Source organism: Nesoenas mayeri, assembly GCF_963082525.1.
Source record: "Nesoenas mayeri genome assembly, chromosome: 6".
Classification (NCBI taxonomy): domain Eukaryota; kingdom Metazoa; phylum Chordata; class Aves; order Columbiformes; family Columbidae; genus Nesoenas; species Nesoenas mayeri.
Window position 1 is genome coordinate 9969681 of NC_137545.1, and position 72089 is coordinate 10041769.

General features: G+C 41.5%; 2 protein-coding genes across 2 annotated transcripts in view; both read right to left on the reverse strand.

Annotated features, from left to right (window-relative positions):
- SPP2 (secreted phosphoprotein 2) overlaps window positions 1-1548 on the reverse strand; it is a gene marked incomplete at both ends in the record, with an annotated part of 5610 nt that extends 4062 nt beyond the window's left edge. Inside the window, 2 exons of the mRNA XM_080346910.1 lie at window positions 1271-1395; window positions 1500-1548. Of these exons, the coding sequence (XP_080203036.1) occupies window positions 1271-1395; window positions 1500-1548 (174 nt within the window). The remainder of the gene's footprint in view (window positions 1-1270; window positions 1396-1499) is intronic.
- Window positions 1549-17937: 16389 nt separating this feature from the next.
- TRPM8 (transient receptor potential cation channel subfamily M member 8) lies at window positions 17938-56245 on the reverse strand (the record flags this gene model as incomplete). The annotated part of the gene is made up of 24 exons (XM_080347089.1): window positions 17938-17988; window positions 19839-19872; window positions 21208-21307; window positions 23554-23744; window positions 26489-26666; window positions 26904-27075; window positions 28703-28844; window positions 29652-29743; window positions 33265-33481; window positions 33944-34056; window positions 35223-35368; window positions 37060-37189; window positions 38024-38119; window positions 39225-39515; window positions 39838-39956; window positions 40730-40832; window positions 43197-43394; window positions 45045-45112; window positions 46147-46321; window positions 47548-47720; window positions 48056-48233; window positions 52528-52684; window positions 54455-54528; window positions 56129-56245. The coding sequence occupies 24 exons, from the start codon at window positions 56243-56245 to the stop codon at window positions 17938-17940; spliced, it is 3315 nt and encodes a 1104-aa protein (XP_080203215.1).
- Window positions 56246-72089: the final 15844 nt, after the last annotated feature.

Sequence of the window (72089 nt, forward strand, 5' to 3'; positions counted from 1 at the left end):
GTCAAGTAGAAGGATGACATAAGGGCATTATGGGTTAGTGCCCAATTTTGAGCGGATTACTTCATGTGAGAAAGGCTATTTTATTGTGCTCAGGAGTTACTCGTAGGCCAGTTTGGTAACAGCAGCACAGTTTTGCACAAGGGTTTCACTTCACAGCTCACAGCCATTGTGGGATCCTGCTACTGCTCAGAGCCAGCTGGGGGGCAATGGCTGTCAAAGGTAGGTAAGCATCGCATTACTCCTGCATGCTACCATTCCTTCTGTGGGAACCATGGTGCTAACTGCTTAGCTTTGGATATATAGACTGCCGGGAAGTCTATTGCAAATACATGACTTGGCAAGTAAATCACACAACTGCAAGCAATTGCATTAATGCAGTTTATAGAGTTGTTCTTTGTCAGCTCAGGTGCTTCAATGGGCAGCATGAACACATCACTTCAGGCTTCAGAGAGTTCAGTGGCTTTCGTTGACACATTATGATTTTCTTTTCTCATTCTAACAGTCCAAACAATGTTTTAGTTTGAGATAGGGTACTCAAAAAAAACCCCCAAAACAAATAAAATAAACAAGAAGAAACCCAAACAAAACCCCCAGTGCTTTTAACCTTTTTTTCTAAACTAGATTAATCCAAAAGTCATACTGTCATGTCTTCTTGAAGAAGATTCAATACATGCTATCTATAGAAACACAATGGCTCTGAGGATGTTCAGGAACATGCTAACTTCAAATTAGGAAGCTTCAACTCCTTAACTGGGTATCCAATCTAATTCTTAGCAGCACAATTTAAAGCCAGATAAGGGTTTTCTGCCTGCATTTAGACAGTAGTAGATGTATATCAGAATTGCTGTGTAGAGACAGATGATGTAAAAACAGATTGGAGAAATGTGTGTGTGGTGGCATTTAATTAGCAGTATAAACGTTCAGCTGAGACCTTCAAAGGAACCAGGTTACTTTATGCCAAAAGCAAAGCAGTTAGCTGGAAATATTCAAAACCACCAGTTTTAACCAAAATCTTACAAGACATCCCTGAAAGCTTTCTATTCTAAGGGTGGAGAATTTAAACTTCTGAAGTATTTTTAGCTACAAAACAACATACAAAGAATATCTGGGTTCCTAAAGCCATAGCTTCAGATAATACCTCAAACCCACCCTCTTCCAAACAGTTCAGAAAACTCCAACTAAATCTGGGTGTCCAGGGTTGGGAGGACAGAGTTTTCCACCACAGCAAAGCACATTTCAGCTAAAGGATCTCCATTATCTGCACACTTACTCTTGTGACATGGCTCCTGACGACACCATACAGGTTTGTCCCCCAGGACTGAGAATTGATCCTTGCAATGGAAGCATTGAGAGCCTCTTCTGTGACAGGTAGTTCATAGTCATACACTGGAAACCCTGAGACAGACGCATAGTTCCATTAGAAGTTCATTGCAGTGTTGGACTTTCCCTCCCTCAACCACTGTAAGGAAGAGGACGTGGTTCCATTCTGAGCAACTTACCTGAACACGAGAAAACACTCAGTGTGAGGACAAAAATTAAGATCCTCATAGTGTGACTGTCAAATTCCTCTGGTCTTTTCCCTTTCTAAGCAAGGTTTTCCAGTACATATTCCTCTGTCTTTATATAAATACAGCCTTGATCCTACACCTGACCTTTCTGTGCCCAAGCTCTGCTACAGACACTGCACTTTAAACATAATTGATCTGATAGTAAATATTTGCTGTCAGCTCTTCTCCATTTAGCAGTAGTGTTCTGATAAGAAATGGAACACAGTGCCACTTTCCCAGGACTGAATCTACAAGGAAGCGCCGAATTCCTGATATCTACATAGCCAAAGGCAGAATCTAGTTACTTTGTTTGCTTTCAGCCATTAGTTACCCATTTAAAGCTGCTGAGACAACTCTTTCCATAGCACCAGACCCAATGCCTTTGCGTCTCGGCAGCAAGTGGAAGCATTTACAAGCTGATGTTCTCCAACAAGTGGAGAATTCCCCAGCACGAAATGGGAGCCCACCCACACAGAACTGTCTAACGCCACCACTCCAGAAGCCAAAGCACCCAAGAGAAGCCTCCCAGGCAGAAGACACACAGCAGACCATTGGGACACCCCAAGTCTGTTGGTCTTGCACACTCCTGGGAGCTCCCACATTGCTTTGACTCTTGCCAAGCCTGAGCCCAGTTACTCAAACAAGAAAGCAGCTGTGGACATTTGATTTCCCCATCAGATCCCCTTGACACTCAGGCTCCAGTTTCAGCACAGAAATTAACGGGCTTTTTGAAAAATTACAGCCTGACTTGAGTGTGGAAAACACCATAAGGAATTAAAAGGATGAGCTAGATCCAACACCTCAGCACTCAATTAACTGGAGCCAGGTTGCAACAGGGCTGGGTGTTCCCCATACCCTCTCCAACACACAGCACTTGCTACTCTTGGTTTCCAGGTAGAGGTAACATTTCATTCTACCACAACTACCCCACAACAGAACCACTGAAACACTTCTAGTAACATTCAGAGAAGCACCTGGGTTTTAAGTGCATAAAGGATGTCTGTGAGAGTTGGGAAATAAACTGCTGCCTTCAAACAAGTTCACCCGTTCCTGACTGTTCACAAAGCAGAGGTGTGTCTGACCATATTCATTTTTAAGATTCCATGTGTGAAATTCCTCCGTTAACCTTCAGATCACAGCTCCACTCAAATTATGTGGCATGGGGTCATTTTTAAAACTTCTCAAGTGACAAGCGCTCAAAGAAAGACAGGGGAGCATGTAAAATACCAGGGCTTATATTTGATAAGGAAGAGGATAAAGTTGCTTTTGGTTGTTAGGTTGTCAGACTGCAGAACAGCAGATGATCACATACCAGGGGTATCTGAGCCCTTGGCTGACAGATGGAGCTGGATAAGTATCACTCACACTGAAAGGACTTCAGGGCAAAATCCCATCAAGGCAATGCAGTTCTAAGACACAACAGAAACAATGGCCCAAGTCTGCACCTTAATGGTCACTGGATTAATTCCCTGTTGTTACTGCAAGATCCAACAACAGGAACCTCTGGAGCCACAGTACTCCCCAGGAAAGAGTTTGTGTGCCAGCTGGTGGAACTGCACATGAGCAGAGAGACTGTGCCAGGAACAACCCGTGCCTGGTGGGGACAAGCAGAGACAGCACCAAGGAGGAATCTTGCCAGAGCCACATTACTGGCTAGTGCCACACCACGTGTGCGCCATCCCACCCAACAGCTGCTCAGAGAGGTGGATGTGGGTGCATATTCCAAAAAGGGGTGGGCATTTTTTACCAGCCAACTTAGATTCCAGCATTGGGAACACGATCCAAAACACCAGTTGAAGCTTTGCCCAGTCAAAAGCTAGAGCTGCTTCTGTACGTCCATTCTGCTTGTTCACCGCAGCTGAAGACACTCTCTCCTGGCTCTTGGACATACTCATCTGCAGCAGGGTCTGCCATTCTTTCTTCCTATTTCTCCTTAACTACTGTCCGCACCATAGGAAGGTTGGTAATATTCTTCTGTGCCTACTACCACACCAGAGCACCACAATGCATGGGATTTAAACTGAGCTAGAGATTCTCAAGAACAGCATCTGTTGCACTACCACCAACTTTTCTGCAAGCAGAGACAGGACCATGCTGCCTCAGATGAAAGAGAAAGTCTCCCAACACACTGTCTGACATGGTCCTACAGTGGTTTCTCTGCAATCAATCGTGCTGCTGCTGCGGTAATGAAGCACAAAAAACAAGACCACTCAAACCACTTGAATGGAAAGAACTTGGCATTCGGAGCTCCAAGGTCCTTACTGTTTTCCAGTACACTTCACCACCAACTTGCTGCAGTAGTCTGGACAACATTTAGCTTCCGACTTCATTCCTAGAAAAGGAACCATCTACCTCCTGTATGCTGGGACCTGTTAATATTCCACTGGAACCTAAATTTGTAAAAAGTGCTTCCTAACTGCCAAGCCACAGCACTGTGTCCAGTCCAACAGTAACTTTAACTATTGAACCAATTGCAGCATTTAAAGACTTTACTCTTACAGTAGCTACTAGGAAAGTCTGCCAGCAGGATTGTATTAATAGTAATGCTGAGAGGGGCTCAAAAATAAATTAATGAAATGAAGGTTCCTCTCTGGAGATCTGGCTTGGCTTTGCAGCATCCAGAGAATGGCAATGTTTGCTATTTCACCTCTCTGAATCCTGGCTCATTAAGTCTGTAATTAACTTGGTAAATATTTATTCTGTCTCTCCACAGATATATTATATGCTCCAGTAGAGTCATGTTACAGCAAAATTGGTTTCATTCACTGTCTGTGTCAAAGGCGTGTTTGGGTTGAGGATGCTCAATCCAAACAGATACGGGAGCTGGGGAAGAGGTGGAAACTGGGGGTGGACAGGATGGGAATGGAAAGAAGGGAGAGTTTGTCGAGAAAACAGCCTCAGGCACGTGCTGTTGAAAGTAAGTGCAGGTCTGAGCAGGGTGCAGCATTGTCCCCACTCGCAGGTAACTCACCTCCACAGGTACCACCTGCCTAGTTCTAACAGCCCAGGTGTAACCAACAAGAGAAGGACAATTTACTTCTCTTTGGGGCAGGGGGTTGAAAAAAGCACTCTTTGGAAATCCCTGCTTTCAGTAGATTTAAGCAAGTGGAACCAACACTACATTTTCAGACTCAAAGTGTCCTGAATTCTGGGTTTCTAAGGAATGTTGAGGTTTTCATCAGTGTTAGGTTAGGAAACACCACTAAATTTGTAAAGAGTAACTGTAATTCAACCTGAAATTCAGTAGTTTGCAGAAGACCTTTGAGGTCAAATTGCTGAACACAAGAGACTGTTCAGTCACTGAAACATTCAGAATGGAAAGTTGTTTCATCTGTGCTGAGGGAAGAACAGGCATGGCCGCACAAACCGAGGACAACATGCTCTTGAATGAGCAAAGACTCCTTGCCCTCCTCTAGAGACCAGCTCCTGGCATTTGCTAATAAGGACCCTGCCATGAACTACTTGGTGCTACAAGCCCTTTTGGTCAACAGTGCCACGGCACCTAGAAAAGTGACAAAAGGTGAAACCTTTGCCTCCAACAAAAGAACAGGGCAGAACAAAATGCAGAAGGTGTGAAAAATGAGACAATAAATGTTTCTGACCCATTGCCAGATGCCCTAGTGTTGCTGCCTTGCACATCCCAGGGAATTATATGGGCTTTCAGGGGAACACAACCAACACACCAGGCAGCACAAGGGAGAAGTCACAAATTTCATCTGCAGCTTTATGAAGGCTTCTGGCTGCAGTGGCAGCAATGAAGCTCACAGTGTCTCTGATCAGGATAACACTGATTAACTAAACTGAAGAAACTGAGAAAGCTTTTAGAGTGGGCTTGCAGAGCAGACAGAAAAAGCAAAAGGACACACATACATATGCATCACTTTAGAATGGACAAATGTTATAGTTAAATCCCCCAAAACACAAAACTCCTTGAAACTTGAGGCAGCGAGATGCAGAAAGACACTTTTGATTTGAGGAATTTAAGGACTAAACTTTGACTACACTATAATCAAGTTCCAGATGGCAAGCACCTTGGAGCAGAGGGAAGGGGTTGTATCCAATTTAACCTACACAGCAAACAGATACGTGCTATTTAAGAAAAGAGGAAATTAAAAAGCTTCTGTTAGATGACTATTTTCAGGCCACTTTCACTTCCAGCAATCAAGTCAGGTCTGTTCCCAGACAACTGAGGGAACAATAATTTCTCTTTGTGAGTGAAATTTCGATAATTACAAGATGCATCTTCATTGCAAATGTAAATCATCCAGCATCATCACATGTCTGCACTCTGAAAACAGCCTGAACAGCATCCCAGGCACCGAGGAGCTATTCCTGATCCCTTGTTTTCTGGACATTCAGATGACAGATGAAAGTTAATTATGTCCCTTCAGATAAAAGAAAACCCAACTCAACCCCAAAAATACCCATGTTGTTTTGAATTTTTGTGTGTGTGCGTAGTTTTTTTGTTTTTTCCTCCTTGATCTCACCACATGGAATTGGAAAAGCCAAAATGCTCCCTAAAAGTTCTCCATGGGTAACTTCATCACACAGGCAGAAGACTAACTCTTGTCTTGACATCAGCTGAGAGAGGTAGGAGAATGACTTCTAGATTTTGCTCAGACTAACAGAGGGTTTGAGACCTGATCTATAGTTCATATACACCACTCAGCTCTGATGCCTTCAGATCTTGTCTAAATGTCCTTTGAAGAAACAGCAGACAATTGTACAGTCAGTGCAAACACTGCCCATGGGCTGCTGAACATTCTCCAGTCCTCCATCACCTGGGATGCAAATAAGTCTTTGTTTTTCCCACTTCTCTGCTCTCACAAGATGGTACCCTGCACAGAGCCTTCTGCTGGAAAGCACTTGAAGATCTCATAGTCAAAAGGAGAGTAAAGCAAAGCAAAGTGAATATAGTGACAACTCTGCTTCCCACACACACAGCAGTAAGTTTGAAACCAGATGCATTTCTTATGTCTGCAGTTGATACCATGGATGTTCCATGCTCTGCAAGGTTTGCCATCAACTCACCAAGTTGTTCTATGTCAAGACTAAAAAAACACTTGAACTGATGTCTTAACCGTCATTTTACAAGGATTAAAGGAACTGTTTTGGCAAGCACAGAGACAATGCCTGACCCCTTTTGCACCACATTTCTAAGGTGCACTGGACATGTTGCTCTACTGAATGCAGCCTAAACCTACCAAGTTCCTGCTGCTGGAAGTGGACTTTGGGAGTGACGCAACAGAAAGCACACATTACAGCAAACAAAACCTCAATAACACAGACTGTTCTCAAACATCACAGGCTGCTGCAGAATCTCAGAGGTCTCACTACTTTGAGCCTTTGAATCTTCAAATATTTATATTCCCTGTGCCTGCCAGGTCAGCAGTAATAGCTCTTACAGGATCACTGGCACAACTTTCTAGCTGATGCAAGGCAAACATTACCTCCAGATCAAAATATTGTTACCTGAAAAACAAAAGGACTATGAGTATATATATACACACACATATATATATATATATAAAGTTTGCTGACCATACTAATAATTTTAAAGATTTTCTCCCTGTCCCTAGGGCATGTTCTCAGTTTTGCTGTTATATCCTTTTGCATTCTTAGAGAAAGTTGCTTTCAACTACTGGTCAAACCAAACCCTGGTAGAACTTGAAATCTTCAGTGAAACCGGGCAAAACATTCATCTCCCACTTCTGAATCCATCGCCTGCCAAGTACAGCCACCAGTGTCACACTCTGTCCTTTGTGAGCCTCATGCTGCCATTTATTGGAAGTGGCTTGCACTGCTAAAATAGGCTCAGCCTTTCTGGCACTCAGTCACAATACCAGCATTTCCTTTTAATGCTATTTCAACGTCACCACTCAGCATCCCTGTAATTGAACACACAAAGGGTTGTTCTGGCTCAAGTCACAAGAAGGTTCAGTGCCTTCAGAATAATGAGAGACATGCATTTTTAGCATGAATAAGAAAAAAAACTTATTCCTTGAAGTTACAATCTTCCAATTAAAAAATTATAACATTTTTGTAATTCCCCATAGGCATTAAGATCCATAACCAGATAAATGAGAAGTCCAACTGAATTTCAAGGATTCTTAAATACTAAAGCTGTCATTTTTATCTGTCTCTGAGCAGTTACACAAGGTTTTAGACATTAGATATAAATTCACTGGTGATGAGCTCAAGTTTTAAATCAGCATATATTTTAGATAATTACTTTAGTCAGGAGCAGCAAAACAGGCAATTCCAGGCACTGTTTTGTCTCATGTTGGAGCATTGTCCCAATCACTCCTTTCCCTAGCACTGAGAACAACACAGACCCTGCTCTCCCATATTAGAGATGGCATGAGCACCTGTGTCCTCTCTGTTGAAAAGATGAAAAGTGGTGTATTTTTATTAAGTAAGACTCATTTAATTAGTTTGAGCAATTAGTTTTATCAGTTCATTCAAGGGCTGTGCTTGGGCATCTGACAAACGCTTAAACGCAACAGCCCAAAAGGGACTTGTCTCGCACACCTGCTGACAGTTTTCACTGTGAATTGCTGATGGTCACACAGGTGAATAAACTCTGACCCCGTGCACACTGCTCTCGGAAAAAGTATTATCAGCCCAATTTTAACATTAAATCCAGTCTACCTAAACTCACACTTGACAACCAAATGAATTAAAGCCTAAAGCTAGGATAAAGCCTCTCTCCTCTCTGACACACCCCAAACCCAGACTATTCAGGGGACCATCCACAGCTGGTCATGTTCTCCTTACAAAAGTGAACCCCAAGCAGCCTAAAATGTACTGTTCATTTTTACTTTAAGTACTCCCCACTGGGACCATGTCTCAGCTTCGGGAAGTCTTGTTCAATAAGGGATTCCCTATTGGCAGGAATATACTCCAGTTCCAGCTGCCATCATCTACCTGCACTGCCACCTGCTCCTGCCCACCCATTACTGAGATGGTTAGCCCCAGCAAGGAGCAAGTGTCCTGGCTGCCAACTGAAGCACAGAGTACTAATCTTGTGTAAAAGTGCCAAGATATAGAGTATGGTGTGATGCAGACAGACCACAGTGCTGGCCAGCTGCTCCCCACAGCTCACATCTTCCTTTTTGATAGACTCTCCAGACCACTTGGCCCCAGTGGATGTTGGTCCTTCCTACAACAAGGATAACCCTGCTTCTCAGTCCAGTGGCAGTTACCTACACCCACATAAAAGAAAGAAACAGTATGAAGAATTGCTGCTGCACCTCTTATGTGCATCTCATCGTAGGTCTGTAGAGCAAGTCAGCTCCAGGATTGAACCACAGCAAAAAGACCTTATCAGTGAAGCCACCAAGCACCTGCCACAGCCCTCCACATTATCTGTCAGTATAGCACAAGCAAAAACCATCCAAGCCAGCCACAGGCTCATATCCTAGGGATGGGCTGCAGAACAGGCTCACCATAAACCTAGACAGCAAGTTCACAGCAAAGGAGACCACTGCTGATAAACACCTGTACCCCATAGCCCACCTGGGGACCCAGAAGAGATGCCAGTTGACCTTTGTCAGCAGGCACCTTGCTCAATCACCTCTCTTCTGAGACAGACTTTGCAGCACTATCTTAACTTCTTGTAGTTCTACTTTTTTCCATCAACCCCCCTCATACATGCACAAACATAAAGCTTAAAAACCCACCTCCAGGCACAGCACCACACAAACAGGGACTGAATCTGGGTCCCCTATCATGCACCACAGCTTTTGCACCCAGTCTGCAAAGCAAGGCTAACTGATCCTGACTGGTTCATAGAGCTACAGCAATACTACTTTCTCCATTTACACTTGCAGCAAGCCTGTGAAATCCTTTATTTGATTTGATTTCGCAATAACCTTGCAAAAGTTAACCTGCAAGCAACTGTCAGCATGTTCAAGCATCATTCACCACCTTCTCCAACTCCGCTTCCAGACAAACTGAGCAACCATTTCCAAATGAATTCTTCACCACCTTCAGCCTCTTCCTAGGTATTTAACTATTTTGCCAAGTTTATTTAAATGCGCAGCTTGCTGTTCCAAATCATAACTTGCTGCACTGAGTCTGACTGGGATGGAGTTGGTATTCTTCACAGCAGCTGGCACAGTACTGTGTTTCAGATTAGGAGCTAACAGAGTGTTGGGAACACACAGGTGTTTCAGCTATTGCTGAGCAGTGCTTGCACACCCATCCAGGACTTATCTGCTTTTCATCCTGACCCCCACAGCAAGTGGGCTGGTGGTGCAAAAGAGACTGGGGACACAACCAGGACAGCTGACCCGAAGTGACCAAAGGGATGTTGTTCCATGCCATCTGATACCATGCTCCACAATAAAAATGAAGGAGTTTTTCCAAAGTAGCCATTGCTCAGGGACTGGCCGGGCTGGCTGTGACTGCTTTTGCATCACTATTTTTCTTTCTTTAGGATATTTTTCTGGCTTTTGCCCTTTCCCATTCCCTCTCCCATCCCACCGGGCACAGTGTAATCAAGTAACTGGATAAGGGCTCAGCTGCCAGCTGGGGTGAACTGGCCACACTGGCATTCATTGTAATCCACCACCAGCTGTGTAATATCACCTGTTTCCTGAGTGGCTACATTTAGCAGAAAAACCTGATTGCAATGGTCAGCTCTATATAAAAAAGTACAATTACTTTCCTGATGTACTGAGCACAAGGACAAATATCCTAAGGGCATTCATGCTAACAAAATGCAATCACATAGCACTGGCACAAAGTGCAAAAATATACATTAACATGGATAAGCCAACTCTAAAAGTGACACAAGCAGTGGTACTGAAGCATTAAGTACTCCCTGACTCAACAGTCTAGTAGCATTGGAGTTCCTCTGCCTCTTGAGGGTTCAGTGCCTGGAAGAGCAAAGTCATCACCAACAGCAGCAGGTTTTGGCATTCAAGTATCTGTGCATCAAACCCCAGAAAGCCAAAAGAGTGTGGAAAATTATATAATGGGTAAGGATCATTGTCTTTGGTTTTGTGGATTTTACAGTTGATGTCTCACTGACCATTTTAAGGGCTTGAAGCGAGCTTTTGGGTTTTTTCTTGCTTTTAGATGAAGACTTCTGAAAGGTATGAGACAAGGCCTTTCAGGTAATAATGCTGCCACAGCTCTCAAAACACAAGTTATCCTAAGCAGCTACTTCTATATAAGTACAGTTCCAGCTAGGCAGGAACACTTCGTTTCCTTGAAGAAGGCATTTGTGGGGTCACCTCTCAAGTGTTCCCAATCTTAGATGGGATATATATTTGCCCACCAGAAAATATTTTCAGAGATGAAGTTTTACCCTTATGCTCCAGCACAAGCACTAGGACCCCACTAGCACACAAACACAAGCCAAGTACAAGCACTCAACAAACATCCTAAATGCTTAATAGTTCAAATTCTACACCGATACCAGACACAGAGGGAAAAAAATATTTCTAATATCCAAACAAAAACTCTTAGAAATAACAGCTCTTAACAAATCTTAGAAATAACAACTATTTGCTCACTATTTTGTGAGCAGAACAGGAAAGATTGATGAAGTTTATGAATAAATTGTTCATTATGAATCAGCCCTTTATTTTAGCAACTAGGTGCACTCCAGACAAATGAGACACACTGTAGAAACCAAGAAACATTTCACCTCTAGCAGTTCCTTTGCAGTCAATACTGTGCCTACAAAAATGTGTAAGCTGTCAAATGTGTAAATGTCAAACGTGCTTACAACCTCTTTCTACGTTTTTGCTCCTGCTGAAATCATCCTGTATTTATGAATCCAAAATTTCACAGCAAGCAAATTTATTGCAATCAAGGTTTAATTATGGTCCATGATTTATTTCTAAATGACATAAATCCTTTTTCACAATACCTGCATACCAGGCACCAGCCTAGGCAAGCAGAATGCTTTCAACCTCCTCTTACTCATATCTCATTTCTTGAGCCAATTATTTTTTTACTGTATGTCATTTTAGTGTCTCCCAGACCAAGCCCACATGGCAGATAAAACATGATGTTCCTCAGCTATTTACCATGAACAGCAAATCTACATCTTTTAAGCAAAGTAAATTCTTGTTAAAAAAAAAAAAAGGCATTTTATATGATCTCATTAATATTCCTTTCCACAAGAAAGATTTCCTGATAGCAGAAAACTCATATCATAAATCAACAGGGAGATTATTAGATTTGCATGTTTCTTAGATGACAGTTTTACAACGTTGTTATTGGAAGTACATTAACATCCTACATAAAACAAATAACTGGAATGGCATAAAGCAAGAGCTACTACCCACTTGTATTTGGGATACAGGAAAACAACTTGACATAAAGTTGCCTTGAGACAGTATCATACCAATGTTTAAAAGCAAATTAATAATGGAAAAGGAGACAGCCAGGGGCAAAACATGTGAGCCACCTCCTTCATAAGGAAACACAGATGGGCTTATTTACAACAGCCAGGCACTGCTTTCATGCCGGGATTCCTGCAGCAGACTCCAGCAGCACACGTGTCCCTCCTGACCACGAGGTCCAGTCTGATCCATTGCCCTGCGGTTCTCCATCCCATCTCAGGGTCCCCACCCCTGGGGACAGATGTAGGACATTTCCACAGGAAAACAGCCTATACCACAAGATATGTAAGGCTGGGGAGACCTGGCAGGACAGGTATATCCTGAAAAGTATCTGAAGGAATGGCATCGTACTTGACATGTAGACATCCATACAAGTTTAAACTCAGCTGCCACAGTTTCCAGGACAGCCCAGGCTTGACCAGCACCCCATGTGCATACAGGAGGTTTTGCTGGGACCCAAAGTGACAGGATTGGCTGTCTGAAGGTCAACTTGTGTACACATAGTACCCCCTCTCCCATTCCCACAGCAGCCTCATGTCATTCTGAAACCAGACAAACCCTCACAGATCAACAGAGAAGAGCAAACAGCTCCTTTCAGGATGTCCAAGATGTGCTCATTCAAGAAGATGCCCCAATTTTCAAGTCTGCTAATGCGCAGCAGCAACAGCTGCCTAAAATCATAGAATGTCCTGAGTTGGAAGGGATCATCGAGTTGAATGTCCTGAGTTGACAAGGATCATCGAGTCCAACTCCTGTCCCTGCATATGATAACCCCACAGTTCACACCATGTGTATGAGTGCATTGACCAATCGCTCATTGAACCCTCTTCAGGCTAGGACTGTGACACCTCCCTGGGGAGCCTGTTCCAGTGCTCCAGAACCCTCTGGGTGAAGAACCTTTCCCTAACATCCAATCTAAACCTGTAAACCACGATTAGGTCTCTCCTCAGTTTCCTCTTCTCTGAGCTGAATAAACCAATGCCTGCCTAATTCTCACCAAGATGCACAAAAAAGGTCAGTTAGCAAGAAGCTTTGGGAGCCAAACCTCTCAACCCTTCCCTGCAGCCAAGGACACATCAAGATCAGACAGTGCCATATGGAGAAGGACTTTCTGAAGTGCATGGCCCATTAGCTTAGTTCTGGGCCAGAGCAGCTTCCACCAAGACACTGCAACTAGCTCTCCATCTGTTTGCAACCATCTCCATCTGCACAGAAGAGGCAGCACAGACCTAGAGAGATGAGGCACTAGACTATCATGACAAAATAAATGCATCCCCAGCTTATATTAGCATGTAAAGGAAATAAAAGGCAGGATAGATCCATCACCTCTTGGGACACAGCAACAAAACCCAGGTAAATGCATAGTGCCATGGATTAAAAAAAGCCTACTGACAAGATGTGTGTGTGGGCAGGTGGGTAAAGGCCTTTTAATTCACAGCGCTCACTGCTGCTCCTGGGACATGGTCAGTTCAGTGCTAGCCAGCCACCATGACAGTATATTTCATGTTGAATAATTCACTGAGAACAAAGCAGTCATTTCACCCAAGAAGATTCCTCCTGTGATGACGGGGGTTGTGTTCTCCCCTTTGCTTGGGGCTCTCAGCTGGAGAGAGATGCTCCTGCTCAGACCTCAGCTGAAACGTGGGCATCAGACCCTGGTGGCAGGTGCTTGGGATGGAGCATGTTCAGAGTTTGTCTGTGTAGCTGCAGGGAGAACCCCAGTCCGCTTTTCACAGCAACAACTGTGAAAAGCCTTCTCCCTTCCCCTGCCCTATTGAATGGCAATGGACCAGGAGGAGTGGAAGAGCCATAGTGAGATCCAAAAGAGACATCTATACCTAACCCACTGGAAACTTTTTAGGAAGCACTTCCCTTGGGAAAACACCCCCTCTCCTCCAAAGGAATTTACCCAAATGAGTAGTTTGCTTGGGAAAATAAACACACACTTAAACCTTGGCAAGAATGAATTACTTATGGTCCTTTCAGAACAGGCATTTGAGCTCTTCTCCAAGTGTATTTCCAGGTGTAGGTTCAGACTTAAAGCCCTAGGTCCTCTGCAAATGCAAGCTGCTGTTTTCTTCACAGCTCTGAACTCCTGCCTCCAGTCAAGAGAGAAAATACAATCCCATATCACTCTCAGCAAGGCTGCTCCCCAGCCGCACAGGTCCCAGCCTGTACTGGGCTCTTTGGTTATGTCATTCCAGGTACAGGATTTTGCACTTGTCTTTGTTCAAGTTCGTACTACTCTTGCTAGCCCAGCTCTTCCAGCCTGCTCATGCTCTCCCTTCTGACATGTTCACTTCACCATCCAGTTTGGTGGCATTGGCAGATACAACATCAACGACACAGGAAGAAATAACTTCTAGAAAGGAAACTTGTCTCAATAATTTTTGATGCAAGCTGCCACAGAAGTCAATGAAAGTCTGAGTCCTTTATAAACTTTTTAATGGGAAAAAACATATTTCCACACAATGTAAACCCCAAGATTCTGTAAAAGCATGGCATACACTAAAGTCACGTCATGCGAAGCAGCAAAAAAGAGCGGTGACCCTTCGATAAGCCCTCAATCACAGTTTTCCTCGTAAAACTATTCAATTTTCAGCTACAAAGACAAGAGCAGCAGCACCTCCAGTAAACAACACATGCATGTGCTGGCCTCCTCAGTCAGTGAGCTACACCTCAATCAGTTGCACCCCAAAGTAGAAACGTTCCCCATGTACAACAGCGCTTCATATCCCCGTACTACAGCAAACACCAAAATGCACAGAACGGTCTTGTCTTCATTATCTTGGACCAACAAATGTTTCACAGCAGACGTGGACTGGAACATGGTCTTGTGCACAGGCAGGCCTACACACCAGCTTTAGTTTGCAGCCAGGCAGCAGATGGCTGTATTTGCACTGGTCAAGGTGATTCACCTGAGGAGTGTTCTGCCTCAGCAGAAATTCCCTTTACACCTACCTAACTACTCACCTGAGGACATCATGTGGCACCCATATATTCTGCCTGACAGCTCTCAGACCAGCTGCAAGTCATAGCAAAGTGTATGGATTTGACAACCACTGCCAGCAAAAGGAAAATACCTAAACCTTCAAAATCAAATATCTTGAAAGCTTGTTCCTACACACTGGGGATGAAGATGTATACAATGCTTTGCAAGATAAATAAATGACATTTGTAGTGCTTTCTCTTCAGCTGATAATGCATCCAGTTATATCACATAAATTGCCACAAAATTCAGCTGCTGTTTGGGACAGAAAGCAGAAAAAGCAACAACCTCACTGTAGCAAGCATCACAATGTTGAAAGGTGACCAACAATCTCTTCATTTCAAAATGCAAACATCTGCAAACAGATGTTTGAAAGAGTTAAATTGCAACCTTCCAAGTATACAAGTTACCACTAAAGAAACAAGCAAGGACTGCACACAAGGCCTTTGGAAACACTTTCTGGATGAATTCAGTCTCTCCCATGCAGGGCTGTAACAGCTGAAGCATCTGCACTGCTGCACAGTTCCAGGTAGGGTGGGAAGAAGTCCACACTGTCCATGTAGAGTCCAAAATATGGGTGCACGGTAGGACCAAAGGCTGTCGTCCTTCCTGGGGATAATGCTGCAATATGTTGCATTCTGGCACACCAGCATTACAGACCTCAGCAGGTCTGACAAACAGACCATACAAGTAATAAGCTAGATCTAGCTACTACACGAAAGAGAAGGAAGGGAGATTGATTCATTAAGACAAGCAATTAGTGGCTAAAGGAAACTCATGAACAGGTCCCTTTGAGTGAAATTGAAAAGCAAAGTGATTTTGGCAGCAGTAGCAGAACTCCTGGAATTAAGAGTGCTATTTAACAGCAGCTGACAAGGACTAATTGCTGCCATTGAACATCAGGGGAGATGAGGAAAAAGGAGAGCTTGGGTAATATGGGAGTCCTGCCAGGAGATGAACAGTCATCTTAACGTTTTACCATCATCTTGCAACAAGAAAAAAGAGCTGTTTTAAAAAAAAAATAAAAAATCCTAGAAATTCCTGCTGAGACACACACTCTGATGGATCAGTTACCATGTGCTTGGTGGTTACTGCCAGCTCAGAGAAATTATTCTTGATGAATCAGCACCTGTGTGAGCAAAAGAAAAAAATTTAGAGATCCCAGCCCACCTCAACATTTTTCTTTCATCCTCATGACATCAGCTCAGCAAACTGGATGTTTCGTGCAAAACTTGGGACCGAGGAACTCTTTGCAGCACCCATCCAGAACATGGTGTCTTAGCAGAGTAGCAGAGATACTCATCAGGAAGCAAAAGCAAAAGAAAAACCTGCATGCAAAGTACGTGGAATGGCCAGTCAAGCATCTCCTATTGAAGAAGGTCAGCAGAAATACAAGTACTCCCTTTCAGATGAGGCAACATAATATACACATCTGCTTCCTGTGAGACATTAACCTCTCTGTTCACACCATGACGTTAGTAATGTGGACTGCCAAGGCTCAGCTTCAGAATCAGGACAGCTCACACGCAGACCAGTTTGATCACAACTGAGATGCCATCTAGATAGTTTACCAGGCATAAACTGGAAAGGGACTCCATTCTTTCAGTACACCAATTATATATACAAGAAGTCATTTCTGTGACCTCCATCATAAGCATGCATCTTCCTTCCCAGGTTAGCTAACTGTAAGTCATCCACTCCTTTTTTGTTAAGACTTTCAGTTCCCCTTGTTACAGTTCCAGACACTCCATCTTCCTCAAAGGTCAATACTACACCGAATGTTGTACCCTACAGAGGATTCACTGCACTATAAGCAGCAGGAGGATTCACAAATCTCACAGACAACAAAACACCAGCTATTTACTTTTCTGCAGAGCTGCTGTCTCATCAGATTTTCCCATATTTTGTGCCTGTATAGCCAGTAATTCCCAGGTAACTGTAAAATTTCCATCTGTTCTTATTGAACTGCAACCTATTTTTCAGACAAACTACAGCTCTACCCTTTGATCTGAGCAAGTTGAGACTAGATGGCCTCCAGAGTTCCATTATTCTCCAGCCTACTTTTTAGGTGACCTGGAGTTTACCACATCCAAGAAAAAACCCCAGTAACTGATGAGCCCTGTAGATTTTACTAGGTGTCTGCAAGTCATTCATAACTAAACTGAGCTTCAGGACAAGTGAATATGAAGTTATCCCTGAAAAATGGTGAGAAAGTTGATTAAAGAATGTTTGACACATATGTGAGTTGTCTCACAGAGAAATTCTCTATGGGAGAAGGAGCCAGGCTCTAACATCCAGGCTGATCAACTCATTCCAGATTATCCTCATCAACAGCTGCACTTCTTAACCTGCTGCTTTTAATGAAGACAGTTCTCTCTGTCCACCAATATTCTGCCTGGCTTTCACATCCCACCTGAACACCTGTGGCTCCATCCCAGTTTTTCCACAGAACCTGATGAAGGAGGACACTAAGCTCATGACTAGACACTGAACTGCAGTTCTGGAGCCTTCGGGTAAACGCTTCACTCTACACTTTATCATACATGAAAGCCATAGCGATCCACCATAATGCCCTATTTTGACAAAAGAAAAATAAACCTTAGTCCTACCCATAATTCTTTCTGTTCTATTTGCTTTTTATGTTCTTCAGAGTTAAAATCAACCAACTGTAAAGGATCCATCACAGCAGCTCCCAATTTTCTAGGGGACTTCCAGCACAACAACAAAAACAACCTTGGGTTATTCACAGTTTTTCAAAGGCAAAGGAGCAAGCCAACGTATTTTAAATCATGCCTAAAATCATTAGAAACATCCGATGGAAAATTCTACATTCCAGAGAAAAAAAAAGATAATTTAGCTCTTCTTTTTTTTCCAATATTAGACAACATCAATAGAAGCATCAATAGTTAACACTAACTTCACTTCCAGAGCTATATCAAGTTAAGATCAAAAATGCTGATAACTTATTCAAGTCAGAGAATGGATTTAAAGAGGGCTGGCTTACCCTGCTCAGCTAGCTGATCTTGGATTTCAGCTGCATTCATTTGATTTTGCTGGAAATCTCTTTCAGAAGCCCTTTCAAATCAGAGAGCTTAAAAATAAAAGTTTAAAAAACAGCTTTATTTATGCAAAGTCAATCTAACTCATTTCAACAGATGATCACAGCTTGGAATGAAGGGAAAGGAAAAGAACAAAACAAGCAAGCAGTAATAAGTACTTTAAAATACCCTGTAAAATGCCATACAACATCAGCAACAACAGGCACTAAATCCCTTACCTGAACTCCTGCCTCTCTGACTACCCTGTGGACATCAGCCACTACTTTGAAGGCAATAACTGACTGGTTTTTGTATTCAGTAGTCACACTGGGGTGGCAAATGAAGCAGCATTAATACGGATTTTCACAGGAAAACAATGCTAATATGAGTAACAAGTAATTGCCTCTCCAAATATTATATCAAATGCAATAGTGCTTGAAAGGACACTCCCAATTACAGTTTTTGTTAATGCAGTTAATGCAGGGAGCACTACTGCATGTGTATTCCACCTAGTTAATAAGCAGACATCAGGCAGCTACAAGTTCCCATCTATACTCTATCTCCTCATGCTCCTTCAAAGCAAAGACTGCAGATCAGTGGAGCTTTGTGGAGCATTCATCCTGACACATGCAGCTGCCTTCAAACCCTCCCTGTGCCCTAACCGAAGTCCATTGTTCCTTGGGACATCCTTATCAAGTTTAAAGAAAAGTTTACTCCATGATGAGGCCTCACACCTAGGATTCAGATACATCCTTAGACTTGTTTTTAGGACAAGTGAAAGCCCACAAGATATCCCCAGGGCACTGCTCTCCTAAGCACTGGCCTCAGTACATTCCTGCCACCAAAGCTGGAGGTATAAATACACAGAACAGCCTGCTGTAAGGTATTCCTTCACAGAATAAGAGGTACAATTTGGGTTTTAGTTTTTACTAGAGAGTTAAAGCTACTGTATCTACTTTCAGTTTCAAGGGGAGCATCATTAGACACATCCTTGGGCACTCATCATTTCCATTTCAGTATGGAAAACAAGCTATTTTGCCATCCAAATTATTTGACAGCAATCAAAAGTAGTATTTTTAAGTATATGTGTGCCTTTTCACCCTTACACTTCCAAAAAGTCTGTTCTTCATACTGAAGCAACTTCCCACTTCAAAGCAAAATACATAATTCAATCAAGCCTCAAAAAAGAGTAATCTCAAAGATCTTTTCAATATTAGTCATAAAAAGTATTCTGTGTGACAATTCTGATAACAACGTGCTCTCTAGTAGGTTGTTAACTTTATATTGCTTCAATACAGGACGTTTCCATAACTCAGATGCAATTGGTGATTTCAGTCATAATTAAAGGTCTTCCCACCCCGCACTATGCACAGAGCACCGTTTGTTAACCCAGCAAGTGTTGCCTGGGCTATATGAAGCAGCATCAAGCTTTTTACAACATAGCTGAACTGCCACTTAATTTTATATGCTGAGGTTAAACAACAAAAAAGTAGGATTAATTACCTCATGCCTTCAGCACTAGAAGTTAAATTCAACAGAGCACACCCTTCTCAAACATGTTCTAAGTGTGTAATACCCCTTCTGCCCATCAGTGTTTCATGGGCCTTCTACACAAAATATTGCAGATTTATGACAGAAATTATTTTTGCTTTTATCCCATCCAATAAAAAATACTGAGAAACACTTCAACGCTAACCAAGTTTCTGCTTCATTTTCCAGAACAATACAAAGCTACATATAGAATTAAAGGCGCAAAAGAGCGCATTAAATAAGCCCAATTAAAGTGCGATCTTGGTGACAGCAACAAAGAATGCACATGACTCTGTGATGCTTTTTTTCCTGTGGACCACTGCCTGCTTTACCAGATAGCAGCACATCCCCCAGAGAAGTCAAACACAAGTACCTTTGCATCCAGTTGTCTAAATCGATGCACCATCCTGAAAACAGAAAGAGGACACAGAAGAACGGGCTAAGTGCAGGTATTAGAAAAGCATTTGCTAACTTCCTTCCCCTTCTTTGCAAAGCTGCCTTGCAGAAGTCTATCTGGTTATTACTACAATTATATGAACTAACATATGAATTACCAGTAGTGCTGCAATATTCTATTTTCCTTGATCAAGGCACTTATGCTTTCAAGATAAAAGCTTTTTTTAATTATTTTGTTGTTGTTGTTTGGTTTCTTATCCAACATTGAGTGCCTCCAGGTAGTCTTAACATAACCACTAACTTGTGGACAGCAATGTGCACAGTGGGAACAGAGGGGCAAGGAAGTCTGGTCTTTCCTGCCCATTCTTATCAGCTCTTTTCTTTTGATTTAGGGAAATACTCAAGCTGCGGGAAGCTAGCTACAGAATTAAGCCATCACACAGCAGGTGTTTTCAAGCTTTCTTTATATTTCTCTTCTTCTGCTATTACTATGTAGACACTGAGACAGATCCCTAAGACAAATTATCTTGAGCTGGCAGTCAAAGAAGAGCAGTATAAGTCTAACTTCAAATACCATCATTCCAAATAGCATCTTCCCCTCCGCAGAGGTCTTTTCGTACCTGGGCTATTAAGTGCAGACCTCCATATAGACTGATGCTGAGGGGATGCTTAATATTCCAGGTCTAACAATAAATATTCTCTACTAACTGCACAATCAAGATCACAGAGTCTGACCATAAACCTAACACTGCCAAGTCCACCACTAAGCCACATCCCTAAGCATGTCTACACGTCTTAAATACCTCCATTAAACCCCTCCAGGGATGGTGACTCAACCACTTCCCTGGGCAGCCTGTTTCAATGCCTGACAACTTCTTCTGGGAAGAATTTTCTCCTAATATCCAATCTAAACCTCTAATGTTGCAAAACTAGTGAGCTATAGCACCACTTTCATGATGAGGTCTCAAAATAATATAAGAGGAGAACATTTTCTCCTCCAATGGAAAAACAGAAACATTCAAGTAGAGAAAAGTACAACCATTTGAGAAACACTGCGACAGGCATTTGGACAAGTGTGTTTAATATATCTGCCCAGCTGTGTGCATAATATACCATTATAACCATTGCAATATTGTCATTAGCATTTTATCAGTCCAATCAACTATTTCTGAAGACAGTTTGCAACTGCTGACAAAGAAGTCATCTTTCTACTCAAAAAATGAAAAGGCATGTTTATACTGAGTTTATTTATCTACTCACTAGTTTGTAAACACTTAAGAGCTGCTGAAAACTTGGCTAAAAATATTCAACAAATGTTAGTAGAGCAAAGACAAGGGCAGACGTACTCTTCTGATGAATCACTTGCTTTGGTATTGACTTTAACAAGGTAATTTTCCTTCATGACAGCTTCCCATGCCAAAATTTCATTGTCCTCATTTTTTGAGCCTGGAAAATATGTGTGAAGACAAGCAACAATACTAGATTCAGTGACTTTGTCGTTCCAATGCTAAGATACAGAAAGAGTAGATTAGTGCTTCCATTCAGAGGTTAATGATTCCCTTTGCTGCAACCAGAGCATTTGCAGCCCCACTTCCCACCTATGGCACTGCTCTGACAAACATGACATTAAGGAATTTTACTGTGTGCTCCTGGCAACCAGAGTTGGTTAAAAGAAAGAAAATACAAACAAAAAACCCAACAAGCTCCAAAACTCTTTGTGGAACGTTTTAAGCCTTGGTTAATGTGCTTTGTAAAACTGCAGCCACTTTGACAGGTTAGGACATTCCAGAGAGCTCCTACCTGGGTTTGAGCTTTCCTTTTATTTCTACATTATCCCATATTGGATCATTAAGAGTAACATGTGTTAAGAAGCATGTTGTATTACTCATCACTAAAGGATTTCAAAATGATGAAGCATTGTTTTCTCTAAACAGCATCTCCTGTTGATGCTGTAAATTCAAGAGTGACACAGAGCAAATGAATTGGAGGCAAAGTCCTCCAAGATAATACTTCTGCATTTTTTTACTATTCCAACAGGACAGCACAAAACACAGGGATTTCAACTGAAAACAAAGAGTTACCCAAGACAAAAGCAGCCCAGAGCTGGCAAATGACTGAAGTCCCATTTTCTCCACCCAGTGCTCCTCTGAGAGCCTCAGTTGTTCTCCCAGATACCATCAGGCATTTAAGCACCCACATCTCAACCATTTCTATGAGTTAAGTGGGGAAGCCAGGATTCTGCAAAGGTCAACATATTAGTGTGCTTTTCCCATGCAGTTCTCAGTTCCTGTCACCAGCTCAAGCGCAGTGATATTCTGGCTCTAATGAATTCTTCCATTTGTTTTTACAACTTCACCATCAACTGTGCATTGTTTGGGCAGAAATATCTGCAGTTAAACAACCTCCCCAGCAAGGAAATCAAACAGTGATTTGGACAGCTAGGATGATTTAGTCAGTGCTATGGAATTTTATACCCCAAAGCAAGCATCTTCCTCCTGAACTAATAACAACTCCAGCCTGTGCTGCAGGGCAACAGTCAGGTTGCTGATGGATGGGAATAAATCTGTCAATTAACTCAATTTATCCTCTCTCGTCTGCTTCTGGATGGCACTTTAAAAAAGACAAAAAAACCACTCCACTTCTTTGGTGGAAAAAGCTTGTTAAAACAATTCATATCTGTGCCCTCTGACAGAGTAAATAAGGTAGAAATAGCTAGAGGGCTGACTGAGCCACTCCTGCATTTTTGAGGCAGGTTGCCTACCTGGCCATGCCCAGAGAGCCTGGAAACTGTGTTCTCTTTCAGTCACTCACCAGAAGAACCTCTGAAGACAACTGTGCTCTGCTGGGTTGCCCTAGCATCTACTAGCTGTATTAGCTGGGAGACTAATGGAAGGACAAAAAGCAACACAATTCCAGAAGGTAAAGCAGCAAGCAGAGACTAAGACCACCTCTGGGGCAATTTACCAAACCATTCAGAGCAGGCAAGATGAAGGATCTCTGCCACTCGCGAGGAGTGCAGAAAAGAAGCACCATCAGATGTTAATGACAAATGGGATGTTTTACATTTTTGATGCAGATCGTCAAGATGACTTTCAGCTGCTGCAGGCTCTGGATGTGTCTATGCAGCACTCCAACACAAAAGTCTCCTTTCAAAGCTAGAAAGCAGCATAGACAGCCCTAAACCTGAGAGGATTAATTTGAAGACTTAACTGATATACATACATGAGGTAATTCTGCCTCAAAATGGCTTGGACAAGAAAGCACTGGATAATTGCACAGTAATCAAGCAGAGCAGGTCTCATGGTAGAACAGAAAAGGTCTCTAGCTAGACTAAAACTGAAGCTAATTGAGGGTGGAGATCACCACAAAGCTCAACAGGACTTTTGGCATACGGACTTAAGAATACAATTCCCCATATCTCAGAGTACACACCCCTTGAATACTGAAGGAAAATGATGGCTGAGAAGCAGCCAGTGGCTTTGATTCGAACCTTATTTAAGAGATTTCCAGCAACAGAGTGGTTTTCCATTTGATGGAGAATATGAATGAGCTGCTCCTTATTTCCAGTACAACCACCTCCTCTCAAGGTCTACGTTGCCCTCGAAAATTTCCCAAAACACACACTGCCTGTAGTTTAAGCACACTATATGACGTGGAAGATTTGCAGTGCCACAGAGAATAATCCTACTCACAACAAATAGATGGCTCTTTACTTTCTTTCTTACAGCAGCATTTCAAACATTTCCTCATCACCATGAAGATGTAGGCAAAAATGACAAAAGGGAATGGAATAGTCAAGCGACTGCAGTATTCCTGGACCAAGAAGTAACGCTGGAACTTCCACACCTGGTCATTGTTCTCTTGTACTGATCCAACAGTGTAACTAACAGGCAAAGAAAAAGAAAATACATACAGCATTAGTTATTCACCAAAGAACTCCATCAGAGCCAAGTAATAGTGTTTCTCTGTATTATACCAGGATATGCTTTCACAAAGTCATTCTGAAGCTGGTAATTTTTTCTGATTTTACTCTCCGTTTTAGAAAGACCTTTGAATATCGGAAGAACTAAGACCAGAAAAAAAAACAAAGAAACAAAAACAAACACACACCAAAAAAAACAACCAAAACACCCCCCTCCAAACCCCTGAAGTCACATATAAACTAGAAAATATAGGAACAGGGAGAAAATACTCCACGTACTTTCACTACCTTAGCTCTAGGCAATAGTCTTCCAGCTTAGACACATGAGAACAGGATGCTTCTTTGCCAGATACTATGTCTCATTAATTCACCAGCTAACTTCTAAGCAAAAAAAAACCAAAACACCCAAAATCAAACCAAAACCCACAACACTAAAAATAGAAAATTTACCAAAAAAATTAAGAGCTCCTGAGATTTCAGACCTACTGTACTAAGCACTGTACAAACCCAGCAAAGCAACAACCACAAGAGCAAACAGCTCATAGTCTGCCTGACCTTTTGTTGCTGATATTAAGTGGCAGATGGATGCTTCCAAAATGTCTGTATTGAGATCGTAACAGATCCTTACATGAGATAAGCTAAAACCTTCACCTGGTAGGAATTATCTTTTGTTTTAGAACATAATATAGCCCTGAATTTCAGAAGTATCTAAAATACAATATTCATCCTTCTCAGCTACTGCATACAAAGAAAAAGTAGGATTCCCTCTTTTTAAAATTAATATGTAACTGTAATTACAACAAAGACACTGATTGGACTGGTGTCTAATAGACATAGGCATCATAAAACATTGGCATATACTATGTACACAATCGCTTTAGGAGGAGACATCGCAGGTTCACACATTTCTACCTGCACCGAGAAAAAAACATCTGGAATTGCTTTTTGCCCACTGGGCTTCCCAAGTGCAGTACAGTACAGTGCTCCTGCTTGATCTAATAATTCAGTCTGTTGTTAAAATGACCAATGCAAAGCTCCAAGAGTGTCAATGGAGAATTCATGCTGGGTCCTTCCACAAAAAAAGCTCAACTGGCACTAAACAGGTTTTTACTGGCACAACCCTATAAAGCAGTGCATTTATTATTAGGTGCTTTTTAAAAAAGTGTTCTAACAAATATAAAATACTTCTGTGGTAGAACTGGCTTGCTGCTATATTTTGCTTTATTAATGTGAAATGTTTTCACCCTTTCTACAGAATATAAGCACTGATTTCTGTCCCCAGGTCCCATGCAAGTTAGGAAAACTCAGGTACAACAGCTGTTTTGAGGAAAAGAAAAAAATGAAAAAAAAAATCTCATTTCTGACTGTCCAGCCCTGCACAGGAAGAAGAGTTCAGAGCAGATACGAAAGCTGAGGCATTTCCAACTCATCACATTAACACATCTCAGGCCAGTAAAAAATGGCACTAGCATTCGGAAGGGGGATCCTCTTGATGCAAACCAAGATTCCTCAGCAGTTCCTGCAAATATTCTTGTTGCCAAAGCAAATTCCAAGCAAGCCAAGTCTGTCAAGTGCCAAAGTACCATCAAAACACACAAAAGTAAATGTAGTGGACCTTAAGAATTATGCCCAGGGCTTATAAGTATTTTTGGTAGGCTGCAAGGGAATATAAAGCAGAAAAGCAGCAGGATTCAGAAGGAGAACAGAGCCACAGCACCAATCCAACTGTGTTCACGAGTTGGAAGTGAGACAGGACAGCAATACACTCTAGAAGTCTGATTTAAGGACTTTCCATGATTAATTCAACTCTGTGTCAGAGCTTGCAGTGTAAACACCAGGCATTTCTGGAAGAAACTGAGGAAACTTATCCCTGAGGACCAGTTAGGATTTGCTCTGGTTGGTCCCAATGCAGTGAATATATCTTTGGTAATGTGTGCAACAGCAACTGTTTTTATTTTGCAAATGGGTGCTGGCTATGTGATACAGTCAGCAGTTACTAGCATCACGTTGCAGGTATCTGATTCATCTGCATAGTGTAACACCTTACAAGATGCCAGAAAAACCTCTTGACTGGTAGACCCAACAACAGATAAATTACCATACAAAACCAGATGTGATGGCATTTTTCAAGTCAAAGTCCTTTTGTATATCCCAAGGAGATGCAGTCCATTGCCTGTGCTGTAAGTCAGAACAATAAACAGCAGGTCCACCACAGCAGTAACACACCCATCATCACCACATGGCAGTTCTGGTTAATAAAAGCCAGTGTGTTGTGAAAAGACTATGATAATAACTCTTTTATTCAGTTGAGCTAAGTCTGTTGTGCAGCAACTCACACTTGTAAAGCACTGACCTAGCTCTCACCCCATGTGAGCCACAGGCGTTTGTACTGAGTCCAGTGTGCAAAGGATGATTAGAGAAATAGTAAAAGAACAGGCAGCAATCCATCCCCAGGACATCGTACTAGTTTTGATCGGACTGCTGTGAGAAATGCCAAATAACCTGGCCTTTGTTCACCACCCTTCACTTGAGAGGTCTTTTTCAAGCTGGGAACCCTGTTTGGACTACTCTCAGCAAATCCTCTGCAAAAGACACAGGCAGAATGCAAGGGCTGGCTTCCTGTTGTTTTCTAAGACTTCATCCCCTTTCACAGAGGGATATTGATACAGAGACCACAAACAAGTGATCGCTCCTCCATTACATACCCAAACATGGCCACAAGTAGGTTCACAAGAAGGATGTTAGTTGAGAGCATGTAAATGCAGACAAGGGGAATGGTAATCCACTCAGGAAAGCGTGGTTGGTTGTTGGCATCCAGCTCCACGCACAAGGGCTTGGACTCATTCCCAGAAAAGGTGCAGCGGTCAAAGTTGTAGGTGGTACCTCAGAAAGCAAGAGAGGAGAGCAAACAGTGAGCCCTCTCCCCATCTTTTCGTTGTGTCCAGCCCCAGGTGCTACCACTGCCCACAATATGTGTGGTCTCCTCCTTCCCCACCTCCCCATCAGACAAAAACTGGCCTCATTGCTGCTTGGAGAAAAGGGGTCAACATGGGACTGGAAAACCACTGAAAAGATAGAGTCTTCACCCACTCAGGAGAGCTTCTGACAGAAAATAGGTACCATCAACATCATCAGGGTACTGGCCAAACATAGCCAGGTACGGCTCATAGATAACAGATCGAAATATCCACTCCCAGCGGTGCTCATTCTTCCTCAGGATGCCTTGCCTGGCCACACCAAAGGCCACCATCCACACAGCAAAGAGGAAGAGGAAGAAGAAGACATCTATCATCTGAAACAGGACAACAAGCAAACGCATCAGTGCCCCACATGCACACCTTTTTTTTCCTCCCTGATTTGATATTTGAGTAAGAACAAATATTAGAAAAGCGTACACAGTTTGTTTCATTTGAATGCATGTTTTTAGATCATTGCTTCATAAATTTACAGTCTCCAACCTACACAAACAAGTAACTGACTATTTCTGACTCATAGAACTTAAAAAAATATTTATGCAACCAGAAAACCAAGGCATATTTCAGAATATAGGATTTGCCCTGGCATCAGACAGGGTCCATCCACAAAGCCAGATCCACATGTAAAGATTATTCATGCAACAATTGTAGCTTACAGTCAAACGTCAGATAAAAGCAGCCACTACTTGAGAAAATACCACCCTGGGTGGCTTCAAACCAGTGTTTATAGTCCAGACACTCTGGCCAACAGTTTCATTAATTTCTGGCTCTAAACAATATACAGATAACTGAAGACTGGCAGTGTCCCAGCTGAGCTTTCCCATTTGTTGCAGATCCACCTCCACCAAGATTCTGCCCTTCCACTACCCCCAAGCATTTTTATTATTAGACTGACTCAAAAATTCACCCCTTTTGAAAAAGGCTAAACAAGAAAAAGATGCACAGGAAACAATCCTGTGTTGTTGCTTCCATATCATAAGGCACTCTAGGACCAGGTAATCTCTAGACTTCAGCTTTGCAGCAGTGGTTCAAGACAAAATAAAGGTTTTCTGGATAAACTACAGACAACGCTGTTACTCTTATTGCCACCACACAACTGGTTTTAAATTCCATATATGCCAATCCTTTGCAAAGGCACAATACAACCCAGCTCCTGCAGAAATGCAGAAAGACAGGGAAAACTTCTAAGAGCATCTAGCAATATTCACTTCATGTACCATTTGAGTGCCATTCCCCAAATGCTCCCTGTGTCAAGAGCACTTGAAATCTCTTTTCTTTGGAGTATATATATATGTGTGTGTGTGTGTGTGTGTGTATGTGTACACAGTTATCACTGGAAGGAAGATTCAAGCAGACATCCTCCAGCTCTCTAATGTTCCTCATTCCCATACCTGCAGCAAGCCATATTTGTATTATCCATATAGGTATTACATGGAACCCCAGTCTCCTCCAGCTACCTTTCCCAGTCTGCCAGCAAACAACCCTTCCAGCTACAAAGGTTATAATCAGCCAGGCCACTCCACAAGAGGCTCCTCACCACCCGCTTCTCCAGTTACTTATGTGATGGATGCAGTAGAAGACACAAATCCTCCTCCTATAGTATTTCTCATTACTGTCTTGTTTGGGCAATGTTCATGTGAGCAACAAAAGTGATGGACTATACCAATGAAATATTTGAGACATGCAAGACAAAAGCTACCAGGAAACAAATTTCCACTTCTGTTCTTCAGCCTGATCTTTATTCTCTCCCTATGCAGAGGGAGAGAAAGAAGCCTTGCTCTTAATTAGGTCCTATTTAAATCTTAATTAATCCTGTTTAGCAGATTTAAGAGAGGGGGAGAACTTGCTGCCATCATCAGAATGGTGGCAACTTTTACTCTTGAGGAAAAAGCAAAGCATCACATCATTTATTTAGACTCTCTTAAACAGTTGCCAGAATCTTACCATCCTCTGCAGCATAATAATTTTGGGTCCTAGATTTCTGCTAACTGTGAAAATATGGATCAGCCTCAGAGTAAAAACTATGTAGTCCAAACAGAAAATTACTCTCCCAGAATACCAAGAGCTTTCATCAGATGAGTTAAGCCTGATGGAGACGGTAAAAGAAAAAGACAAATGTTGGGTAAAGCATGCAGAAGTCATGTAAAAATACACCATCGCTGTGCCTCCTCTCCCCCCCTAAAACTATTAACAGCAAGCAAATCTTGTTCCTTTAGGTATTCCCACAGCCCTCCAAAAACATCAGTGCAAGGACCGCTCTGCTGCGCCAAGGCAACAAGAACTAAGTTACAGCTGACTGAACAATTACACTGTAAAATGTGTTTCCATCATTTCTTTTTCACGCTTGTTGACTCACTCATTCACATTAAACAGCTTATGTGAGCTAATGACATTCTGTTAGACTGTTGTAGGTACAATTACAGTTCTCTTAAATACAACACATTGAAGCTTAAAGACTCCAGATGACCATCCTAAATAGTCAATAATAGGAGCCAGGGAAAATCTCAAATAACTTCTGACTCTGAGATATCAGCTATCTTGCAGCTTTGGCTGATGATCTCTATACAGTCCATCTGGAAGGCACTGTCATGAAACCTAAGGCTGTTTCAATTTTTTAAAAATGCTCACACAAACCTAACTATTAAGAAGGGCTGTCCTGCCAGTCCAAAAAGATCCGAGTTTAGGAAAGCCACGTCTGATTCTAGAGATAGGCTCAACTTCTTTATTTGCTTACAAAGATTTAGAGTCAAGACTTGGCAATATCTGGGACATTCATAAATAACAGGGAGTATCACAAACATGTAATTTCCCAAAAATCTAGTTATATGTTGTAGTCAAAACCCAGAAAGGAAACAAAGTTGTAACATGGCCAGAAGAAAAAAATACTACTCACCTGAACACAATCCCTGCTACGAAGTAGAAGATTGCTAGTGTATCCATAACATTCCACGGATCTGAGAAATACTTACTGCCATTCATGTACCACTGGAAAGGAAAAAGAGCAGAAAGTAACCATTTCACAGCACTGGCCGGTGACATGGCAGCCCATCCATCCTCCCCTTATCTCTTCCCACTGGATGTCCTCACAGGTAAATATTCCCCCCAAAGCAACAGTAAGGATTGTTTCCTTACCCAATTAATACTTTTTTTGTCACACATAATAGGTACACCAGAGTTCAGATTTATTTTAATTTCCCCAAAAAAAGGGGGTTTAATATATCCAGCAATACCAGAAGTCACTGATGTGTTTTTACTGCTAACTTTAATAGCACTATGGGTCAAGATTTTCTGTGTTTAGAGCTCCTTAACACATTTTCTCCTGCAGTCCAGATGTTCTAGGCTAATGTTCTTGCACTGGGACCAGTTAAGCACACCAGTGACACAAACATTACACCACAGTGTGGGTTATTGTGCTCAAAGGACATAACCCAACCGCACATGGGCTTGTGCATGGAGAGAGGAGGGAACATCCCTGACAAGAGCCAAGGGGACCTCAGGGTAGATCATGGTAAGCTCCAGCAGAACTACTGCCAAATGGGTCAAAGGAGTCTTGATTTGATCTACTAAGAACATATGAAACACTGAAAGGAGGCAGGAGGGTCACTGTTTTAAGGCAGTTGAAGAATTCTGGCTCCTCTTTCTTTACAGAGCTCATTTGGTAATCTGTCCCTGGCTACACACGCATCGTTTTGATCAAAGATGCAGATTTGATTTATTCTTTTAATTATCTGTCTCTGTATTTCTGAATTGCAAGTCTAGTCAGAATCTTTCCTTTCCCAGATTGAATGAATGGTAATGCAGTTGGATCCAAACTTTGTACAAGAACCAACTTCTGGATCCAAGTCAGAGGTGACTTGTTAGGACGAGTAGCTTAACTAGGAGAAACCTCTGCTAGGCCTGAAGAAATAGATTGAGTCCCTGATTATAGTTCTTTCTAATTAGTATTGAAATAATGAAAACTTAGTACAGTAATCAGTGAATCTCTCTATAACTGACATATTCAAGGAAAGCAATTCTGCTCTCATACTTTACAGGGAAACAGAGGTTAAGAGGAATTTTGGGCTAAGAGCAGAAGGAGGTGTGATTAGAGAGTCCCACTTTGCTATTCTAAATGCACAATTGTTGCATTTGCTTCACATGATAAGATACATTGCTAAAGATGGACAGGTGAGTATGCAGCAGTTACCAGGGTGTCAGGCTCAAGATATGACCAGACACTATTTCAGGATCTTGGGACCCACACATCATTCTTCTTATTTAAGGTACCAAAGGCTGAGCACTGAGTGGGGACAGTATGTCTTGACACCCACGACATTGGGTTGTTTCTGCCTAGTAATTCCCTACATCAAGTATAAGTTGTCTACTTGACAGTGAATTAGCATTTTACGAGAACAACTGGATGCATATGGTCCAAATGTCTTTCACAAAGCAATAAGCATATCACTGCACTACAGCTGTATCAAATGCAGCAAGTTTAAGCCTGATGCCTCTTCTATTAAGGGCACATTTGCAGATGGAGGAAAGGAAACAGATTTTGGTCTAAAGCAGAAAAACAGGCAGACGCATGTAAATAGGTGAGAACAACTGAGATTGCAGTGTAGTTCAGTCCTTGAAATATCAAATAGGTCCCCATGGCTAAAACAATGTGCATGGAGGTTAAGTCCAGATTCCTTCTCTGAGAAAAGGGGGCTTTCCTGTACACCCCACAAGTCCACCCACTCACCTGGCTGGAGGCTACATCCATGTGGCTAAGAAGATAGCAGGAAAAAGGCACATCCAATTTCACTATTGCCATGACAGCTCTAAATGGGATATCAGAAAGTAGCTCCGGATAGTTAAAAATCTCTAGGACCATCAGAAGTTAGAAGATGCTTAAGCCAGTGGCTTATGGCTCAGATACAGTTCAGTTCTCCTGTGCAGAGAAACATTCTGCTTTAAATTTGGAACAAATTTTTGTAGCTGTCATCTCCACAGACACACCACTCTAATCAGAGGGCTGATTTATCCCCAGAACTAGTTATCTGACTGCAGCAGTTACAGTGGGACCTCAAGCAACATTATTCTTACTTTTCCTTTGAAGTAAAAACAACCTGAGACATGCCCCTTTTTTAAATATTAAGGACACAGATACTATTCTGACTGCAGAGTTAGACCAACACACACCCAGTTTCTCTTAGAGGAAGCCAGGGAAAAAGTTTCTTGAGAAGCTTAGAGGACTGGGACACTGCTCTGTGTTCTCCTTAGCAAAAGAGGTTTGAAGCCAAGACACTGGCTTAAGATAACTTCAAATCTTATAATAAAGTCTCAGTTTTAGCTGCCTCCACTCCCACAGACAAACTGATACAGACTGACCACCAGCTATTAATGGGATTACTGGGATCTGATGCTGTTCCATTTGCTCAGGGTAGTGAGAAAAAGTGACACTGGTGGGAAAAAAGGTTTCAGTCCCTATGGCTTTCACCAGGACTTTTGCTGGGTACACATGGCAAGTGCAACAACAGGTCCAGAGACAACAGAACCTAAATCAGCAGAAACAAACACTCCATTAGTGTTTTCATTGCAACAGAGTCTTTTACTTGTCCCCCATTTTGCTTACCAAGTAAAGTCGCCTTAAAGAGGGTAACCACCTTGACTATCAGAAAGGAAAAAAAAACACACAGCAAGTTCAGCACAGTAACAGCAACACTCAGCCATGTCATTTGAGCTCACTTAAGACATGCTGCTGCAGGGTGGTCTGATCCAGCACATCACCCACACACACCATGTGGAGACTAACGCCTGACAGGACACTCAGGATGCAGCACTGTGCTGAAACCACATACTCATTTCTCATGCAATTTCCCCAGCATCTTCCCACTACTCTGAACACTGACTGGTAGAGACCAGCTTGCCTGAAAGCCGACATATTTCATACGTCCTCTGACATATGAAGTGAGAAGAATATCAACTATGTGCCTGGCTATAAAGACAGTCCCACACCAGCACAAGCAATGCAAGCAGTCCAAAGCTACCCCTTGAGACTATGTGAAACTAGAAAAAACTGTATTTATGACTAAAAAGTAAACAGAAATACATAATGATGCTGCTCACTGGTAAAAAAAAAAAAAATCATGGTGGGATGTGGAGAATAGAGGCAGGAATCACTTGATCCAGAGGTATGCATCCAGATAAATGTGTTTAACCCATTCTCAACTGCTTTGGCAACCCCAAGACAACCATTCCTGAGAAATATCTCCACAGTAATCATCTTATCTATACAGCCTCAAAGTCAATACACATTCCTGTTGGTGCCTGGACACTGCAGGTATTTGCATATAAGTAGGAATTAAACACCAGGATACAAAAAAAAAATACCCATTGTGCCTTGACTTGCCTGAACTATCTAACAAGATGGGGTTTTGTTGTAACATAGAAGCAGCCTGAATTGCCTTGCAGTACTAGGAGGCAAAAAAACACAAGGCTTTTAATCTAGCACTAAACATTTTTGGTTTGCAAGCGCTGCCTACTTGTCTCACTTCATCACAAAGTAGAATGAAGACCAGCACGTAAAGGATTATCTCCAGGACTGTAGGTTCCTTCTGGAAATCCATAAGCAACACATAGGCGAAGAGCAACAGGAAAGCGATATAGAAGATGACATTCCAGGAGAAGACCACAAATGGTGAGGTGAAGAAAGACACATAATACAAGAAGAGTTTCTTAGTTTTCTCCACAGGCTTTTTCCTGAGGAATTAAGAGAAGGAAAACATCTCAAAGCACAGTTGTTATAACTAGAAATGTTTGTGCTATTTGTCAAAGTGAAAATCTGAGAGGTGCAATGTCTAGCACAGGACATTACTTCAAAGGTAATGCCCTCCTGCATCCACTGACTTCAGGCACACATGTAAATCAGTTAACTTCAGATCAGAGTGAGGACAGGATCTGTCAAAAGCTCATTCAGCTATTAAATATCTGTATTTGAAAGTGATTGAACACTGGAACATGTTTCCAGAGTGGCTGTGGAGCTTCTGTCCTTGGAAATACCCCAATGGGACAGTCCTTAGCAATCTGCTCCATCTGACCCAGCTTTAATACCAGGGGGTTGGACTAGATGATTTCCAGAGGTCCCTTCCAGTCTGAATTGCCCTACAATTCTATGAGTAACTGACTTGCTATACTTCCGCTAATGAGAAACCAGTTGATTACCTGAATGAGATGAAACCACAGCCTATTAAAGGGAAAAAGAGTAGACACAGTATAATCTTCCAGTTCTTAGTATCTCTTGAAATCTCTCCATACCACTGCTTGGAAAGGAAATTCTGCAAGGAAGAACAACGTAACCTCATTCGTTCTAGCAGCAGCAAAATAACCTAGGAATACTATTAGAGAACATTTGATTTCGGAAAAAAAAAAGATAACGCATTTTGATGTTTCAGTATGAATAACTGAGATGCCCATTTCAAGAATACAGAAAGCTTTCTGCATCAGTAACAGTGTGCTGGTTCCTTACACCAGTCATCCTCCAATCTACATGACAACGAGTTAGAAGTGAGGTTGAGCAGGCCTTGACCAGATCTATAAGACACTTTATGCTGGGCCATACATCCATACTGTATGGGGATATAGCAGAAGATTTAACGAGGAGGTTAGTTAAATGTAAATACACTCAAGTGACTTGCACCCGTCTGTAGAAAAAGCACATAAATCACACTAATTGTTTTACTGACCTTCTGTGCTTGATGAGTAGAACCTCTGTGTTAGATAACATAGGCCTATGAGAAACTCCAGGCACCTTATCACTGTGTCTGAGATTCCTGCTTTGTTGTGAGAAAGAGCAGGAGGCTGTGCCTGCCTGAAGCCTCGAAATACAGGTGAGCTCAGCAGGCCCAGGGATCTTCCAGCAGGGCTGAAGTGACCAGCGCCTGCGTCCCCGCCGGTGTCACCTCTGCCTGGGAGCTCAGGTGTGGCTTTGGAGATCCCCCAGTAGAGAGGTAACTAAAATAAAACTTGCTCTTTGCAAATGCATTCGTGGCCTCTGGCTCTTCTTGCAACGTGCCTGCGTGTGTGTACACACATACATACACAGGAGTCGTGCTAAGGGAGAAGTCACTTCAGGCAGTCTTTACCACCTAGTTAATTTATGCTTTATAGCTCTAAATCTAGTTTGCCCCTCCCACCTTAGGAGGTGGCTGATTTGCTGGTTTGTCCCCCACCAGCCACAGCCATTATCTGGGATGCATTTCCCAGCGCTGCAGATGCTGCTTCTGTGAGCGAGCTGCAGGACTCAGCTACACCGCTGCCGTGCAAAACTCAGTGCTCACAGGGCTGGGAAGCCTTGCCTGGAGGCTTTCACTTCCACGAGGAGTGTCTGAGGCTCTTCACATGGATGTAGCATTTCTACAACAAGAATATTCCCTCTTTTTTTTTAAAGCTGCCCAGATCACAAGAGTTACAGTAATCTTTGCACCATCTTCACCAACATTACCTGCACCCCTGGCTGTGCAATGAACTGCTGGTCTTTGGCTTCCACTGCCAGTTCCAGACAGTTGCTCCCTCCCCAGGCTTCACAGGAATAAGTCAGCAGCTGCTCAGCCAGATCCTCGTCATTGCTGTAGCACTCGGTGAACAGCTCTGGAGAAAAGAGGCAGCCCCACACTTAGCTCCAACTTCAGACTCTATTTCTCCACCAACTTGAATGCAATTGTGCTCAGTGACTTCCAAAGTAGAACGTTTACAATATCAAAGCATGCAGATACAAGAACTCTCCCCACATTGTCATCACAGTAAAGCAATGCATGCATTGCATGTATTACAAACCGACTTGCACGTATTAAACTTCATGTCTAGATAGAAAAGTAATATTCATCTTGCACAGAGACAGTATTAAGTTCTGCACTATAAAACTGAGTAAAAAATATGAACTCCTCCTACTCAAGTGACTCAGTGCATCTGCTTGTTTTATCTTTTTTCACTCATTTAGCACTGATCTAATGACTTAATCACAGTAGTCTTAACAGCAGAGTTGAACAACAAGGGCAGAACCTGATGCTTTTTCACTGGGACATGCATTGTGAAAATAGCTGTTTTAGAACAGCTAAAAGCATCTTATTTTGCTCACAGATTTTGGCCAGTACCAATGCACATAGAGTAAACAATTATTTCTATTTCCAGCTCTGGATGTTTCCCATTCGAAGGCAGTTCTGTTGGTGTATCTGTGATACCAAGGTCCGGCTCCACAGAGCGCACCTCAGATAAACTCAACTTGGTAAGCTGTGGGTGCTACAAATGAATACGTGTTCTGCTATCTACCAGCTGTGCTGGCTTGCATTTACGTGTTTCTCTGAATAATTTTCAGGATAACTAGACACTGAGGAAACATCATCATTATTGCTCCAGAAAATGGAGCAAAACACACAAACAAAACCAAAAACACACCCAAAAACCTCAACATCCCCCTGCTCTCCTGGCACCAATTACCTTCATAACATAAGAAACTATTGGTGACTCTAGCCCATGAGATGCAAGGCTCAAATCTGAATTACTGACAGTCCTTGCAGTAGAAAAAAATGAAGGTCATACATAGGAAGAAAAAAAAAATTGAGCTATATCTGCATTCTCGGTGAGCAACAGTATTGCTTGCCATCTTAGAATAAGGAAGGTATATGATTTTGCAGTTCAGATCCACTTTTAACCTGCAATTTATTCTCAGTCCCCAAAAGCACATCTGCAAATTTGAAGGATGGCTCTTCTCAACCTCAATATTACCAGCACTCACGTAGAAAGCTTCTTTTATTCTCTGTTCTTATTATTTCTGGGCACCCTTCTTCAGCCTTGCTATTAAAGTTGGGTAGTTTTTATTCCTAATGGAAGAAATTCTCTACCAACCTCCACCCCTATTTTGTGAGGCAAACTGTTCAGACAGGACACACAGTTTCTACCAGGAACAGATGGTGTGGAAGAGATTTCCAAGTAGTAAAACCACATTTTGACATTAAAGGGAAGCATTTAATGTTGGATATCTAGATTTCTAAATAAAGATCTCTTTCTACTTCCTTTAGAGATGCCATTTCTCTTTTTTTAAAAATCATAATGAGTTTCTAAGCAGCAATTCAGGTAAACTGAATTAATTATCTGGCCTTGCATTTTGCTGAACAAAACCAGGTTTATCAGTTTGTTTTTCTGCATAAAATAAAAACATCACTATTGCAATCATTGCTATATGTCAGACCTGGAGATCATTAAAACAATTAACATTGCAAGAAAGGAAACTATTTTCTGACCCCTTCTATTAAATTTCTGAAGGACTTAACGAAGGCACTCACCTACCGCTCTTGTCTCATACTCATTAGCGAGTTCCTCAGACTCAACAGCAGCATTTATATCATTCTTCACCTTCGCCATGCTTTTCAGGAGCTTACTGGCTCCGAGAGCTGCCAAAGTGCAACCTCTGGTCTATGGAGAGAGAGTTAAATCAGGCAAAGACCAGCAAAGACTTCTGCAAAGGGAATGGGACATATTCTTTACAAGTTTTCCCTTTTTTTTTTTTTTTTTCCAACTGCTAAGTTCCTAGTCAAGACTTGCAAATGAAGATGTTCCACAAAAAAAAAAGATGTGTGATAACTTTGTTATCAATCTGAAATGGTCTTGTGTTTAATAGTTCTATCTCAGCTTTTGTTCTCTGGCTGAAGACTCACAAAAGATGGCCTGCTCTGCCACAAGCTACACTATCATTTTTTATGTCCACCAGTCTGGACCAGTTGGGTGTATCCACAACTGCCCAGATTGCTAGTCCCTTCCATTCAAAACATCTACACGTGCAGGGAATAAGCACTCCGAGATGGAGACCAAGACAAATGTGACCAGGAGCATTCATTAGCTTTGCCTGCATTAGCCTCACACAGCCCATGGTTAATCTATTTGATACAATCATCACTACATGTCCTGTCTAATCAAAATTAGAAATGAATTTCAACCAAGTGCCTGGGATTGGGACACATCCATATGGTGGAAAGGGTGGGAACTTGGCACCCGAGCTTGAACACAGATGAACATAGTGCTACAGGTAAATGCCAGCTGGACTGCTGACTCACATGACATTAGGAAAGGAAAGTGTGAAATCCACACCCAAACACAATATGGGTAATACTAAACCTACTTACAGAGCCATCTAAGCAATTATCTCTTGTGGTTTTGAATTTGAAAATGGCTCCAGAGCCTTCAAAGGCCTACAAACCAAAGGAACATCACCGCTGTTTGCAAAGAGGAATAAAAGAGAATTCAACTTACTTGCTCCCAAATGACTTTAGACAACTCTTTCTTGTTCTGAAGGACCGACCAAATAAATAGAGCCTGCAATGGGTGCCTCGTGATCGGACACTCATCCTGAAAGAAAGAGCAACAACTCCTCAGACCTAAGTTCAAACTCTTTCCAACTGGAAATCCTAGCCTGCCACTCCTGGTTTTATATTTTATTTCTTTTACAACCATCTCACCCATCCTCCTTCTCAGCTATCTGCCACTTGTATTACATTAACGTGAGTTTATATTTTATATTTATATTAAAGTCTTCTATTTTTCTCTTTAGTGTGGAAGAAACAGCTTCTGTGTTTTTCCTGAAGTGGACATTAAAGGATATTTGTTCCAGAGTCACTTTCTGCTTTAACCCATGCAGTTCAGACAGCCTCATTCACAGTTTGACTTTGTGTTTAGGTAACACAGATTAACATCCTCTAAAAGGAATATTAACTTTATACCAATATGCTTTTTGTGTTTAAGCAAGACCCTGAACTTCACAAAAAACTTTAATCAGACAGGAACTTATATACCACTATCTTCTTTGTATTAGAGCAGTTAGCACCCAGGGATGGCAAAATCATCACAAAATGACCCCTGAACAACCAAAATTTTAAGAACCAGAAGGTGAAACTCTCAAAGCTAACTAGTGTTTTTAAACGAAGCTTGCCCTGAATGTCCCATGTGTTGCATTGCATCTCTGAAGTCAAAAAATGTTTTCTAAAGTTTCTTACGTGATACCTGAGCTCCCATTTTGAAACTCAGATCTGGATCTGATGTTTGGACCTACTCTGCTGTGATAGCTAAGAAATCCATTTGCACCTGGCAGTGAAATAAAGTCCAGAAGGTGCCTGACACCCTTGCAACAAACAATGTTCAAGATACAAGAGCCTGTACCAAAGTATAAGAGTCAAAATTCCTCACGTTCAGCTGGCAACTTTATACTAGACTAAATTTATATTTGTATAAATTACAAGTATAACTAGAGCATTGATTGCTCTAATAGAAAATATTTTAACACTGAAACTCACCTATTTTTCCTGTAGTTAGATGACCCTTAAATGCATTTGTAAAATGAAGCAATGTTAAATGTAAAGTATGAACAAGACTATTAAAGTAAATCCTGATATACCAGAAGCAATTTTTTTTTCTCTTTCAGTGAGCACACAGTGGAATCAAACTGTTCGTCACTTACTGAAAGACATATCTCCATCTCATCCTTGCTATTTTTGTCATCTCTTTTGAGACCTCTTCGGAAGTCTTCAACCATATTCCAAACAAACGTGAGAGGTGCATCATTATAGGAGTTCTTAGCGATCTGCAGGTTCTTGAACACCAGGCTGCTGAAGTTGTTGGTGTACAGCTGTCTAAGGACCTCTGTGGTAAGGAATTTCCTCAAATTCAAGCCATTTTCCAGGAAGAGACGGACAAATTTGGGCCTGTCTTTCACTAGAGCTGTAAACATGACATCCTGCAGGTCAGCAGACTAGGAAGAAATCAAAACACAAGTATTAGGGAGTACATGAGACACATAAAGCTTACCTAAGGGCCTGACACTTGTGGCTAATTGCCACATTATCCTTCATGCTACTGCATTTTCACCAGATTCAGATTCTTCTGTACACAATTGACTTTGTTGGATAGCCTAGAGTATTTCTGGCATGGGCAGATAACGTTTGCAATCAGTGCTAGGATAAAGAAACGTTCTTCTTTATCACAGAGGTTGAGATGCTGAGACAGTGGCTGCTGTTATGATGTCCACTGCTCCCCATCCCATGTCACTGCACTCAGACAGAAGTGGTCTGTACCTCCCAGTTTCGGTCATTGGTGAAGATCTCATCACTGGCCAGGTCCAACTGGTTCCACTCCAGCAACAGCTTCAGCTGCCCATTCCAGTTATCTCTGTCATGTTCATTGGTGCTGAAAGCTGCAGAGAAGGAACAATCCTCTAGGTAAAAGACCAGGAACAGAAGAGTTTCTTGGCATACTTATTCATCTTTGCTTTTCACACTCTACCTGAGAAGACCCCTATCAAGTGTCTTTCCCCAGATTCATGTACATCTTCCTGCTTGGATTTTAGAGGATGCTAGAGGCTTAGAGACATATTTATGCTCCAAATACAGACCACAAATGAGATGCTAGGAGCACTCCATCAACCAAAACCTGCAGAACATTTCTTTCAGGCTCCTCAATGTCCTACATCCTCTACACAAAAGAAATTCTGCAGAATTTGCAGTGGGGTCCCACACAAAGCAATGCCATGAGAAGCTGTAATGTTCTGGAGCTTTCTCCATGCACAGACAGGAAGATGAGGTCTGTCCAGCCATCTACACTGGAGCAGTAGAGCGCCCAGCATCCAAATTATTCATGTTAGTAAGTAACTGGGGTTGCTTGGCTTCCTGACTGACTCCCAGTTGTGTTGCGTACTTGCATGCTTCTCTCAGAGATGCCCAAAGCTCTGCTGAACACCTTCCCAATTATCTGGACTAAGTTTCAATTTCACCCACACTAACAGATCCCATAATGCTGCTGTAGGCTGTCCACACCACTGCAGATGAAGACAAGCTCCACACTGTGGCAGGAGCTTAAATGTGGAGAGATGGCACCGCTCTAGGGAAGGCTGTTCTAGAAAAATGACACTCTTTTTCTATCTCTCAAAAAAAAACCAAAACACACCACCACACAAAAATAATTACTTGCCTTTGTACAGAGCAAAAGAGATGGCATTGCTCACAATTTCATCTCCAGCTTCTTCTATTTTGATAACTGTCAGTAAATGAGGGTTCTCAAGGACTTCTTTGATCTACAAAAATAAAGAGTTCAATTTCAAAGCAATCTAGGTTGTTTAGTAGTTGGTCTCCTCCTAGAGCATCTGTGAAAGATATTTCCCATAACATTGTAGCAAAGTTGCTTCTCAGTCACATTTCCATGTACAGCTAAAATTTAATCAAGTTCAGATAGAAGCAGATGATGAGATTTATTTTAAAGTCTAAGTACAAGATTAATTATCTTCTGAACATATAGAAAATAACTGTGATTCCCTCTATGCAGAACATCATAACCAAAAAGACAATCTCGGTAATTAGAAACTACTCTTGAAGTAAAAACAGATTGTGACAGCGCAAGTTTCAAATGTCTAGAGAACTGTTTCCACCTCCTTGTGCTTTGTCCAAACTAGATAATTTCTCGCATAACCAAACCTTATGGAGTTACTTTTATTCTAACACACTGAAAACAAATTATCTCAGCCATTCTTGACTGAAGGACAAGGTCCACTCCAAGGCAGCTCAGCAGAAGTTGTGAAGAGTGTGGCCAGGTGACCAAACAGGGAAAATAGCCTTCAAAAGCTCCACAGCCCCCAGTGCAGAGCTCCTGCTGGAAACCAGAGGCTCAGGTTCTGCTCAGAAGACAGTTCTTCCTCTCCAGGTTTGGATGCCACAGCCCTCAAGCTCAAAGTGCAAGTTCAGACTAGGCTTCCACAGGACTGTTTCTGCAGAAGGCCATGCCGTATTTCCTGTAAGCTTACTACAGAAACAGAAAATTGTTGAAATTGTAAGACAGCTCTGGATATCTGGCTGCTCGAAACAGGGTCAAGTGGAGCAAGTTGCCCAGGGGAACTTGTAGGTTCCCCCATGGACTCATTCTTCTAAGCTCTGACTAAGAGTTTGGACTGAAGCCTTACCAGTAAACAGCTCTTTAAAGTACAAAAGCAGAAGATTTGTTTGGTTCACATCAAAGAAAACACACACAGAAGTTGGAGTGTCTGAATGCCTCTCCAGGGCCTGCAAACAACTTGCACTGGTACATCCATTTAAAAAAAAAAAAAAAAAAAAGAGAAGAGTGAGGGGGCAGAAAGCTGAGAGAAGAAGTCTTAAGTGTACATAAAAAAATATAACATTTTCCATCCCCCATTATGAACTTCAGTTGAAGTTTGAATACACAGCCACCGCCCACTCCTCACTCTGAGCGTAGATAGGAGATAATTAACCAAGAAAGGAAAAAGAGAACAAGACCCCAGGATAAAGCATTGGGCAGTTAACTGAGAAAATCAATTAGCTCAAGGTAACAAAATGTTCAAGTGAGCTGAAGTGTTGTTGGAACTAAGACTGCTTAAAAAAATAACAGAACATTAAGATTTTTCTGGAGCTGCATTTTCTTCTGTCCCTGTTAATAACAGAAGTATATCTAAAAATAGGTCCATCCAAAGGTCAGGTAACCAGAGAATTACAAGAGTTTCCTGATGCTGGCCATGCAACTTGAGATAGCAGATGCTCTCCTTGCTCCCCCAGTTTTCCCAGTCTCCCAAAAAAAAAAAAAAACACTCTACTCCTGTAACAAACAGTTACATATGGGATCACAACAATGACTACATCCTGAAGGCTCTACTTCTGGTTAAAGAGTCAAAGAATAGCAAAAGCAGCATTTGCTGTTGTATGTAGTGTTGTACCTTCAGCTGTATCCCATGTATACTATACTCATAAGTCAACATTGAGTCCCAATGGAGATGGAGCACAGATGCTGTGGCAAAACATTGACAAAGTAAGCCTCTAATCTAAAACATCCCACTCCTAATCTGTAAGGGATATCTGTCCCTGTCCTGCCCAACACTTAAGGGATGCAGGAAGAAATAAAAGAACTTTTGGAACAAGTGGGAGAATCCTTAAGTACAATCACTACAATTTGAAAGTCCATGGGGTAACAGCAATAACCCTTTGCCCCTGAGCGAGTCAGCAGGATTTTGCAGTGTGAGGTCTGATTCAGCAAATATGCAATTTATCCACCTTCACAGAGCACGCAAAGGAATCGCAACAGCAACCAGCACATCAGCCACGAGACACATCCAGCAGCCAGTGCTCCAAAACACTCAAAGCATCCAGGGAACAGACAGCAACAAAACACATGGCCTTAGTTCTCCTGTTCCTAGACATGTGCTGCCTTTCCAAAAGACCACAGCCCCACCACCCCTTTTTTCCAATCCCTATAAGTCAAAAGAGTTTGGAATTTCTTTTAAATGCCCATAGACATGTCATGGCAAGGATCCCTGTACGTCCTTACAGGTCTCACTAGATAGCAGCATCCCTCAATCGGAAATCACCAGGCCTCCTGTTTCCATTACCCTTCTCCTGCTTCCAAGCCTTGCGAGCTCCCCACGGTAGCACGCACTTACCCACTTTATCCAGCTTTCAGTCTCCTCTTCCGAGAGCCTTGAAATGGTGCGAGGCAGATATCTGAGCAAGCTCTCCTTGACACATGAAGATGTAAGAGTGCCTTCTGCCTCCACCAAGCTAGCAATAACATCAGCAATCCGGCCAGAGCCTTCCACCACAACACAGGGAATCTTACTCTTGATGGCCACATTGATAGACTAGGGAGCCAAAGAGGGAAAAAGAGGGAAAGGTGATCACTTGAAGCATGACTGTGTTATTAGAACCTACCATTTTGTAAGAAAGCCAAGAAACCGTAGATTTAACTTAGGTGAGAAAAACAAAGACTACTACACACTGATACCTTCACCAATGACAACTCTCTAAAACTACATTCATCTAATAACAGGGAGCTGTGAAGAACCCCACATTAACTGAAGAACAGAAATCACCATCTGCCATACTTTAGAGTTGATCAGCAGATCAACTGGAATATTGCCAAGTGGAAATGGCATGCAGCACACATCACAACACTGTTTTATGTGCTGGTTCATGACACAGCATTGCTCAGGTACCACCACAGCTAAGAACATGAGCTCTGGCTTTACATGCTGCAGGTATAAGCAGCAATCTTTTATGCTGAGATCACTTCTGTAGCATCATGAGAACACTCAAATCCAATGCTACTGTATGTCTCCAAGTAGCTACTTAAGTAATTTCTCATACAACAATGTTGTACATGGCTTATGGGCATGAAATAAAAGGTGCTGAAGTAATGATGGAAGAGTCAATTAGCCATCCTGTTGCAAAGACCACAATAGAAGACTTTTATTTAATTTGCATTTCCACCATTGAGAAGACAGTCACTAGAACATAAACTGTCTGCCAGCAAATTGCACAGAAGGAGACAATGCAAGTTAGGATTAATCGGGGGAAAAACAGAACATCTATCAGCTACCTGAAGAGACAGTTTCATGAGAACCAAAAAAAAATAAAAATAAAAAATAGAATTAAAAAAAATTGGACAATATTGGACAATGGGTCCATGACAAAAGCAAGATGTTCTTTCTTGCTAACTAGATTCAAGTGGTTTTCTTAAGGGCCCAGCTAAAGTGCATGCTTTACATAACAGAGTTTAAAACAGAAGCTCGGAACAGTTTCAGTTCTCCTCTGCTAAAGCTTATTCCTGTCATGCACCAGTCACAGATGCTGAGAAAGAGGGAGTCTGTCCTGGCCAAGTAGAAGGTATGGCAAGGACTGACATCCAAAGCATGACACCTTCTGTGTCACTGTGGGCTAATCAGAGACTCAGTTTACTCCTTGAGAAAATGGCTTCACCTGCAAATAAGCAACAGGCAGAAACTAATATCTTCATGTACTAGTAACACTAATAAACAGCCAAGAGACCAGGGCATCTCCAACACAACCTGATTTTCCCTGTATGGTCCAAGCACTAACCACCACTGAGCATGGGCAAGTCAAGTTTTCCCAAACAAAAGTTTAGGCAAATTTGTATAAAAAGGATCAAGAACTACATGATTCTCCTGATTGCTGCTCAAATAAACACAAGAAGCAAACACTTCTGTGCTGGACTTGTTTTGGAACAAGTGAGACAACTGAACTGTCCCAGTCAAAAATTTTCTACAATGTTAGCCTGAGGCAGGAACTTTGCACAGAAAATTTTAGCTAAAACAAACTTCATACGTTTAAACGCAATTACAAAAAAGTATCTCTATATCAAGTGCTGATCAAGCTTCAGTAAGTAATAGGACTGGCTACTTTATCACACTGCTTGTGGAGGAGTCTGTCTTAAATGTTAGAGCAATATCCCTACTATCACTCCCGGAAATAAGTAAAAGAAATAAACTTACTTTCAAAGTCTCTTTCCCTCCACCTTGGGCAAAACACACAATTGGAATCTTCCCACCATAGTTAGATTCTGTAAAACATGCCAAAAGAAAAAAAAAAAGGGAAAGATACAACCCATTAATGCAGTTTGCACAACTTCTATTTCCTAAGTACAATAAGAGAATTTCCAAGCAGCTCAAGCAAACATGACAATATTACTATTGACTTCGCCATATATATTAACAGCTTCTCCTGTTTGTAATGAAAACTCAGTTTTGCCTGACATTTTGCATAGCTGGCTTCAGACACCCTTCTCCTCCAGAAAATGCTTTTTTTCTCCAAACAATCACAATTTTCACTAGCTCCAAAGTCCCCACAACGTGTTATTTTCTTGCATTTACCTACTGCTTTGACCATTTTGAGCCTAGGTGCAAGGTTCTTATCACAAGTTAAGATTCAGAACCTCTTCACATTTTAAATTGTAAAGGAATGCTAAAAATCCTATAGCTTTAGGAGTTAGTGTTTAAGATAAATACCAAGTTTCATAATGATTCTAGGTGCTTTGTCATAACTAAAGCAAGTATGCTTCAGCTGAGGTACATGGTAAAAATCTTTAACTAAGAATTTCCTCTCAAGGCTTTTGATTTTTTTTCCATTTTGACAAAGAAGAGTCTGAAGGAGAAATTATTTAGGAGGAGGTTTCAGACAGATCAATCACACTCAAAAATAAGTATTTCGGGAAAAGCCTAATTTCAGCTGCTGCGTAGTTGTGCTTCAGTTACCTGGAAATCAGTGCCAGGTGGGAAATATGTAAAAGGGTCAGCTTCCAACAGACAGCCCAGCAGGAAGTAAGGGAAGGGGTGTATAGCCAAAAAAGATTATTTGTCATGTCCTACAAAGGACTACTATCACATACAGAAAGGAAGATGAGGGCAGGAATACTGGTCTGAAGAAGCTTGGTTATTCCTTGAAGTGCTGAAGATGCAACACAGTTAACACCATCCCTTCCAGCTTGTCATTCATGGGACGCTATCAGTACTCTCCTGTTCCCAGAAAATCACTGGGAATCAGCCCCAAAGCAAGGACTAAGGAGTAGGACATCTGCAGCCTGATGCCCACACATACCTGGGATAACCTGCTCCGAAATGTACTTTTCTAACTGAGTTCGTACTTTTGCTTCTATCGTTGGGTGCCCATGGGTGCCATTATCAACCAGTAAGAGATGGGTGTGATTATTATCCAAGCAATAGAGAGGGTCTCTCTTGAGATCATCCATTATGTAGTGGGCCAAGTAGTACCCCTAGAAGCACAAGCACAGCATTTAACAGATATCCAAGAGCAAAGCATGCACAATCCTTTGGGGACAAACTGCTGACAGCTGAACTCCTTAGCCGTCAACTATTCTCCTTAGTCAGGAGTCCGGATTTCCTGACTCAAGGCATTGCTCACTGGCAGTCCCAACAGCAGCAGAAGACAGTGAGATAAACCCCATACTAGAGCACAGCATAAATATCTGCAGATAAAATTTCTCTTTACAAGAGTGGCCTGATTTGAGGTGATCTTCTTGTAACTTCACTTCAGGCAACCGAACAGTGGAAGTTATTTGCAACAGTTTGGTCTTTTCAAAGGTCCTGTTAAGTAACGCGTGCTTCCTCAGTCACTAGAAAATTCCATCTGCGGCAAACTTTCAACGCCTCAGTGAATCACAGAATTTTTGAGGTAGGATGGGACCTCATGAGATCATCTAGTTTGACCCTCAACCCTCCTTACAGCCCTCAGCAAACTGGGTTGTTTTTATTTATCGAGCAGGATAGGCTTTAAACATTTTCTGTAACATCTAGTTGACAAAAAACAAGGATATCTAACAGATAGGACAAGAGCACTGATGATCTGTCATTGGACTCTATGATCTTGAGATTATCTTTCAACCAAAATGATTCTATGGCCAAGATCTGTAACAGCAGCAGCACGTACAACATGTCTTAGCCCACGGGAATCCCCACTATTGGCTATTTCACAGCAGCTATTAATGGAATATCTATGGAAGAGGTTATTCCCTAATGCTCTACCAGACATGAAATTAGAGCAGCTGAATTTCCACACAGACACACTAAGCCCACAGCTGAAATACTTCCCACCAGACCTGATGTGTGCAACCATCTTGGACACGAGAACACTTACATTTCCTCCTGTTCTGGGAAGAGCACCTGATATTTTTATCTCACTGCTACATGTACTAAAGAAAAGCTGGCCCCAGGTTGAATTGTTTCTGACACAGTAGCTCAGACTAAGTAGACAGATGTGCTTCTACATAAACATTGCACAGGAAAGCACCCTGCTGAGGTTTGCTTTGCCAGACATACAAGAGTTTGACTGACCTCTCAGTTCATCATCACATCGCTGATAGCATCAGCCTAGCACAGATACTGTTACTGCTGAGAGCAGGGGTCAGTCAGGGACATAATCTGTACAACTGACAGCCAAGCCTCCTCTTTGCTTCCCCACCAACCCGTATATGTTTCTTACGTCGTTATCACCACTGCGAATCAGACTTTCTCGGTTGGAAATCATGCCCCAGGCTGCTATGCCAATAGCCACCACATTCTCCTCGGAGCTCCGACTGATGGTGTTGTCTCTGACCACTTCCCCAATGTACTTCATCAGTCCGTAGTGTGTGCCTCCTGTGAAAATCCAGGCCCCTGGGGACAACATGCAATAACCTCGGAGAACGTAGTGGAATACCCACCCTCCTAAAGCATTATCTTTAAGGTACCACAACCCAGTCCCCTCAAAAGAGACATTTATTCTTCAGTTAAACACAAACAATACACTACACAATTTATGATATCATGAGCATCCTGATGACTAGCTCACAGCCCTTTAGCCCTTCCAGACCTTTAGGTCACATTTACCCAAGTGCACCATCCAAGCAGAAACCAACCAAATGCCCTGCTTCCCTGCCAACCCTTGGAGCTACTGCTCTAACAGCATTACGCAGCAATAATATAATACAGACATATACACAGGTCTTTACCTTTGGACTGGGCAATGTAGATCAATCTGCTGAATATCTTGCGCATACGGGGCTTAAGCGCAAAGTTCTTTGCACCCCCGGTGACAGAGATGACAAGGTTCGGGGTTTTCAGGTGCCAGTGTTGGGTCATGAGATCGTAGAGCGTTTCAGAATCCGTGTCACACGACAAACGGATGTACTTGGGTGAGGAAAAATAAGAGAAACAAATACGGCAAGGTATAAATAGTGGTAGCTGAGAAAAGACCAGGAATGGCATTTTATTCTCTAATGTGCACTGTCACTCCAAACACCAGGAGACAAAGGGTGAAGTTATGAAGTATCAGAGCTTAAATCTTTATTTCTTAAAGCATCTTCATCCTCTCCTTACAACCAGACACCTATCACTAGGACTTGCAAGGTAATCTCCTCTCTTGACAGATCACTGCTCAAATCTGAAGATAAGGCACAGTCTTACTGTGAGCAGAACACAAGCAGCAGTGTCAGATCAGGAGCATAGCAAGGAATAGAACTGGTGGCCTGAAAATCTCCCAGCTCCACTGTTTCCAAGTCCAGCTCCAAAACTGCAGCCTGCACCTCTAATACCCTGGTCAGTGGGTAGTGCAGTACTCAGGCTGCACTGCCACCTTCTGCTGCATACATCCTCAATTTGGCAGAATTTAAATTGTGTGGCCCCAGAAATATGAATTTTGCTATTACTAGTAAAATTCTACAAGGTTTGTACTGAACTGAGAGTGCAGACTCCTGGGATCCCTTTGGCCTGAGCTAAGTATAGTTGTAACAGCAGTTGTCTAGCAGTGCGATAAATATTGTCTACATTCAATTTGCTTTAATTTATAACAGTAACAAATGGTTATTCTGTGGGTATTGAACTATTTATGACCCAAATAAAAGGTGACGTGGAAGAATGCAGGCACCAAAAGAGAGAGGTCCCAGTGTGTAAAAAGAAATCACATTGGCCAATAATGGTCACTATTTGAATACAGTAAATCAAGTAAATCCAGTTTTAGAGGTAACAAATACAACCAAAAGAACTGTGTAATTTGGAACCACTGAAAAAGTATAAACAGACTGTCTTGAAAGAAATCCATAAATATAATTCCAACACCACCAAGGAGGAAAGTATCAGTATCAAAATTTTCACTTCAGCAATCGCCAGGGTCAGCATGAAGCCTCTGAACCCTCCTTCCACCTGAGGCAGGCAACAGTACTGACCTTGGAATTCAGAGGAACGTTGGAAGGATGAACACAACACCAAAGAAGTTCACAGTATAAAAATTTTGACTGTAACAAAGCTAATTATAGCTTGGATTATGGATTAGTGGTAGCATTATAAGTGAACTACTATATAATTACAGTCTTATTTTGATTACATTATTAAAGCTTTAATTTGACTAGCTATGAATTCCAGGCTCCATGTGCACTGTGTCCCTATCATAACATACACCCATAACAGTATTTTAAGTATAACACATAACTTCAAACTTCTGGTAAAACTTGGACACTGTAGAAGTATAACAAAAAGCACACTAGATAGATAAACCGGCTTCAGATGGACCTACTATCTCTCCCTTTCTGTAAAAGGCTCTCCAGCTTTTTTGCTATGCTATATTTAAGACCTCCTTTATGATTTCATCACTGTCAGTAGTTTAAACATGGAGTTTTGGAAGCCAGTCATAGCTATACAACCCACACTAGGGGACAAAACGGAGTGACTTGGACCTGAATCACAGGAGACCTTGTATAGGCTGCCCAGTATATGCAGGAAAGCAAAGCCAAGGGACTAATTTTAAGAAGAAATGTCCTATCACTGAGGCATTTAACTTGAATGAAACAACATATTAATCTGTTCCAGGATGAGTTCAGAGAAGCAGTTACGGCATCTGGCTCAGAACAGCACATCCCAGAGGAGCCCAGCAGGTTCCAGCACCCACACAGGAGAGCTAAGGGACTCCCACAGCTTCTGCTCTAAGAATTGTCACCCACATGAAGCCTTGGGTGTTTTCCAAGAGAGAATACCCCACAGAACAGAAATCCCTAACAGAAGCACTAACTGCTCCACAGCAAATCTTTTTAGCTCTGTAGTTGGAAGGCATTTCTCCTAAAGCCCACTGGTACACCAAGTACCTTGTATCTGTACGATAACCTTTGCTACATCAACAATTAAGGTTCCCAGTTGAATTACTTATTTTCATCTATGCGTTCAATGTTCCAGCAACTCTATATTTGGCACTTGCCACCTCCAAAGTCCTCTGCAGGCTCGCACTGAAGCTGGGGAAACCCTCACTGCAGCCACTTTCTTTCTCCGAGGTACAACGGTGCCATCTCCTGGTGGATTCGGCTGGTGCACCCCAACAACGACCGATCCAATCCCAAACACAGGTGACACCGAGTATTTTTCGGCAGCTGAACTCAAAGGCATTCAGGAGAAGCATTTTTTTTTTGAGATTGAGGGCTACCAGAACATAAAATACAGCAACTGCAATGTCTTTGGATGTTACAAGATTTAAGCAATGATGTAAAAATTAAAGTGCAAGCAGGACTTACTAAATGTAGAAAAGTTATTGGTCTGTTCACATGTAATATTTCTGCTCAGGGCTTTTTAGGACTCATTCACCCTAAAAGGTATAATGCAGGGTTTAAAACCTCCCATCCCTCATGGATAATAGTCCGCAACTCCTATGTTACCTTGAGTTTTAAGTTCTCCCCACTGTACACAAGTTCAAAAGAAAACATATTGCAGGTGCCTTGCAATATAGGGAATGAGAATGAGGAATAGAGACATAACTGCAGGCAACGTGCTGATGGGATAGATTAACAGACTTACATACAGCATTTGAACAAAGTATGTTCTGAAAGATAAACAGTGGCCTTGAGATTCCTCATGAAACAACTGCGGGCACATAAACCAATGTCCAAGGTAGGAAGGGGGACACAATGTAAGGAAAGAACATTTAAGCTCCGAGAACTCAGAAACTTTGCAAGAGAGCACATAATTTCTTCTTTCAGTAAAGGTACACACCAGCTTACAACACAGTGGCATGAAGCTAAAATATGCATATCAACAAATATGTGAAGTACCTGGATCTCTTTAAGAGTGATTCAAAACCTTCAGTCCTACCTAACACCCAAATGCCTCCTGTTTCTGCTACTTTGCATAAAACAAACCCAATTAATTTACATAGAATGCTCTGATCTTCCTCATTTATTTTGAATGTTTCCAGCAAGCTGCGCTGGTGGTAAATATCAGACATTTAGAGGAGGCAGATGAGCTCAGCCACATGTGACTCCTCACACAGTATCAGTATAAATCACCGGAAGGAGCAACATTATTTTCTTCTTTCTACCCTTCCACTGTCCCCATCAAAAATCCGGGGAAATAATAATAATAATAATAATAATAATAATAATAATAATAAAAACACACACACAAGCAACCCACAACAAACCACACACCATAACACACAAACACCACCACACTCCAAGCAGAACAAAACCTCCTAAGTTCCACGGATACCTTACAACCCCATTGAATTTACAGTGTTTATAGCCTCCCCATCCTGGGCAATACTCAAAGTTCAATTGGTCACATGCCTGAGCAACCTGCTCTACATGGCCATGCTTTGAGGAGCAGCTTTGCCCAGAAAATTCCAGAGAGCTCTTAAAATCAAACTTGGATATCACCTCTGGATCTCACTGCACCTCCGAAGGCAAAGCACATCACACATGCTTCCATCCCAAGAGTTGCACTGATGTGCACTCTCACACCATTTTCTTTCTAAAGCATAAGTTAGTCCGCACTGGAAAGGTGCACTGTTTCAAAACCCAGCTTTATCTTGGCGTTGAAGTCAGACAATCACAATGCACCTTAATCAGGAGCTTGATCATTCTTGCACTTCAGCTTATCATGTTTGGTTCACCACTAAGACTGATAAAATGGTGCTAAGTTGCTGTTCAACACCATGACTTTTCAGTGTAGACATGGACCACCAAATGGCCACTGTAACTGCCCAGTGACACAGAGTACAGAGTCTGTGAGAGAGATCACAGATCTAGTGTAAATTTCTTCCTCCTTGCCCAGGACGTGCTGAACTGTATTATGGGCAATTACAGTAAAACCAGCTAAATGAAAAAAGAAAAGTAATAATTGAGCATCACCCTCATTCACCCATTCTGCTGTCATGTCTGGAAACAGATAACCTCTTTTCACTCCCATCATCAGCCTGTGAAACAAATAACACAGAAACAATTATTCTTTGTTACTTATTATCAAGGTGGGAGAAATCGGCTTGTCTCCTTCATAGCCAAACTGCTTGTCCTGGTTTCAGCTGTGGAAGCCCCTTCCCATTAGAATAAAATCAACTTCAGCTTGACTTTCCCGGCTTTTCAGGGGTTTCCAGAGGCGTTGGATTCAGGACTCTGAATATGGCTTACCCAACAAGAGCCTCTCACATGCCCTTGATACAATCACTTACCTTTCCTCTTTTTCCCATGTTTTCAAACTGAATGTCCCCAAAGGCATCAGTAGGAAGTTCCTTAGTGTGCTTCTTGTAGTTCCATTTCTCATTGTTATTAATCTGAGTGCCCTCTATGTGTTGATTTTCAGGGTATCCACACTTACATAAGTTGCCCCTGAAAGAAGAGTGAATAGGCATGAAACCTCACAGTTATCACCCTGAGCACAGGTAAATAAGTTCTGATAAGTTGGTTAACAAGAAATAGAAATTTCTCACAACTGAAACCACCTTCAAAGCTCCTGCTCAACTAGGACATTTCTAAGAAGAGTCATTCTGCAGCAAACCTGGAGCTGGCAGCTAATTTTGTGATAACAGCACAAAAAAAAAAGATGGGGAGACAAGGCAAAAGAAACACTATTAAGAGCACTGTGCAATTTGGCAATATTCAGGGCAAAATAAACAAATCAAACAATGCCTTGGCTGAAAATGATCAAGATGAGGGCATAAATTTGTGTGCTTACAGTGACCTTCACAGTTCACTTGCAGACTGCACATGAGATTGAGCAATGCCCTCCTGTGAAGGCAAGTCACTCCACATCTCTTTGAAGGAGAAAAAACTTATATGGTTTCTTCTACTCTGCTGTAGCTTTAAAATAAAACCAGCTTACCTTAAAAATAGATAGACAAAAAAAAATAACCCAGCAAGTATCAAGTACGACGTGCAATACTTTCCCAGTAGGCTTGTAGGAAGGGAAGCTGATAAGAACCAGCTCTCCCATCGCTGTTGGTCCTTTGCCAGACATCCCATTTGAGATGGCAGAAGAGGACCTCAAGACTTTCTGAAATGAAACTAATTCCCCTCCCTCTCTCTCTCTCTCCAAAGCATTTTTCCTCTCAGCTTCAGAGGAGAATGGAGTTACTGAGAAGCCCTCAGAGCTCTATATTAGGACTTGTGCAGCTGCATTAGTTTGATCACTTGTCTTCTGAGATTGCAGGAAAAAAAAAAAAAAGAAAAAGCAGCAATATTATAGTCCTCAAACTTAGATCACATGAGTAATTGTGCCTGAAAATGGAGCAAGAATAATATACCTAAACAGAACATCAGCCTTGAGCAAAACCTAGCAACCACCTGTCTCTGCTGTAAAGAATTGTGCATAGAATTTGTGATTGGGTTTAAAAGGAAAATTTAAGTTCTGCAAACCTCCGATACACACATAGTTATACACCAATACTAGTGCTGCTACTGCATCCCTAAAAGCACCTATGTATTGCCACAGTTATGCTTCAAACAGGGAATTTTATATGAAAGCCCTCTAACAGAGCTGCTGGAAGGCATGCTGACAGTAAGCACGAAGGTCAGGCCCCTAGTTTTGCATTAAGTTCCTTGTGGAATAAGTCAAACTGATATATTTCTAGTGTTTTCACCAACTCCAGACAGCCTAGGCCAGTGGCCACCAAAGTGGGGGACGTATTAAATGAACTTCAAAAAAAATATGAAAAGAGTGTTTATTTTGCCTTCATTTAATCCTTTGTTATTTTTATGTGTTTCATAGCATTCAAAATATAAGCACATTAGTATAGTTCATAAATAAACATATGTTGGAGGTATGCTTGCAACATTATTACTGATGAGGTGTGCAATCAAAACAGTTTGGAAAACACTGGTCTAGAGCTGAGAGAAGCACTCCAGGGTGCCTTTCTGACCATCAGACTTACAGCTGTTCTGACCATGCCTGCAAAATATCCACTGTAAACAAGCAGTGAAGATGAAAGGAGTTGTACAAGCATGCAAAACAGAGGTGAGGTTGCCCTGCTGGATTCAAACTCATCAGAAAAATGTTTGCTTTCCCCCAGTCGCTGCCACATGGCTTTGCAGGCAGAAATACCATCAGCTCCCAGCCCCCTTTCCCCCACACTTCTTGAACAAGGAAAAAAGTCTGCTTACATTGACTTGGTGTCTTTCGTAAAATAGACACATTCTCTCTTCTTAAAGTTTTCTTGAATGAAGTTGACCAAATCCTTCAAAAAGAAAAATATTACTTTTGATAACTCATTCAACATGAGAAACCTCAGGAACAGCATAATCAGTTTAAACACAAAGTGAATAGTTCGAATTCATAAGTCTCCTTTCTCAAAGGGGATGATGGGAGGCAACTACAAAGTACTGATGAGAGTCAAAAGGACACAAAAGACTTAAAAATCACAAATAGGCATTCCAAAAAACATCTGATACCAGTATTTTTATATCTATGACACACAATATCTATTTAGGAGGCAGCAGATAAGGCTTGCCCCTCCAAAAAAAAAATCTCTAAGAGCAAACCATATTTGATACCTTAAGAGTTGCTGAAGAGCTTATTTTTAGTTTTTAATCCACAAGACCAACTTAGAAAACACCTTTCACAAATGCAGCAGCACAATATGGTCAGCTGCAGACTATTTCTCAAAATAGAACATTTCTATTGACATGCGTTGCCATGTTTTCTAATAACTTGCAGCACCGACGATATTTTTCAACCAGCAGTTAACTCTCATCTAAATAATGCTTAAAATAATATAGTAAACACTCTTTCCAAGGAAAAAAAAACATATATATACATACACATTTATGTCCTCTTGGGTAGGGGCTACCTTAATTCAACACAAAAAGACCCCAGCAGGAGACCTGAACAGCTGAAGTCATGCTTTATGTGAGCTCACTGGAATGCAAAGTCTCTCCAGTTTAAGTATTAACTCTCATAGTAACCATGAAACTCCACAAGTGCACAGGAAGCTTCCAAATCTGGGGGATGCAAATTGACTCCTGATCTGCCTTTGCAGGCTAGCAAAGCAGAACAAGAAGTTTCTCACTTGTTGATAAAGATTTTGAGGCTTGGGGTTTTTGTTTGTTGGTTTGTTTTTAAGCACAGCTTGGATTAGTAAACCAAGATTTAATTTGGGATGAAAAAGGAAGACATAGAGCTGTAGCTTAGTTTACCTTTTTGACAGAACATATATAGTTAAACAGCAGTTCAAGTCACTCCAAGCAGAAAAGCAGAAACAGTATAATATCCAAAACACAGAAAATGAAAGAATATAATTAGCCAGTAAAAGCCACAATGATTCAAGACCAAAAAAAAAAAATATAAAAGGGAGAGGTAAGCACTTGCTAAAACCCTAAAAGCGAGTCATTAGGACTCTTGCAAGCCCATCAGAAGCAAGAAAACTGCCAAACAAACGCTGTGATCAGCAAATGATTGAGGCTTTTCAAAGGATGTTTAACATAATTATATGTTGTCTGCCTTTGCCATCAAGAAACGTGAAGAGGCTCGAGTTCCTCTTTACAGCGACAGAGGATTTGTCTCTAACTGAAATGTGAAAAAAGATTTAAAACCAGAAGCGACTGAGGAAGCACAATAAAGAGTTACAGGGATCAAAAGAAATGCAATACCTCCTTAGGCTTCCTCCATGTAAACAAAGCTGCTACTGCTGGAAGTGTCCCTGGCTGGGAAAACTTCTCCAGAAAGAGAAAACTGAAAAAAATCCATCATCCTTCTTCCTGACATGAACTTATTAATAACCTCTGGTGTCTACTCTCAAGACAGCAGCCAAGCTTACCAGGGATGTACCAGATACTCACGGCATCACTGCAGGACACATCTGTGCTGCGAGACATGCTGGAATAGAGGAGCCTGGAACTCTCAAAATTCCCATTTCTTCGGTTCCGCATGGTGCCCATAGAAACCTGAAAGGGCATAGTATAGGGGGAAAAATAAGGAGCAATCGTCATCTCTTTTACTAGATAAAAACCAGCAAGGACACTTAGTGCCCTTGGAAGGGAGAGGTTATTAAAATCCAGTATAAGTAATTAGGAAAGAGTATTTATTCCCAAAACGTGTAAATAACATTCAAAGAAAATATTTTCTCTAATTTGATATCACAAAGAAACTTTCCTCTGTCTTTTCTTACTCAAGATAGAACCTCAAGTCAACGTGCTTTGAGAAAAACATGCCAACCTGTTCAGTTCAATTCCCTTCCCATCTGATGGGTGGGCTGAGGAACTTGTGCTATTCCACGTTTTTATACAACGAGCAAAGCCTAACCCAGCGTGTTTAAAAATTAAGTAGGATATTAAGAAAAAACATTTCAATCACAGAGAACACCAACTGCAGTGTACAAAGAAGCTGGCCTGGCAGCATACCAGAAGCTTACAGTAGATGCAACACCCAAACACTGATCCCTCAGGTCTCTGTCCCCTTCTGTATCAAGGACAGTCAATGTGTGCAACCTGAAAAGTGGATTTAAAGTTTATAGAATCCAAAGTTATCAAGTCACCCTTGGAAACAAACACACTTGAGATGCCCTCTAGATACCTCACTGTCTTTGACGGAGCATCACTTCATTTGCACCAAATCACAGAACAAAGTTTCATTTATGTTAACAGCAAGTACTTCAATTCCCTTTATGTTACTTTGCAAAATAATATTGGAAAGGGTCTTTTCCTGAAAGGAATGCTGGCAACCAGCTAGTGCTGTGAACTCAAACTCTACCATGTCCAACACTTGTCTCTCCAGCTTTTTCCCCTGGCTTGCCTCCCAGGGGATATTGCCATGGTATGGCAAAAAGCATCCCTTCCCAGACACAGGAACACACATTATTCAGTTCTGTTCAAGCATTCCTGTGTAAATATAATTTCCAAGGCCTAAAAAACACTTCATGCAAGGGAGAACAAGATTAACTGGTCCAGTTAATCAATTCAAATAGAGTTTTTAATTTGACCACATAGACCTAGCACCTCTGGAAAGTGGAGTTCACCAAAAGCCTGGAAAAACAAATGATCGTTGTAAGGCAACAGCAATGCTGTCTCTCAAAGAATGGCCAAGAGCACAGCATTTCAAACAGGGCAATCATTCCTGTTCCACAAAGAGAAGAGCCTATTCCAAAAGCATGGCTCCCTGCAGAGAAAGAAGAAAGGAAGGCTATACACCCGCTGCAAAACAAAACCAGAACAAACAGCTGAAATTTCACCTCAGGCCTCCAAAGACAACACTGAACTAAGACTGCATGCCTTGAGAGAATCATGTAGTATTGCAATTCAGGCATAAACCTGAAAACCTGGTACATAGGCTGGCTGTTTGGCTACAATTCAGGTGGCCACCACATGCACCTGAACTTCCAAGCACCACACCACCTTCCACAGACCCCCACCACAAAGATTTAGAATGCTCAGCCCAGAGGAGTAACAAAAAACCTCTTTTCCTTCCAAACCCAATGGTGTGCAATCTTTTCATCTCCCATCATGATCTCTCAACTAATTTCAACTCTGAAATACTGATCCAAAGGTGACTTCTCAAAATACATTGAGAAGTTGAGAGCTACAGCTGTGCTGGCCTAAGCCTTCCACATGGCAAGTCTTTTCAGCTGCAGATAAATGTCAGACTATACACACTTGCTCAAGGTTTCTACCTCAGACCAATTTATTCCGTCTCTCAGCACTGCAGAAAGGTGTTAGAGCTGCAGAACAAAGCTCAGTCCTGCTTTGAAGTTTGTAAGCTCCTTTACCTTAATAACTCCAGGACTCCCCATCTTCAGAGCAAGGGTAGAAATCTGGCAAACTTTGTACTAGATTTAGGAAAAGACTTTGTGGTAAATTTACTAAAATGGCTCAGCACAACCAGAGACTAGAACAAACTGACCTCCAAAGAAGCCACCAGTTTGATCAGGCTCTGCTTCAGATCTCCAGAAGAGAGTCATGGCTTTGTTTGCCCAGGAACTATAAGGGTCTATGGATGGAGAAAGCATCCATTCCCTTAAATGTTGTGCTCAAGGACCTCTTCTATGCAAAAAGGGATAAGAAAAAGAGGAAGCCATAAACAAGAAAAAAAAGAAAGGAAAACCTGACTGACAGGCAGTAACAGGGAGTGAGGAGACCTAAATCTGGTCAACCATACTAATTGATAAGGGTATATTGAATGTGGGAATGTTTATTCCAGAGACATTATCTGATGGGGCAGGTTTATCAAATGGGATATGAAGGAAAAAGGGGAAGCCACACACAAATTATACAGAGGCTCAAACCTGGCAGGCAAATGTAATGGAGACAAAGACAAGAAAAAACACCTTGTCAGTCACAGTAATTGGTGGGTTAGCAAGACATCATACAAACTGGCACTCTGTGGCTGATAAAGGTGCAAATCCAAGATTGAAGGATGTTGGATGGGGCTGGTGGAACCCTATCAGCTGAAAAGCGGAAGGCAGACAAGGCAGAACAGAGGAGGAATAGGCAGAAGAGGGTACAAAAAAGGGCCCTTAGCATGTGAAATGGGGCCAGTGGGCTTGTCCAGCTGAGCCCTGCACCTGATCACTGCAGTCTCTATTTTCTTAATAAAATATTTTTTAATGCTGGGGTGCTGGGCAGGCAGAGGGGCTGAGCCAGTGCTCAATGGTTCTGCAAATATCTGTATGCTTGTGGACCCCAAGAGTGTTGCAAGTGCCTGCACTAGTGACCTCCTGGTCCAAAGGGAACAGCTTCCTTCCAGACAGGTAAAGCACTCAATGAAGCCAAGAACAGTCAAACTACCATTTCTGCTCATGAAATCTTCAGGACTCTGCTACTACCCAATTCACCAACAGATGACCAAACACAGTGGTTCTTGCTTTATAGTTTGGCTACATAGTCTGGTCAAATGCAGTCTGGCTTTACCTTCCTTAAGTACAGGACAGTCTGCTGTCCACCTATAGGCCTGCCTGGCTTCTCACAAACCATCTAAACACCAAACAAGTCCAGGGTCCTCCAGGTAACATCCCCCTTCCCTGCATGACCCCGACTTCAGAGCATATCAAGAAGAGCCCCGGAAAGAAAAAGTCCACCAAGACAAGACTGGTAGCTCCCACACTGCATTTCCAAATGGGGCAAGCCACTAGAAGACAGCTGAGCTTGATATTGGGGTTATGACGTGTTTGACCCTGCACCTTAAACATTAGTTCTTCCCTCTCCAGGCAGCACACGAGCTTTGCACATTTTACCTAGTGCAAGGATAGCTCCCAGGCACAAGCAGAGACAGAGCAGCAGCTATCGAAGCTCCTGCAGTTGCTTTGCTACAAAGACAAGCTGCCAGAGGAACTTAGATGGCTACAGCCACAAAGCAATCATCCTGCCCTTGTCAAGTGCTAACTTCGGTAACGACGAAGAAAAAAAGGATGGCTGAGAATGTTGTCCCTAAAAATGTTATTTAAAATAAACACACACCACACATAACTTAAATGGAGGAAGAAAGTCAACTGTGCATCGGGAGATGTATTTCCTAATAACCCAGTACACAATTCTTATTTCATACAACTGATGTTTGGTATAAAGATGCTTTTAAAGCTGTAATTCAAGATAAAAGTTCCACAGGAATAAATACATTTTGGTCTGGATATATGCAACATGCTCATTGGCAAAGTTTTACTTCACTTGTTGATTTGTTTAGTAAGTTAACACCAGAAAAGTGACTATGGATGTAACTGTACAAAGAGAAGATTAAAAGGAAACATGGACATTAAATTATTCATTCAAGACACTGAAGTATTTCAAGCTGGTCTCATTGCTTTTGTAAATGATTGATAAGAATGAATGTACTGCAAACTGAAAAAAAAAGCAAGTGCAAAGGAACCCTGAAAACATTGGACTTATTTGTAAATTCAAGTTTTGAAGAGCTGCATTGATATTACAGTGCAAGCAAAGTTTAACTCTATAAGCATCAGAAATAACACAGCAATCGTACATACTTTAAAAAATGAGACACAGCTGCAGTTAATGTAACAGGAAAACACAGTTCAGTTTCTAGCACATTTCCAACCCATGAAATATATAGCAAGACAGTTTTAAAGCACTGATCTGTGCATTAAGGCATAACATTCTTAAACTAACACATTTGAGCATAATAACCATTAGATAAACACCAGAATAATCCTCCAAAGTATAAGACTATTACTCTGACTTCCACAGCACTTGAAAGAGCAGATTCCAAAGAAATCTTCATCCTGCAAATAACTAGCAAAAAAGAAAGTGATAAAAATTACTACTTCTAAAGAGACTTTAATCAATAGGCTTTCAAAAACTTTGCTGATACTGAATAAGCAACATCAGCTTCCATTCTCAGAAAGGTTTCAGATAAATCCAACCACTATTTGCATAGCATAATTCTAGCAACTAACATTTTATGTGAAAGCTTCCAAAAAGAAAAGGATGTTGCCAAACTTCAGATGCACAGCCATCTCAGTTTCAGCATATTAAAAGTATACACACTTCAGTACAGAAAACCAATGTCTAATCACCTACTGCTGTGGAGCACTTACCAAAGTCTCCAGGATACGCCCCAGCAATCCTACTGAAATCATTACTCAAAGAGGAACGTTTTGATATACTTCAGCTTGCAAAGCCCCACCTTTTTCATCTGTGTCATGCTTTCCTTTCAAGGGAGGGCACAGAGAACGAGAGAAGGCACACGAGCAAGCGATGGCAGCTTTATTCACCAGTAATTAAGGCAGGCATAGCTTTAGCAGGACACAGGAAACAAGAGTTACAGGTCATTTGGAAGAAAAAAGCAATACTTCTGCCCCATCTGCTGCCAGTATACTGCAGAAACTGCTAACAACACTGAAGCCACAGTTATGCAATCAACAGCACTCTTACAAAGCCAGAAATAGAAGAAAAATTTTGTGGGAATAAGTAATTAGATTTAAATGTATCAAAAGATAATGAAACAGGATTTTATAACTGATATTTTGATTTGACAAATATCTTTACCCTTAATTCCTTAATTTTTTGTCTGACACTCATTGGCACAAAATAATCTGGTTTCCTTCTTGCCTTCTGCTACTGACTTTGGTGAGAGTCATTGCTATTGCTGTGATATTCACAGTGACTCCTTGGAGATCCACATCAATCCCAGCGCACTCTCCAAGCAGAAAGCAGAACCATCTGGTGTGCTGCTGGAAAACCTTCTACATCCTTCTAATCACCCACTTTGGGCAGATGTCACCACCCTCACCAGCTCAAGCACTCCACCCCACAATCCCATTTGACTTTGCACTGAACCAGATGAGTATGCAAGGAGAAAATAGATCCAGCTGTAGAGGGCAGAAGCTTCTTAGCCTTCAGCAATCTGAAAGTCACAGAAAGAACAAAGTTAATGCTGCTCAAAAGGCCCAATACAAAACAAGTATGTGCTATAATTAAAGAGGTGCTGCTAAAATACAACAATTAAAAGCAAGCCAAGGCATTTTGAGTTTTTTGATGGTCGGAAGCTCACAGTGTTATTTCTGGTTAATCAGGGGCATCTCCAAACTGTGCAAACATGTGTTCTGAACTGTGATCCCAGAGCATCCAGACCAAAGAACCTGCTGCGACGCACTTGGCTCCCTCCACTCATCCAGCTCCAGGCTCTTCTCCCCTGAAAAGCCCAACACAGGGAACGATGCACACAGGAATCTGTTCCCAGCATGCAGTCAGTGAGCGGGGATATATGACTGAACAGCCATCAAAGCTCAGCAAAAAAAAAAAGCAAAGCTACTTCTGTAGCTTTTGCAAGAGCAGGAGTGAGAAGCCTCAGATGCACTTTTCTCTCCAGCCATGGTGAGACAGGTACTGCTGCCCTGCAAGGACCTGCAGCTCCAGGAGCCCAACCAACTTGGTCAAGTCATTCTGCCAAGAGCCATTGGCAGAAGGAACAGAGCTGAATTTTTTCCAGCCAACAGCCTGGCCTCAGAGCAATCTTTCCTTCTGTCATGGAGACAGCTTTATTTACCTTAAATCTCACATTACCTTAGAACATACACATCCACATTTCCATGAGTTTTCGCTTAGGGGCTTAACTTCACACTGCAGCACCTAACCATGTCTGCCATGCAATACACACCACACATCAGCAATTAATGACGTAGGAACAGGCAGCTGCCATATGCTTCATTGTTCCAATTGAACTTTCCTTCCTGGCTTGGTTATAGAATTGGCTCAACTATGAAATAAGTAGCAAATGGACTGAAGAAGCTTAGACATTAAATGTTACTAGGAACACAAGATAACCACACAAAACTAAGCCTTAACTAAAGCCATAATGCCTGTAATTTCATACGCATCTCTCCACTTCCCTTGTCCTGTCAGACCTATTCTCACATTGTCTACTTCAAGCTGATAGCAAAGAACAGTTAAGAGTTTAAAATATTGGAGGCTATTGTGCAGTCTGTATTTACTTGCTATGCACTGCCAAACAGATAAAAAATGTTTTGTTTCATTTCCTCACTCAACCTGGACCCAACAATGTAGGATACACATTCATCAACCATGAGAGAAACTCTTCTTAAAACAACATAAGCTTGGGACCTCTCATTTAAGTCAGTAGGGACCACCATCCTGCCCATCTCTACTACATGCATTCAGCCCAAAACATAACTCATCCAAATTATCCACTGCTCCTAAGAAACATGCAGAAACATATTCAGATACGCAATTAATCCTGAGAGGGAGCGAAATCACTTATGTACATATTCTGTCAGACTTCACAAGAAGATAATTTTCAGAAAAAGACAGCAGCAATTTGGTCATGCATCAGTATTTCTGAAGTACCGAACATGAATCTTTATTGTGGTTTATACCTGCACTAAGTACCTCAGTCACTGCCCTGTGAAACCAGTGTGGCTGATAACACTCAAGACGACAAACTAATGAGTACATAAATCAGGAGCTCAATCATTCACTTTCAAAAGCACCTGCAGAGCTGGGGAACAAACCCTTCTACCTGGTTCTATTACACTTCGAAAAACAGGAGCTCAGGCAGATTTTTGGGGCCACTTCATGGTTTTTAAGAGTAGTAAATCCCTCCCTATCTACAGTAAGAGAGTGGGCACCACCAGCATAATTCAGATATGCTCTCCGAACACGTTAGGAAGTTTTTAATCTACCTGGGCAAAAATTATCAATATTGTCCACAGACAAGAGCTCCTCCATGGGCAATAATTCAAATTTCCCAGCATTCTTGGTCTGAGAAGACACATGCAAGTATTCCAAACCTGCAGTAATGATACCAAGTGATAAAAAATACACTAATATTTACTGTATTCCAGCAAAAGCAGGTTTGTCTCCAGAGAGATCTCAGTGAGAATATGCTAAACTGCACAGAATTTGCTGTCTTTTCTAATTCACAGAAAGCATATAACTCTAGTTTTAGAGTAAATAGGGGTGAATATTTGTGAGCAACAGAAAAGGCGTTACTACGAATCCTGGCCAAAGTGCTATATTTCTAAGATCAATTAAATAAAAGCGCTTTTATGCTCAGGTTCAGCATTCAGACCACCAGTGTCATTACCTATGCAGAAATCAAAATACAGCAAGCACTTGTATCACTAAGAAATGGAAATTCACATAGATATGAAAAGATTTTCCATTGTGCCAAGAACACAGAAGAGACTGCAAGGAAGAAAGATGCTTCTGCACACCAGTAAACCTTATGATCCTTTCAAAAAAAAAAAAAAACCTATAAAACAAGAGAGCAATTTTAAAGCAAATAGTGCCTGAAGAGCTACAGGAATTTCTGAACCCTGCAGCCTCTGCTTTGCAGAAAATCAGGTACTATGGGGTTCAGTGTCAGTGGTTAGCAGTAAATAACCTTCTATACCAGGACATACAAGAGCTTAAGAGTGGCTTTTTATTGGTGAAGGCAGAATTGACAAGTGTACCTGTTAGGGTAACCAATTTATTAATTCTCTTGTAAAGTTTTTTTTGTGGGTTTTTTTGTTTTATTGAGGGGGCTTAGTTTATTTTTTGTTAGGTTTCTTTTATTATTATTATGTCAGTCTCACTTAATCACATCAAGAGGGATTTTTAACACCAAGGAGACTGCCATGGGCTGACAGCATTAAAGTCACCACTACGGGCCATGAAATCTTTTATTAGGAACAAGATAGTTTTAGCTGATCTTTGAGCCACACATTATTAGCCCACTGCTCAAAGACAATGCCTTACCAGTGTTTCGCAGGTGGGATTGCACAGCATGGCCACCACAGAATTCAATAGCTGAAAGTACTGTTGGGTCACCTGTTCCCACCTGAAACTCAGAGAAGAATCCAAGTAAAAATAAAGATGGGTTTTGCAACACTATTGAGGCATGCTGGATCAAATGGGCAAAAAGGTGAAAAGCTTATTCTGTCAAGTGCTAATCACTGTCCATCCCTAGTCTAAATTGTCCCCATGGAGAACTAGAGAGAACAAAATGCCAGATACCACTGTAAAACTGCCAGGGTACTTACTAATTACAGAAGCTGTAGCAAAGTGCTACACAGAGGCTCATGAAGAACTTTTTTTTTCAGAAATCCCTCCAGATTTATTTTGCTTTGGCTACTAGCTGGTAACACCATTCCTGTTTCTGAACAGGAACCAGACACTGATGCAGTTGCACATAGAAGCTTGTTTACTGCCTATGACCTGCCTTCTGTACCCCCTTTTATTGCTTATGCTAACCACCCACTTTTTCCACTTTTATCTAAACTGCAGAAACTCACCTTGAGCAGGGGTAAGAGCTCATGAGGCCCATTGCCCTTTTTATGTTGTGATTTGGGATTCATAACCACTGGGGAGAACAAAATTGTTTAATTATGTTTCCAGCTCAGGTACTGCATTTCTCAGAGTTAGAAAACAAGGTGGCAAAAGTGATGAAAATGACTAAGTGTGACCTATGAGATAATATTTTATCACTTATCAACAAAAGCACCTTGAACAGAGTTAGCACAAGCACTACAATCCTGGGGAGAAATAAGGATAATTATCTGCTATTTCAACTCCATGCTCTTCTTATCTCTACCTCACCTGGCTCCCTACATGCCCAGCTGTTCTCAGCAAAGGTGAGAAGTTCCCTGTTTGTGTCTTTTACCATTTCCAGCTCTGGCTAAGGAGAAATCTGAAGCTACTATATGGATGGCAGATCAATATCCTAGCAACAGGCACCCCACAAAAGCATTGAGATAAAGCAGAGGAAACTCTTGAAACTGAGCAGAAAGACGAGGAAAGACCTTCCCTTCCACTTTTACAGCAAAGAAAGAGATCCAATTCCTATTTCAATAGCTGAAAGTATTATTGGGTCACCTGTTCCCACCTGAAACTCAGAGAAGAGCCAGTGTAGACCGCTGGGATGCACCTACCAGCCACTACAATAACCCTCATTCTTTTCAGATAATACAGGAATTTTGTTGGTTTAACTTGTGGGTTACATTAAAGCTCAGTAAAATGAGCATTGGCAGAAGGTATTATTCATTCCAAGAACGATCAACAAAACTATTCAAACCATACCAGAATTCTACTTGAAGCATAGGTGAGATGAATCCCATTACAGTACAACTCGGGCAGCAAAAACACAGATAGCAGAGCTCGCTTGGGTTTTTAAGGATCTTAAGAAAGCTTCAAAAGCAAACCATACCAGAATTCTACTTGAAGCATAGGTGAGATGAATCCCATTACAGTACAACTCGGGCAGCAAAAACACAGATAGCAGAGCTCGCTTGGGTTTTTAAGGATCTTAAGAAAGCTTCAAAAGCACTCCTCTGTGCAGACAACTGCTCAAGAGCAATGTTTCTGTGAACAGGCTGGTTACTCATTTCTTCATGTATTTAGGAAGGCAGGTGCACTGGAGATAAACACAGTTTCATAAAAGAGAGCCAGCGTTAGTGATTCTTACTCATTTTGAATGGAAAACCTAGTAGAATAGCATATTTCCATCTGGCTTCTCAGGTCACAAGCATTTAATTACTAAAAGCAATTTTTTGCCTTTTTTTTTTTTAAGCCATTTGCCTTTTGAAGGTGTGTAACAGAATATTCTATCAAGTCTACAATGACACACTAAATTGCACACTAAAGATAACATAACCTAGTGCAAAATGGCAATATTTTGGCAATTACAGGTATTTGAACTGTTCGAAAAGAGATGACTGGCAGAGTCCAAATCCAGTAGAATTACCTCTTACTTGCCCGAGTGTCCCATTAGTCTCACTTAGAGACGACAGTCTTCTAGACAAATATAAATGTGACCTCGCAAAGATACAGAGCCCTGGTATTATGGGACCCTGAAAGCTGGGTTATGACAGAGTAGAAAGCTGTAGTCCTGTCCTGTCTTATTACCTACCCTGCTGTTCACAAGCATTTAAAATTCTTTTTAACAATATAGATTCCTAAATGCAGACACTTGTACTTTAAATGTGAGAGTGAATTGCATTTGGAGAACAACGGGTGAAATCATTCTGATACTCATGTTAGCCCAGAACGCTTTATAAGTGCATTTTAGTGTGAAATATTAATAGGTATGAACAGAACACTTTTGGATCCTTTCTGTAAAAGCCTTAAAAATAAAATAGAACCAAAATAATTATGTAATTTTCAGGTTATGAATGTTCAGAGTCAGTAGGCCATTGTGCACCTCAGGCCTTTATGCACTTAATTTAATGGAAATGTTCTGAGAAAGTGTTCATCAAGCTTCAAAAATAAGAGAGCAGAGAGATAAGAAAAAGCCTAAGACTTCAGATCAGTTAAAAAAACCCAAACCAAACACCACACGAAGCTGAAGGCTCACTCTCACCAGCTTCAGTGCAATATGCTCACAAGCTTTGCTAAAGATACATGGATTTCTTTCAGTTCAACTAGGCTCACAATAAAACCGGGCATTAATCCGGAATAACCCAGTTGATGACAATCACAGGGAAGTCTGCTGCACTTACACAGCGGTTCTTTAAGATACAGACTCAGCGACAAAAGCTTTCAAAACTAGAAACCAAAAACCTGGAAGTAGTATTAATTTCTTTTCACATCTGCATTAAAACTGAACTTACTCAAAATGACTTTATTGAAAAGGAAGCACATGCTTGAATAATAAAGCATATTTGAATACACCCAGAAATGTTTAAGGAAAATATAAAATTTATTTATTTAAAGCTCATTGTAAAATCGTTGTAAGATCGAGAAAATTATCCTTAGTAATCAGTGGTAGCACTCACTGTTGTAAAGTTCATAACCAAGACATGCTAAACACTATAGTTTCCAGTTTTGAGGGGGTTTCATGCATATTATTTGTTTTGCATGCACTGAAATAATATCCATAAATCAAAGCTATACGGCACAAGGACAAGCTGTAACACCGAAGAAAAATCTTCCACAAATTTTAATATAATCAAGATAAACTGCTCCAGTGGAGAAGTAAATCTGTTTTCACAGAGATGTATTACTAAAATATGCTGTCAAAGTCATCTGATCATATTCAGTTGAAATTAACACACGCCTGTGACTATTTCAGTCTCTGTTCTCTGGAACCTGGCTGTACTGTGCAAACCTTGGACACCTATCCGAATTTCACACCACTATACAGATAAAAGTATAATAATAGGCATTTGATTAACCTACTCATAAAAGCCACACTTAATCAAATATCCAAATACATTACCTTGAGTAAAATGCCTTTAATGCATGGAAATAATAGCATCTGAGTCATGTAGGTGGGAAGGTACCTCTAGAGGTCCAGGTAAATCAGAATGGAACTACAAGCATCTCAATATCTCAAAGAACATAAACCCTCAACCTGTCAAGACCTTTTTCCTTGTGTTTGACCACTCTCAAACCAATACTTGTTTTCTGCTATCTGCTTGCTATTTCCTTTGTTCCAACCTCTGCTCATTGTCCTATTCCTGCACACCTCAGAGAAGTCTGGGTCCATTTTGTCTAAAGCCGACAGCACACAAGAGAGGCAGGCACAGGCTAAATCCACTCACCAGTCTGCAGTGCCTGTTGGAAAGAGCACTGGTGCAAATGTAGCAGTTGTGAAAGACCAACTGGGACTGTGAGAGACCCTCTGGTGTTACTTTATCATTTTTCTTCAATTCAGCCACTGTTTGGAGGAATTCTAAATTGCATCCGTCTCAAGCCTTCCTGTATAATGATGCAATTCCATGATATTTTTTGTAGGAAGCTGTAACGTGTCCCAGGATGCTCTAGGATTCCAATAACTGGAGACAGAACACAAGCAAGAAGCTGGACTTATAGTTAACATGAGGCTGATATGCACAGGAGAGAAAGAGAACCACATTAGGGTCTCTAAGGCAGAGAAACCCATTTCTTAGATGCTGCCAAACACCCATTAAGGTTTCCCATGCAACCACAGCTCATGAGCCACCTCTGCACTGCAACAGCCTCACCACAGCATCACACTCTGTCTGTGACAAGAGCACATTGCACACAGACACCTCACTTGACAATAGCATATTTACAATATGGTGACACTTGATAAATGACAGAATTCAAAAAAATCAGAGTAACTCCCTGTTCAGCCTGCTGAGCCCTGCATGTTCCACAAGTCAAACCAGGAAATGGATGACTTGACAAACTGCTCTTCACACTTGCTTTGGGTTAGCGAGCTCCTGGTTTAGGAAGCACCATACCTTGTTTCTACAGTGGCCTTCTACTTAAGGAATTGGACTTCAGAGCTGCAAGCATCTCAAATCAGCTGTGCCACTCACCCCAGATTACTCTGAACAACTTATTTTCTAAAAAACAACGTAGTGATGAAATGCCAAACACACCTTTGTTTTGCAATAAAAACACATGGATTCAATAAACTTGCTGAAATAGGAAGTCACAGAAATAAAAAGGTGGCAGGGAATGCAGAAAAGACAAAACAGGATGCAAGAACTCTTGCCAAGACCACAAGAAGAAAAAAGAATAGCCAGACTCTAGGATTGAGGTGGGAAAACCTGACTGAATTGTCCCATTTGAGTGGTCTTCACACAGAAGATCTGACCCCTCAAGCCCCTTAAAATGCTTTACATCACTCTAGTATTTTATTCTCAGCACAGCTGCTGCTGAAAGTCAGTTTGAGAAAAGTAGAAGGACAGTAGGAAACTGCTTCCATGAAAACATACCTCAGATTTAAGTCAGCAAGAACTGCCCACCAAGACGGCAATGTTCAGAAAAGTTTTGAGCTAAAAAGAGTCTTAAAATAAGAAGCACTAAAGGAAATCTTGTCAGAGCTGGCAGCTCTGACAAGAATTTCAGCACATAGGGAAAGGTGAAGATAAAGAGATACAGTCAATGGAAAAATATCCCCTGAGGTCAGACTGATTAAGATGCTGTTTCAGTCAATATCCGCTGAAAACCACAGTTGAAACCAAGTAAACACTAAATATACTTTCTCAGAGTCCTACAAGGAAAAGACTCATGGAAAATGTATGAAGAAGCTTTCAAGTACTAATAGATTAGCAAAGGTATATTTCTTTCATTGACCATTATTTTAATTCATTATTAATCAGCTGCTGTTGTCAAGCTTATGTACTTAAAAACACTAAGCAATCACTGCTTTATAGCTGTAGTTTATAAATGTCACTATGTCCATCATGCAGCATTATAATGAAAAATAAGCAGTTTAGAGTAAACCATGAGATCTATGCACTCACTTATACATTTCATTGTTTTCCCAAGACTATATGGGCCTTGGTGCCTGGGGAGGTGCAGAGCTTTGACAGACTTTAAGGGGAAGAACAGCATAAGCCTAAGGTCAAGCAAAAAGTACACAAACCTGTCTGTATTTACACTTCTGGAGAGCTTCTGCAGACATTGCTGCTTCTGAGACATCCCCTGGACTTCACATGCAGGAGTGGAGAAGAATGCAAAGCATTAATTTCACCAAAACCAGCATCTCTAGCTCGCAGCCACAACCAGCAGAAAAGGGGACCAAAAACATCCCTCTTACTCTCCCTGGTCCAAACAATAATACATGTCTCCCTAGAATGCACTGGTATTGCATACACAGTACACATTTCTGTTTAGGTTTGCATTTTCTCCCAGTTCGGTCATAGTTGCCTTTCTTGCAGCACAGCTTTAACAAGTCACCAGTACAAAGCATTCACTCATTCTCTCTCCAATATACTATATTTACAATGTGAAAGATCACTCAAAATCCCAGGACCAGAATTTTCCTCCTAACAGCAAGAAGGTTTAAGCCTGATATATTTATTCTGTGCTATATCCATCCCAGTCCATCTTAAACCCACAGTGAAGCTGGGAGCAGCTCTCTGTCTTCTGTGCTGCTATCAACCTTAGTCCCAGCTGGAAGCATTCCCTGAAGAAAGCAGTCTCACAATACAGCCACAATACTGAAGAAGGCATCATCACAAGACAATCAAAAGGGCTGAAAGAAGGAAAATATCCTCACAGTATTAAAAAAGAAAAACAAACAAACTAAACAAAATACTTGTCAGCTATGTTCTCATAGGCAACACAGTTTCCTTTGTTGCTTTCCTAATGTTCCTTATCATTATAGTTACTTCTACACCTAGAAAAGACTTGAACAGAGAAGGTTCACCACCATCAGGGTTGAAGAGGAGCCAAATGTGCCTTCAAGCCACAGATCTGAGCCATATGATGGACTGACGAGAGAGCTCCAATACAGGTCAACAACTGGTTGCTGAGCTGGTGTTGGTTTTGGTATCTATGACCATGGGACACTATTTGCACATGAGGTTCTGTGTGGGAGAGACAGGATTCACCACTGAAGCAAAGGTATTTTTGCAGTACAGTGGGGGAACTGGTAAAGAAGGCTTTAACTTAGAAATGACAAGGGAGGGAGAGAATTAGCAGCAGTTCTGTGAGATAGTGACAGACAGGGATAATTGATGTGGGCATGTCAGAGTGTGAGAATGTCTAATCCAGCCTGGTTATCTGACTGGGGACCCTGACAATCAAGAAACCAAGGGAAAAAAGGGTAAACCAGAAACAAAATATACAGACACAGACCTGACAAAACCACCATGGAGACAGCAACAAGAAACAAGCCTCACTAGTCTCACTAACCGACGGGCTGGCCAGAAACCACAGGCACCACTTCCAGCAAGATCAGCACGAGGCAGGAATGGCACCTGTCCCAAAAAACAGCTACTGAGGGGGATCAGCATGAGTCAGACTGGTAAGAAAACTGTTGGAGAATAACAGACTAGAAATAAAACCATAAAATATGTGGGAAAGAATTTTCCTGGTACTAACCTCCATGCCTGCAACACCAAGCATTAAGACCTTTAGGCTTGGTCTTGATCTGCCTGAGGGCAGACTTGGCCTGTAGGTAAATAAGCTGCCTGATTTAAATTTACCTCCAGGCCATTAAACCATACAGTAAATCTCTGAACTCAAACTTGAAAATGAAGACAGGGCAAGGCTAAAGGTATCTGGGCTCTTAAGCCAAAGAGAGATTTTAAATGCTCATTTACTGAATTCTGCATGAACTGCTGTGCTTCCTAACGCATAGAAAAGATCAAGAATGGAGAGTTAAATAATATCAGGTCTGGACTAATTTTAGACAACTATTCCTGAATAAGAGTAAGCCTATTAGAAGGGGCCCTTCTTCACAATTGCCAGTCTTTCAAAGAGTGTCAGATTTTCCAAGGCTCAATGGATTACTGCCATTTCTCCAAGGTGTCTCATTCTCACTGCCCTGCACACACCTACGGCCAAATCTATTCTTTGGCTCTTTCACTGCAGTTATGAAACACACCAGCTTTACAATTCTCACCGCCACTACGCAGAGTTTGAACGTCCAGTT